Here is a 61,081-nt window from a genome sequence, read left to right on the forward strand (position 1 = left end):
TAGCGGACCCACATGGTGTCCAGGGGTTCATCCGAACCCCCTTCGGTGAAAAATTATACTATTTATACATGGTTAAAATATTTTTTATATATAAATAGTAGATGTCGAACCCCCTTCGGCTAGTTCGTGTGTCTACTTTTTCAGATTTTGAACAACCCCCTTATTAAAAATTTTGATTCCGCCACTGTTTACGGCTACCAAGCAATCAATCTTCCGCATTCCCACTAAAGCACTTAAGGGGGCATTTCCGCATTAAGATATAGAATGTTAAAAGCACGCATAGACGCACTAATGCTAAGGACTGGTGCGCATAGCTTTTTCTACCGTGGAATTCTAGTCCGTTGTACCGAACCTCTATTCACAATTTTGTTATTAATAAAAGGTAAATCAACACTTAGATATAGACGAAAGGGCGTCAAATAGTCCTACTGATAAAAATAGAAGACAAAGATGATCAATAAGTCACATGTTTAAAACAACATCCAGGCTTATACAAAAAGGCTAGTAAACATATTAGAATATAATGTTGATATCTGAATAGTATCCTTTTCATCAATTGATTTTTCCCTTTCATAAAAAGGGAAAAAGCTTATCATTTGATGAAAATAACATTATTCCAATACAAACATCAAGTTCACTAACCTTTTATATAAGCTTGAACAATGCTTTGAAATGTGACATATTAACACCTTTATATTTTTGTGCTTTTCATCTTCTTAACCTCTGTTCATATGAAGTATTGATCATTGCTTTCAGAAAATTATGCTTATAAGAACTGAAATATCACGATTATTTATAGGCATCACAAATTTCTTTTACAATAAAGCGTTGACTTTCTAACCTAATATTGTAATTAAAGCAAATCTTTTTCATAATAAAATTATAGTAATAAAATAAAATTGATGTGATATTTGGAATGAGATATGAATTTTAAATTTAAATAGGTAAATGTTTTAATATAATTAATTAAATTGCCTAACGCTAGATCACTTCTAGATTTCATCCCTCTCTTTCCGTCAAAACTTACTAAGTTATGATTAGTAAGTGAAAATGTAATTGAAAGGAACATTAGTTACGTATCAAAATCTTCAAACTATTAGAAATTGGATGTCCTCTTCCATGTGGGACCCACCCATTTGGAAGATAAGTGGACAAACCACTTGGGCAAATTGTCCATATTTTTTAGCATATTGCATATCTTTGCTATCTATAAAAGGTCAACTTTGGCAACAAAATGAATGCAGGAAAAAAACATACAGAAGAAAATATTTACGCGGCAATAACTCTACTTTTGCTCTCTTTTGTTTTCTCTTATTCTCTCCGCTTTATTTTGCTTATTTTATAACACGTTATCAGCACGAAACTCCAGTTATTTTTAGAATGTAACAAAAAGTGGTAAGATTTTTATTTAAATTTATTTTCATAAAATGACAAATATTTCAAAACTTAAATTTATTGCTCTTGATATCTCTGAAAAAAGGCTACTCATCATTGGCACTTGATGTCGAAATTCATCTAGAATCAATGGGTCTAGCAGACACCATCAAAGATGATAACACGAAATCTAGTCAAGATCGTGCAAAAGCTATGATTTTTCTCCGTCACCATCTTGACGAGGGCTAAAATTATAATATCTTACATTAAAGGATCCCCTGAAATTGTGGAAAAATTTAAAAGAAAGATATTACCACCTAAAGTTGGTCATGCTTCCACAAGCACGTCATGACTGGTTAAATTTGAGACTAATAGACTTTAAAAATATAACTGAATATAATTCTGCTCTGTTTAAAATTATAGCTCAGTTAAATTTATGCGGAGAAGAGATCACTGAGCAGGATAAATTGGAAAAAACATACTCCACATTTCCACCCGCGAATATACTTCTGCAGTAGCAATATCACAAAAAAGAATTTAAAAAATATTCTGAATTACTTTCTCTCTTTCTGATTGCTGAACGCCACAATAAACTATTAATGAAAAAATTATGATAGTCGGCCCGTTGGTTCTTTGCCCCTTCCTGAAGTGAATCAGACAAATTATAACCAATGAGAAAGAGACCATGGCCCCAGTCGTGGTCGTGGTCAAAGAAGAAATTTTAATCATGATACTCGGCTGGCACCGAGAAATAATCACCAATATAAAAGACAGGGTAAAAAGGCAGAAGCTTTACTGAAGAAAAATTCAGAACGTGTATGCCATAGATGTGGAGGTGTGGGGCACTGGTCGCGGACTTGCCGATCATCAAAATGCTTGGTTCAACTATATCAGGCATCTTTAAAAAGGGCAGAAAATAATCCAGAGACAAATTTTATCTCTGAAGATAATACTGAGCCCATGCATTTGGATGTAGCTGATTTCTTTAATTTTCCAGACGAAAATATGAATATTGACAAGACTAATAATATGTAAATATTTTTCTTTTTATCTGTATTAAATATGATGTTTGTATTTTTCCTAGTCAATGTAAATAAATAAAATTTGTGTAATATACCATGTATTAATACTTATTTTATTTCTTATTGAAAAAAATATGAAAATGCCTCAAATCTTGTTTGGATCAATGATAAATCAACAGGATATTTGTGTAATTGATAGTGGAACAACTCATGCTATTTTTAAAGATGAGAAATATTTTTCCAATTTGCTTAAAAGAAAAGGTAATGTTACTACAATATCTGGTAATTCAAAAATGATAGAAGGCTCCGGAAGAGCTACTATAATTCTGTCTAAGGGGACAAAAATTGTTATAGAAGATGCACTATTTTCTTCTAAATCCCCAAGAAACTTGTTAAGTTTTAAAAATATCCGCAGAAATGGATATCATGTTGAGACACTAAATGAAATGAATATTGAATATTGAATATCTTGGTATAACCAAGAGTGTCTCAGGCCAGAAATATATTTTAAAAAAATTATCAATTTTGTCTTCTGCCCTATATTATGCAAAAATTAGTGCAATTGAAGCACATACGATCGTAAACCAGAAGTTTGCCGATTCAAATACATTTGTGCTATGGCGTGATCGAATAGGTCATCCTGGATCAATAATGATGAGACGAATTCTTGAAAATTCAACTGGACATCCGTTAAAGAACCAGAAGATTCTTACAAATGATGAATTTTCATGTGCTGCTTGTTATCAAGGCAAATTAATTGCCAGACTGTAACACCCCAGAAAATTTTTCGCAAAGACTCGAACCTTTCTCCACGTGTGTGTAGACTCAAACCGTATGACTTGTAGTTTTATATATGAGTTAGGATTAATTCCTAAGTATTTGAAGTATGTTAGATGTGTTTAGGGGTCATAAGGGATCTCTAACACCAAATTGAGTCCAAAGATTTATAAATCGATTAAGTTTCGGATGAGTTCGTACAAGGGGTCGACTTTTAGCGACCATATCTTTTGAAATATGATGATCTGGGTGGTCTATTACCTATTAAATTAAAGGTCGTCGAGTCTTCTTTCCAACGCCACCAAGAGTGTAATTTTTGGAGTTTGGAGTAAAAAGATATGACGATCCTAAGACAGACTAGTACTGTTTGAATTTTCAGGCCTGGGTTGTGACTGCAGGAAGCCTGGGCTTGGAGCCACAGTGGCGCGAAGTGCCACTATCGCGCCAGGAACAAGCCTCAGTAGTTTGATCCCTAGCTCAGTGCGCCACTAGGAGATATGCAGGGTTTTTAAGCCTATTTCCCAAAACCCATAAAATATAGGCTTGGCGCTGTAAGGGCGCGATGCGCCACTATCGCGCCATCAAACAGCCTCAGTAGTTTGGTCCTTGGCGCGACGCGCCACTATCAGATGTGCAGGTTTTAAGCCTAAATTCGACTTGGCACCGCTAGGGGCATTTTAGCCTATTTTCCAGATTTTTTGGAGAAAGGGCAATTTGGGTATTTCCCCAAATTATATATACACTATCCTTGGACATTTTGGGACCATTTTTTTCAGTCCCTATCTCTCTAAAAAATCCCTAGAATTTCCCTCTCTTCTTCTCCAAATCCTTCTCCAACAAAGAGTGCCTTCAAGAGCTTCAAGAATTCAAGCCTTCCCATTGAAGACCCAACAACAAGGTTTCTTTGAAATCTACTCTAAGGTATGTAAGGCTAACCTAAAATATGGATTGAGTTCTTCCATATGCCCATAGATGTGATGGATAGGAGTTGTGAAAGAGTTGAACCTTCTAGGAAGATTTTCTTGAAAGTTTCCTAAACTATAGAATATTTTTAGATACTATTGGTTGATTGATGATTTTAATGACTTGAGTTACTAAATAGTTATCTTTCATATTATTAACTACAAATGGATCTTTGGATATAGATTTATAGGTATTGACGGTATTCTTGAGTTGAATTTTGTTAGGAGTATGAATTCATGTTTCATTCACATGAACCCAAGATAAGATTTCCTTATCATAATTGTCTTGAGGTTGAGATGGATGGTTTTGTGTATATGTGTATTGATTGGAATGAAAAGAATGAATTGGATAGTTAAAAATGTCCTTTTGCTTCTATAAATTGAACATAGCACTAAAATAAGGATTTTTAGAGTAGATGTTTGATGATGATGTGAATAATGATATTTGACAATGATGTGAATGAAGAGGTTATGTTGATGAGGATGTTGTGTGATGAAGTAGATTGGAGTCTAATGTGATTATGTAATTTGCCTAATTTGAGTTGATTGGAGTCTTATGAGCATTTTGAAAATAAATTACTTGTGAACCCTTTTGCATAAGCTATTTATACACTATTTTGAGTTTAAAGAATGATTATTTTCATCTTTGATTTAAAAAAGAGTTTAAGTATGAGTTGAGTTTGAGGAGCCTCTAAATTATCATTTTTGAACATGAATATTTTGAGTATAAATGAGTTGAGTATTTTTACATTAAAAATATATATTTTGAGTTTGAGTTGAGGAGTTGGAATTATATTTTAAATGCATATAATATTTTCTACATCCATTGAGTTGAGATGGTATCAAATTTGAAGAGAAGAGTTTGATGATTGAGATGAGTCGATTTGAAAGAGGGTTCAATGAGACCAGACTGATTGAGTTTTGAGAAGAGTCCAATGAGACTAAATGAGTTGATTTGAAATTAAGTCCTAAGAGACTAAATGAGTATTTTAAATATTTTACTCACTTAATATCTATGTGCGTAATGAGTCTTGGAAGGAGTATTGAGCATCGAATTGGGTAAGAGTATAGTCCATACTCGAATCTCATAAACTACGCCGCTAACATAGGAAGGGATTGTACCGTATCGGATGTTTCCCTATTTCATTGTCCTGAAATGATAGGACTTGATTGATTGACAGATCTATGATTGGTTGAGTCGTTCATACCCTGGCAAGTATGAACAGATGGAGCAACGACGTGACTCGTTGTGCATCACCTATATATAGGTGGTGGGATTGTTGTCGGTTAGAGAAACTCCCAAATTGAGTGGATTATGCATGATATGATTGGTTTGATTGAGATTGTTTGATGATTGAGTTGGATGGTATAACATTACTAAGTTCTAATTTGCATATTTATTGAGTTGAGTCCTTTGACTTGATTGTTGAGCTGATTGTTGAGTTGATTGTATATGATCGGATTGGGTTAGATACATTGTGACTGGATGATACATGATTGGGTTGGACTTGTGATTGGATTGTATTGGATGATATGTGATTGACTTAGAGTTGATGGCATGTGATGGATTGGATTTAATCATATATTATTGGATTATATCGGATTGTATATGATTGGATTGAGCCGATTGTATATGATTGGATTGGATCGTATGATATATGATTGGATTGGATTGAATGATTTAATTGAAGTGTATCGTACATGATTAGATTGGATTGGATGGTTTATGATTGGTCTCTGTCTAAATTGTGTTCTTACTTTAGACTTATGATACTTTGATTGAGTCTCTCTTATCTTTCTGATTTGAGATAATTGAATCAACGTTATTCTTCCTTGAGGTATGTTTTATTCTGCCATATTACATACTCGTACATTCCATGTACTGACGTCCATTTGGACCTGCATCATTTTATGATGTAGAGACAGGTTTAAGAGATCGTCAATAGGAGCATCATTGGGGATCTATTCACACTCAGCGTATTGGTAAGTCCTCCCCTACATTCGGAGGACACCGCTCATGTTATTCTTGCTTTGAGTTTAGCCTTTTCATTTTGATTTGAGGTAGCCATGAACATGTCATTGGCACCAATTAGATAGTAGGGATAGAGGCTTTATAGACTAGATAGTGATGGGTCGATTGAGTATTTCTTTCCTAGAATTATTCTTGTCAAACTATATATTTTTTTTTGACAAATATTAGAGTTGATTTGTTGGCCCATAGCCTTTATTCTTTGAGTTAGATTGATGTTTTGAGTTGCCCACCGACTATCCTCTTCATTTTAAGTCTTCCGCTAATTGAATAGATGAACGGATGTCCGATCAGGCTATGTGGTCCGCTTGGGAGCCAGAAATGACTTTTGAGTGCCGGTTGCATCTAGGGTACCCTCCCGGAGCGTGACACAGACCATCGACCTAGAAGGTTGGCATCAAATCTCCAGGCTTTTTAGAGCGTATACATGGAGATATATGTGGACCTATTCATCCACCTAGTAGATTGATTAGATATTTTATGATCCTAATAGATGCATCATCTAGATGGTCTCATGTGTGCTTATTATCATCTTATAACCTGGCGTTTGCGAAATTGTTAGCACAAATAATAAGATTGAGAGCGCAATTCCCAGATTATCCAATTAAGACCATTCGTCTTGATAATGCTGAAGAATTTACATCCCAAGCTTTTAATGATTATTGTTTATCAATTGGGATAAAAATTAAACATCCCGTTGCTCATGTTCATACTTAAAATGGCCTTGCAGAGTCATTTATAAAGCGCCTACAATTGATAGCAAGACCTCTACTAATGAAAACAAAATTGCCAATTACTGTTTAGGGTCATGCTATCTTACATGCAGTAGCATGTGTATGTCTCAGACCGACACATTATAATAAATACTCTCCGTCACAATTAGTATTTGGTCATGAACCAAATATAGCCCATTTAAGAATTTTTGGTTGTGCGGTACACATGCCTGTAGCACCACTACAACGTACAAAAATGGGCCATCAACTAAGGTTGGGCATATATGTTGGGTTTGACTCACCCTCCATAATTCAATACCTTGAACCGTTGACTGGATATTTATTCACTGCTCGATTTGTAGATTGTCGGTTTGATGAAACATTTTTCCCGCCATTAGGGGGAGAGAAAAAGGAACCTAAAAAAGAAAAAGAAATTACGTGGAAAGTTTTATCACTATCATATTTTGATCCACGTACCCGCACATGTGAGCAGGAGGTCTATAAGATCATCTACTTACAGAAAATAGAAATCAAATGTCAGATGTATTTACTGATTTGAAACGGATAACTAAGTCACATATTCCTGCAGTTAATGTGCCTATCCGGATTGATGTCCCAAAAGGACCATCTACAAGTATCATAGCTTCTGAATCCCAAACACGCCAGAAGCGTGGTAGACCACTGGGTTCAAAGGATAAAAATTCTAGAAAGAGAAGCGCAAAAAATAATAAAGATGATACTACACAAGAACTTTCTGAAGAAGGTCAACATTTGAGTAATTCTGATATTCCTGAAGAAATAAGTGAACCCGAGACTCAAGTGAATGAAGAACTTTTAATAAGTTCTACCGATGATGAGATAAATCTAGATCGATCAAAAATTACGGTGGATAATGTTTTTGCATATAATGTTGCAATTAACCTCATGCAAAATAGTGAAAGTCTTGAGCCTAAATCCGTCAAAGATTGTCGATATAGATGTGATTGGTTAGAATGGCAAAAGGCAATTCAATCAAAATTAGACTCACCTGCTAAACGTGAGGTCTTTAGACCTGTAGTTCAAACCCCTGAAGGTGTAAAACCAGTTGGCTATAAATGGGTTTTTATATGAAAATGAAATGAGAGGAATGAAATTGTAAGATACAAGGCACGCCTTGTTGCACAAGGATTCTCTCAAAGACTCGGGGTCAACTATGAAGAAACATATTCACCTGTTATGGATGGAATAACATTTTGATATCTCATCAGTTTAGCTGTACATAAAAATCTTAATATACATCTAATGGATGTAGTTATAGCTTACCTTATGGTTCACTTGATAATGAAATTTACATGAAAATCCCAGAAGGATTAAAATTGCCTGAAGCATGTAATAAGTCTCAAGAGATGTACTCAGTAAAACTGCAAAGATCATTATACGGTCTGAAACAATCAGGACGTATGTGGTATAATCGCCTTAGTGAGTACTTAATAAATAAAAGTTATATAAATGATGTTATTTGTCCATGTGTTTTTATTAAGAAAACGAAATCAGAGTTTGTTATACTCGCCGTTTATGTTGATGACATAAATCTCATTAGAACCCCTGAAGAGGTCCAAAAGGCAATTGAATATCTAAAGAAAGAATTTGAAATGAAAGACCTTGGAAAGACAAAACTTTGTCTAGGTCTACAAATTGAACATTTAGCAGATGGGATTTTTGTCCATCAATCTGCCTACACTGAGAAAATCTTAAAAAGATTTTACATGGACAAAGCACATCTATTAAGTAATCCAATGGTTGTTCGATCACTTGAAGTGGAAAAGGATCAATTTCGACCTCCAAAAGAGGATGAAGAAATTCTTGGTCCAGAAGTACCATATCTAAGTGCTATTGGTGCACTTATGTACCTTGCCAACGCAACCAGGCTTGATATAACATTTTATGTTAATTTGTTGGCAAGGTATAGTTCATCCCCAACGCGAAGGCATTGAAACGGTATCAAACATATTTTGCGATACCTGAAGGGTACTATTGATATGGGTTTGTTTTATACTAACAAAGGTTGCACAGACCTTATTGGTTATGCAGATGCAGGTTATTTATCAGACCAACATAAAGCTCGATCTCAGACAGGCTATCTGTTTACACACGGAGGGACTGCTATATCATGGCGATCTACAAAGCAGTCCATTGTTGCTACTTCTTAAAATCATGCTGAAATAATAGCAATTCATGAAGCAAGTAGAGAATGTGTGTGGTTGAGATCGATGATATAGTTCATCAAAGAAAGATGCGGTCTAGAAAATGATGTTAAAGTACCCACAATTATATTTGAAGACAATGTCGCGTGCATAGCTCAATTGAAAAATGACTTCATAAAAGGAGACCGAACAAAATATATTTTACCAAAATTATTCTTCACACATGATCTACAGAAAAATGGTGATATCGATGTACAACAAATTCGTTCAACTGATAATCTTGCAGATTTATTCACAAAGGCATTATCAACATCAATTTTTGAGAAGTTAAGATATAAGGTTGGAATGCGTCGTCTCCAAAATATCAATGAAGTTTTCATCAGGGGGAGTAAAATACGCATTGCACTCTTTTTCCCTTAACCATGGTTTTGTCCCACTGAGTTTTTCTGGTAAGGTTTTTAATGAGGCAGCAATCAAGGCGTATTACCAGATATGTGTACTCTTTTTCCTTTATTAAGTTTTTTTTCCCACTGGGTTTTTCTTAGTAAGCTCTTAACGGGACACAATATCTATGGGTGTTCAAATATGACTATGTATATTATTTCTTGTAAAGTTTTTTTTTTACATATGAACATCCAAGGGGGAGTGTTAGAAATTGGATGTCCTCTTCCATGTGGGACCCACCCATTTGGAAGATAAGTGGAAAAACCACTTGGATAAATTGTCCATATTTTTTTAGCATATTGCATATCCTTGCTATCTATAAAAGGCCAACTTTGGCAACAAAATGAATGCAGAAAAAAAACATACAGAAGAAAATATTTACACGGCAATGGCTCTACTTTTGCTCTCTTTTGTTTTCTCTTATTCTCTCCGCTTTATTTTGTTTATTTTACAACACAAACATTATTTTTAACAACCAAATCAAATTCTCAACTTATATTTGACTAAAGGTATCTGTGAGATTAAAGGTTAATTATATATATTAAACATTCCTGTAATATAATTTGATTCTAAATACATCTCTTGTATTTTAAAATAAACACTTACGCTACCTATACTATGAAAATATCTTACACGTACACTCTGTATGAGTTATAGTTGTGACTAAATATTAGGGTTGTTCACGATCGGTTTGGATCAGTTATTTATCAAAATCAAAATCAAATTAATTTTATCGATTGTTAAATATTAAAATCAAACTGCTTTTTTAACTCTTTTAACACGACTGGAGCCATTCTATATGGCAGAATAGAAATAGTTTGAGTATCGGAAAGAATATCTATTCCAAAGTCTATCTCTCTATCGAGAGGGACTCTAGGTAAATCATCAGAAAAGACTTCAGGAAACTCACTTACGACTGGAACTGACAGAAGGGATAGTGTCTCCACACTATTATCTCTAACTTGAATAATGAGGTAGATACATCCCTTAGAGACTAACTTCCTAGCCTTAAGGTATGAAATGAAATGACCCTTAGCCACTGCTGGACTATCATTCCACTCAATAACTAGCTTATTTGGAAATTAAAATTTGACAACTCGAGTTTTACAATCGATTGAGGCATAACAAGCATGAAGTCCATTCATGCCGAGGATAACATCGAAATCTATCATGTCCAACTCAATTAAGTTTGCTGAAGTATCCTTGTGATAGATGAAAATTGTACAATATCTATGGACTTTTTTCACTAAAATAGACTCACTAAGCAGAATAGAAACATTGAACGATTCTAAAAGGCATTCGAGACGAATTTCAAATTTAACAGCTACATAAGGAGTCACAAAAGATAAAATTGCTCCTGGATCAAGCAATGCATAAAAATTATAAGAAAGGACATTAAGCATACCAGTAACGATGCCTGGTGATTTCTCTTGGTCTTGGCGACTATCCATAGCATACAAATAGTTTGAACCTCCGTTTACTCCCGTAGAAGTACACCTCTGGCCAACTCTATCGGATGGCGCTGCTGAAGAAGACTAGGCCTTGTTGCCCCCATTATCTTATCTATCTGACGGGTAATCTCTCATAAAGTGACCTATCTCAAAATATAACTCTTATAGTCTCATTAAACTTTACTCAGTTTAGGTCAACTCTTCTCGACTCATTACATTCTCTTTAAAATAATTATACATTTCAAACTCAGAAAATGCATTAAAATATAGGTTTTGATTTCTCAACTCAGTCTCAACATAAAGGGATAACACTTTAACTCATTAGATTCGATAAGGATCATGCTCAAATCAGTAGTAAAAGACCTCAAAGCTCAGGTGATATAACATGTTCAAAACTCCTTTCCCAATTAATACATGAAATTTACTCATTCTTTAACTCAAAATGATGCATAAAAATATACAATATAAATACTTAACTATGGTTCATGTGAATGTAACAATGAATGACAATTCAAGAACTCAAACCATGGGAATTCACAATAGAATTAAATATATAGAGAACTCAATAAGAGATTACATAACTAACTCAAAAACTCAATTTATCAGGATGGAAACTCAAATTTGAACTCTTTGATTACAAAATTGAGATGTAGGGTGCGAGGATGATCTTAGTCCAATGCTATGAATAGCCTTACATACCTGAAAAATTGTTGTTCTAAGCAAAACTCGAAGAACTTGGTTGAAATGCTCGAACCCTAGATTTTCTCCTCTCCAACTCTTGCTTTCAAAATATTCTAAGTGCTAATGAGAGAAAAGCATCATAGGATACTGATATGGGGCTTATTTTAGTCCCAAAATGCTAGGGTTTTGATTTAGGAAAGGTGGAAAAAGAAGATTTCAACTCTCATTAAAACTGACTTAGGACCGTCTACGGGTCATTCTACGGACCGTAAAACCTTCTACGGGCCGTAGAAGACCAGTCATATGAACTGAGGTTCGAAATTTGACTTTATTGTATCTTGACACTTTGGAAACTCTTTCTACGGATCGTAGACCCTTTGATAAATCGTAGGGCTGGATTGTAGGGATACTAGGGGTCTCCTAGGGGTTGGGGTCTATGGACTTTTCTACGGGTTGTACAAATGTTATACGGGTCGTAAAACCCTGTCGTGGAACTTAGCGCATATTCCAATGGCTAATGAAATGTGATATTGGGTCTACAAGTCCCTTTTACGGATCGTAGAGTCTTTGACGGGTCGTAGAGTAGGCTCGTGGAACTTGGGTCTTGAGACTGAGCTTAGGGACCTCTCCTACGGTCTATAGAAACGTCTACAGGCCGTAAAATCCACTCATAGAAGAATTTCAATAGTTCAAATTTTTACTAAGTCTAGTGGTGACCTTCGAGTGCCCACCTACGATTAGTAGATCTTCATACGGATCGGAGGTGCCACTTATGGACATTGGACAGTGATTTTTCCTCACATTGTCATGGCTCTTTGATATTGATCTAGATTAGAATGGTCTGGGGTGTTACACCTAGATTTTTAAATGTGCACCCGATTTTTCATGTTTCCATGCTTTGAAAGTATGTGTTTGATGAGTCCCACGTGATTTTTCTTAATTCAGTGGAGTTGGGTTCGGATTTGACATTTGAGGAGGAACCTATAACTATTTTGAATAATTAGGTTCGAAAGCTCACGACAAAAGAGATTGCTTCGGTGAAGGCGCAATGAAAGCACCATTCCATCGGAGAGGCTACTTGGGATATGGAGGCCGACATGCGTGCCAGATATCCTCAACTTTTTGAAGCTTAAATACTTTATTTTACTTTATGTTCGAGAATGAACATGATTTTTAGTGGTAGATGATGTAATGACCCTGAAGGTTATTTTTAAATTTTTTTGGAAAATTATCGTTTTGAAAATTCTTTGAAAAGTTGTGATTTTTAGAAGTTTTGAATTTTTAAAGGCTTAAGTTGTTTTAAAGTGGTTTTTAATACCAATCGAAGCTACGAGTCTCGAAATAAAATTCTATCAATTTCATCAACTCTAAAATGCAGAATTAGGTCTAGGAGAGTTATCTGTTCCAGTTTTGGAGTGTTAATAAGGAATTGAGTCCTTGAGTTGGAAGTTTAAGAAAATTTAGACTAAGAGTTGACTTAGGTCAACATTCGAAATTTGATTGCTCGAAATGAATTTTCGACGATTCATTGGATTCGAGGATGATTTTAGGCCTAGGTGAGGTCTTGGTTGAATTTTCAGAAGCTTCGAGGTTATTTTGGTAATTTTGAGCGTTAAGTTAGTTTAGTTGCGACTAAATAGATTTCGAGTTAAGGAGACCTCAAATCCGTGTTTCGATGGTTCCATTGAGTTCGAAATGTTGAATTTATTAGGGTAGCATACATGATTTATGTGTACGAGATTCTGAACAAATCCCGATGGTCAATTCGGTTACTTGTGTGTTGGTAGATTTCTTGCTGATATTTGGTTCTTCTAACCTCGTGTTCGCGATAGGTTGGTCGCTTTCGCGATCTTCGCTTTAGTTATGACTTAGCGTTCGCAAAAGGTCAGCTTGGGTGGGAATCACTTTAGCGATTAAGTTGTCGGTTTAGCGGCTATCGCGAAAGTGAGATCTAGGAGTGTCTTTTCTAAATTTTGGGGTTTCAACAATATTTCTCCATTTTTCAACGTTGAGAGCTCGATTTTGGCGGTTTTAAAGGGGATTTTCAAGATAAAACTATTGGCTAAGTGAGTTTAACCTAGAATCTTCATTACCTATTAATTATTTCGTGGTTTTTACCTTAAATCAATTATTTTGATTTCAAGAAGTGGGAGTTTTCCTCAAGAACATGGACTTATGTAAAAGATGGAATTGTGAACTAATTTCAACTCCGTTTTTGAAATGGTTTTCACCATTAATTTCCAAATGCTTTGGGTAATGTATTTATGTATTAATTTTTATATTTACCCCTTCATTTTTGGAATTGAATTTTTGGGCGTTTTAGACTGGGTCTTCAAAATTGATGATTTGGGGGTCCTTATACTCGTATTCTTATTGCGAATTCATATTGGAATAAACTTTGTGGAGTCGAAGATCTAATGAGGAGGGAAGACCCAAGTTTTGAAGTGATTGTATGCTCAAATTGAGGCAAGTGTCATCACAACTGTGTTTGGGTCATGACACATATATACCTCTATCATTACCAAATGCCCCAAATATACCTTTTTGGTTTAGTGAAAGTGAAAAAAATATTTTTTACTTTAGTTTATTAATTTTTATTTTTTTTAAGAAATCATGTTTGGGATATATTTGATCCTTCTCAGACGTGAGTTTTTTTGACTTCTTTGATTCAACAGGTCAAATTTAATTTATCATAGATGCCCCAATTATTTTTCTTACATATATAAATAAATAAATTACAATATATCATGAAAAAATTAATTATAATTTTTATTCTCTTTTACTATTCAGACTTATTTCTTATACTAAAGAATGAAAGAAAAAACTAAAAAAACTAAAAATAAAAAATCAAATAATGATAAGGAAATAGATCTATTATGGAAAAATTTAAAATTTGAATTAGTCACTGAATCAAAGAAGTCAAAAAAAATAATCATATGTAAAAAGAATTAAAAATACTCTTGAATTTTGCTAGAAGGATTAATCATATGTATATATTTTTTTTTAAAAAAAAGTAAAATAGTCACCTTTGATAGATGCGAAAAGTATATGTAAATTATTTTTATAACAATGATAATATATGAGAGTCATTTTTATAACAATAAAATTATGTGTGAATCTAGTATATTAACTCTAAGCTCTTTTATTAGTAGTATATAAGTTGCAATAGGTAGAGTAATAGTGGGGGCAAGAGTCAAACAAGAAGAAAAGCAAAGGAAGATCCAAAGAGGGAAAAAGCAGAGAGATGATTATGCCGTTGAAAGCAAAATGTCAAACGCTACGTTGCCTTTCGGGGACTGACACCCGCCTCGGCCTTAACAAATGCACAGACCTTTTGACATGTCTTCTCTCTTACCTGCCCTCTTTGAACCTATATGCTTCTATTCACACACTTCCATTTTTCAATTCTTTTTTTTTCTTTCGACTCTACTTTTTTTTTTTTTTTTTTTCAATAATCATAGTGGAGTCGACAAGTCTCATACTAAGGAAAAAAATATTTCCTAATAAAAATAATTTCCTATTCAAAGAACTCGCCTGAAATTTATAATTAAGAATAAATGAGTACCTTAGTAGGAGTCAGATATGTGTAAACGTTATCCTCTTCAGATCTCACGTTGTGGAATTTCACTGGATTATTGTTGTTGTTGTTGTTGTTGAGTACTTACCACATAATTTTCAATTTCGTTTTAATTTTTTTATTTTATATATTTTTTTAGTTTGTTTAATTATTTTTGATAACTTTTAAATTTTAAGTTTTCTCGTAACATATAGACTATAAATTCAAAAAATATTTTAATATATTTTATATATTTTTAGTTTATCTCAAAATTTATTTTTTTAAAAAAATTTCATGTTAAATTAAAATCAACAAATAAATTAAAATGAAGATAGTAAACTTTTATAGTTTCTCACTATATTTAGATATATAATCCCATAATACCAATTCTTCTAGAATCGAACTCCAAAACAAAATCCAACAAAAAACCCTTCAGTTGATTAATTTTTTTTTGCCTGAAATGGTAGACCTGGATTAAATTGCAAGCAAATATATATATTAATGAACAATTCAAATAAAAGTAAAATTATTGATGAAAAATAATTACATAATAAATATTTCCTCCATCCAATAATATTTGTCCACAATTGACTTTGTACAATTTTTAAGAAACAATAAATAAAAGTGTAATTTAACCATATCACTCTTTAAATATAATAAATACAGTATCTTGAAAAATTTAATACGAAAATAACTATTAATTAATAACAAGGGTAAATTAGGAACTAAATGTAAATTATCTCTTGATTTTATAAATTTGACAAGTATTTTTGGATATCAATTTTTAGTATAGTGGACAAGTAAAGATGGACGGATGGATTATTAGACATATATAAATAGTCAACTTTAAAGATTATTACATTGCTTGCATAAATGTTTTATTAAATGCATTACGGAGTTCTAAATGAGCATTTTTTTAAATTTTTTTTTATAATTAGTGAAAAATAATTATAATTTTAAATTACATATTTAAAGTGACAATTTTATTTTAAATGAAAAAATTGTTAATTCGGAATGAAAGTAGTATACTTGTCCATAATATATTTTTAGATGTTATATTACATTAGAAAATAACTATAAATATTAAATAATTTTAAAATAATTTTAAATTACACATTTAAAGTGAAGAAAACTAAAAAAAATAAAGTAGAAAAACTATTAATTCGGAATGAAAGTAATGTACTTGTCAAAAATATTTTTTAAGAAGTTATATAACATAAAAAGATAATTACAAATAAAAAACTTGATTAATAATTTTATGTAATAAAAATAATATTAAAATTATCAAAAAATAAAATAGGGAGGGTGAACATTAATTCTCCAACTATTAGCCTCCAATAAATAATAGAGGCAAAAGGGTCAAAAATGCCCTTAAACTATTTGAAATGAACAAAAATTTCTTTCGTTTATAGTTTAGTCCAAAAATACCTTTACCGTCAATACTTTGGTTCAGAAATGCCCTTATTATTATTTAATGGGTCAAAAATGCTATTTATCAAATAAATATATTATTTATTTTTTGTTTGAACACATTTTTTTCTAATAATATTTCTTTTATTAGCATATGTTTATTCTATTTCAATTAGAAAAACATTTAAAATTAAAAATATTTCTTATTTTATTATAATTATTTTCTATTGTTATTTGAATAAAAAATAATGATAGATTTATTATGATCTTATATATATGATATATATTATCCGTTAAAACTAAGAATACATGAAATTATTTTATTTTAATTGATAAAACTAGATTACAAAGAATAAAATAATTTTCTACATTTTTATTACTTAAAGTGGTCTAAAAGAAAACAAGAATAAAGTTCTTTAAAAGTAATATTTTTATAAGGAACAAGATTTATTTTTTAATATATATATATATATTTATATTTATTCGGAAAAAGATATTTTTGAATCATTTTGTAATAATAGGGGCATTTTTGATCTATTAAATAACAATAGGGGCATTTTAAAATCAAAATATTGATAAAAAGAATATTTTTTAACTAAATTATAAACGAAGAATATTTTTATTTATTTCAAATAGTTAAAAAATATTTTTGACCCTTTTTCCAATAATAAATAAAGAATAAAAAGCTTTTTCGTGTGTGGTTTTAGACAGCTTCAGCCACTAGTTTTATGAATTATCATCCCGTCGACAATTCCATGGAAAACAATGTTAAGAGTATCCGATCCCCAAGGAACTTTTGGCTATCCCATCTCGAGCTATGAGCTATCATAGGAACAACCATATATCACATCTATAAATAAGCTAAATTGTTACTTTATCCGTCTTTTTTTACTTATCAAATATTTTTTAATTTAATTTTTTATTTTTATTTATCAATTTTGACAAATTAAGGGGAAAAAAAATCTTTCTATAATATCCTCAAATTATTATTTAAAATCTATCAATTAATAGGAATAAAATGATGAACTCACTATACCGATCATTGTTTTTTTAATAGGCGTGTCAAGTCAAAATTTGACAAGTAAAAAAGAATGAAGGAAGTAATTATTATTATTTTATATATTTATTTAATATAAAATTATATTAAATAATTATTTCATATAATTATTTAAATATATTTACTCATTATATTTTTTAAAGAAAATTAACTCAATGTTAATAAATTGAAGGTATAATAGGAAAAAATATTGTACTTTCTTGATTTGTCAAAATTATCAAGTAAAAAGAAAAATCAAATTAAAAAATATTTGACAAGTAAGAGCCTATTTGGATGGACTTAGAGCATGTTTGGATGAACTTATTTTAAATAACTTATAAGTTGAAAAATGCTTATAAGTTTTTTTTAAAAAGTAGGTGCAACCCAATATTTTTTTTTTGACTTATAAGGTGTTTTCAACTTATAAGCTGCTTAAAATAAGTTAATCCAAACAAACTCAATTATTTATTAAGGCTTATTTTAAGTACAAAATGACTTTAAGTTGATCAACGAAATACTCATAAAAGTTGAAAACCGCTTATAAGTAACTTATAAGTCAATCCAAACGGGCTTTTATTTTAAGTAACTTATAAGTTTAAAAAAAAAGTAGGTGCAGCCTAGTTTATTTTTTTTGACTTATAAGTTGTTTAAAATAAGTCTATTCAAACAAACTCAATTATTTAATGAGGCTTATTTTAAGCACAAATGACTTTAAGTTGGTCAGTTAAACACTCAAAAAAAAAACAGCTTATAAGTCAATTCAAATGGGCTCTAAATACGAATGGAAGAAGTAATATTATAAGTAAATAATAAATTTATCTTGATTTGTTAAAATGAAAAATCTAATTTTTGACATAGGGCAAAGTAATATGAAATTTCCAAGTTCAATTTCGAAAGTAGCATTTTCCAAATAATATTTTTTTAAATGGTCATTTATTTTAAATCAGATCTAAAAGTTAAAAATTCATGTCGACAGGAGGTGTATGTTGATGAAGAAGGTTTTACACCTTGTTTGGAGGGTTGTTATCTACTGTATTGAATTATTTATTTAAATATAATATTTTTAAAATTATTATTTAAATTTTATTATACCATATTATTTAAATTCATGATTATTTTTTGTGTAACGATCGATATGATGTGATGTGATGTGATTACATCGTTATCTTATTTTAATTTTTTTTTACATATCATTTAATAATCTTATGTTATCTTTTATTTTATTTTTTCATAATAACTCTACTTAGATTAATAATGTATGACATTATATTATGATAAAAAATAATTTATATTGAATAAAATAATATAATATGAATATGTAACAAGTCTTCAAACATATTATGGAGGAGCTCCACGAAGAAGTAATAATAGGTAGATAAAGTCAAACGGGCGGAGACGACTCACTGATCGAGACGAGAAAAAAGCAAGGAAGAAGAAAACAAAAGCTTCATCATTTCAGCCAACAGCTACCCTTAACTAGCCAGAGAAATGTACCTATCTCCACTGAACTACTGCTCAGAAAACTTGAAAACCCCTCGTGGACCCAAACCTTTCTATCAACTCTCTTCATTCCATAACTATAAACTATAAAATAAAATAAACTACTCTATTCACAATATCAACGTTGCAATCCCGGTAGAAAACAGTACTCGTAATATAGAAAAATCTAGAGCCCTAGCACTAGTAGCCGCAATAATAATTGAAAAATAATGTTGGGGAAAAAGAGGAATAGATAGCTCATGGATTTGATTAATAAGTTTTCAACAACTTCGGTACTTTATGTCGTCAATAAATTCCATCTTTACTTAGCCTCTTTCTCATTGGCAATACTGAAATTGCATATAAATCCAAAAGGCAACCAGTCAAGTGTTTATAAACAAGTATAGTAGAGCTATTAGTAAAGCCCTAGGAGGACCGTGCTAATGTTGTGTTCTATTTTGAAAGAGAAAAGAATCTCAATGCTCCTGTCTAAATCCTGTCACCACTATATGCTTGGATTGTGGTAACTGATTTTATTAACCCAGATCTCAGTAAGATGAAACATCAACAGAGTTTCAGAATCATTTATCATGGCAAAGGCTTTTCCTCTGAATGGTGAGAACTGCACCCTTACTAACGGTGCAAACGTCGTTGGTGATAGCAGTGGTGAGAAGCTGCAGGCTATTAGCAAGGAGATCAATAACGTGCACCTTCTTCACTGTGACAACGTTAAAATGGTTAGGAAGAGGACGGCGTCTGACATGGAAATCCAGACCGGTGCCGGCGAAGAGCATAGATATCTACGCCGGCCTGCTACGATAGGCGGGTCTCACTCTCAGATTGGTGATTTAAGGGTTTGCGGCAATAGTAATTTTGGTCATAATATGAACAGTAATCCAACGACGACGACCACCCACGTTTCCAACTACTCCACTATGCAAATGTTACCTTCTTCCACGAGTTTGTGTGGTGTGACGTCAAGAGGAGGGCCTGGGCTTGATACCGGCTTTTCTAATTCTACCCCAAACCTAACTTGCACAGACGCCATAACATCGCATCATCAGTCTCAAGGTCCTCAAACCCAGAACAACAACTATCAATCCCCATCTGTTTGTGTTTTCTCCGGTTTGCCCCTTTTTCCTCCGGATAGAAATCTCCAAAACAGCGGTTTACAACTCCAGCAACCTGCAGCAGCAGTTGTATCTTCACCCCTTACAACTGGAAGAATCGACCCCATGGAGGATAGCACGTCGGCAACGGCATGGATTGACAGTATTATAAAGGATTTAATCAACAGCTCCGCTCAAGTATCTGTGCCCCAACTCATCCAGAACGTGAGGGAGATAATCCACCCTTGCAATCCATATCTCGCATCCCTCCTGGAGTACAGGCTTCGCTCTCTTACAAGTAATAATAATGGTGGCGCTGATCAAAATGACCCCATGGAGTGCTGGAGAAGAAAAGAACCGCTGCCACAGCTAGCGAGCTTACAACAGGCCCAAAACAATGCCAATTTATTGCAGCACAATATTTTGTCCCTTCCTGATTCTTCAAATAATCAATACTTAAACTGGGAAATAGCTTTGCCAGCCAGCCACAATGCTCCGGTGGCGCCCTCTCTGAACCAGCACCAACACCTTGGTGGCAATAATCCCACTGCAACAGATCTTTCATTTGTTACGTCTCCCATCCTTTCTCCTCAAGTGCAGCAACAGCAACAACAACAACAAGAATCTCCTCATTCTCAACAACAGGCAGCCGCAGTAGACTTAGAACAACAACAGAAGCAACAACAATCTTCTAGTTCTCTATCTCCTAAGTCGGTGGCTGACAATAGTGCCAAAACAAAAACTTCAACACCAGCTCCACCACCCCCGATCAACACGTACCGAGAGAAAAAGGAAGAAGAGCGACAACAGAAGAGGGATGAAGAAGGATTGCACATTTTAACCTTGCTATTGCAATGTGCAGAAGCGGTATCCGCTGATAATCTAGAAGAGGCAAATAAAATGCTATTAGAAGTATCCGAACTCTCCACACCGTTTGGCACATCTGCACAGCGTGTCGCTGCATATTTCTCAGAAGCCATGTCAGCTAGGCTGTTGAATTCATGCTTGGGAATATACGCAGCGCTACCAATGACCAGCGTCCCCATGGTTTACACCCAAAAACTGGCATCCGCTTTCCAGGTTTTTAATGGGATCAGCCCCTTCATTAAATTCTCCCATTTCACAGCCAATCAAGCTATACAAGAAGCTTTTGAGAGAGAAGACAGGGTGCATATCATAGACCTTGATATAATGCAAGGTCTTCAATGGCCCGGTCTTTTCCACATCTTGGCTTCCAGGCCCGGTGGGCCTCCTTTTGTTCGACTCACCGGGCTTGGAACCTCCGTGGATGCTCTTGAAGCCACAGGCAAACGACTATCCGATTTTGCCGAGAGATTAGGCCTTCCTTTTGAGTTTTTACCAGTCGCTGACAAAGTTGGAAACTTAGACCCTGAGAAATTGAATGTGAGCAAGAGAGAAGCCGTTGCAGTTCATTGGTTGCAACATTCGCTTTATGATGTCACTGGCAGCGACTCTAATACACTCTCCCTCTTGCAAAGGTACTAATCCTCTAGACACTTTATTTTTTTTTCCTAAGTCAGAAACAATGACAATTTCTATGTTATGAACTTTTTTTTACTTCAAATTTTATCTTTTAATATTTTATAAAATATGCTTTTGTAGCTACGTAAATTTTGAAATCACAAAATTCAAAAACACTGTTGTTACTATTTTCCATGACTTTCCTTTCTTGAAAGCTCTCTGTCATCTAGTCAAATACGTATACTATTTTCCATGACTTTCCTTTCTTGAACCAACATGCTGCTTAACGTAAGGAAAAAAGAATCTTCATCTGATTATTTGTGTGGTAGCTAAAGGAAATATTGTACTAAAAATCTGTGATACATATTTAATTAAAAAATAATTCAGTAGTATTATAGGTATTTATTTTTGCTTTACAAGGAGCTTCTCTTTGACCATTGGTGATTCTCTTTTTCAGTAAGCCTGAAAAAAGGAGGAGAAAAAGGTCAATCACTTTTAGCAGCAAAAGCTGTCTTCTCTATGAATTACTTATATTCCTGCCTAATTAATTTTCCGTGAATTCTCTTCTTTTAAAAAAGAAGTTCATTCTGGGCATCACGCCCCAAAAATATATTACAACTATAGAGAGACAGAAACTAGCGTATTTATTAGTAAGCGTGATTTTTTAATACCATTACTTGTTTTATATGAATTTTACATTTTTTAAAAAAAGAAATAATAAAGAAAGTGTATATTTTATACTTTCTCTAATTCATATTAAGTGAATTGTTGAATTTTTTTCATAATTATAAACAAGTAAATCATTCAAAGATCAAGAAAATTGTTGAGAATTTTTTCATATTTATCCTTCATTTAGTGAACAACTTAACTACTTCTCATTTTCTAATAGAATAGTATTTTAATAGAAAGTAGCCTTTAATTTTTTCCTTTCAATATTTTTGTTAACGAATGTGCCAAACTCCAACAATTAATTACGGTCTAAAGGGAGTAATAGTTTCTATATTAATTGGTGTATTAAAATATGAAAAAACATATTTCTCTTGATATGCTTAAGTGAACAAGTGAAAATAAAAAAATTATATTTAATATAATCAATAAGTAAAAGTGAATGGAAGGAGAAGTAATTTGTAAATATAAGCTTGGATTTCAAAAATTTTAATTTGAAGGAATCAACCATTAAGTTTTGTTCTTATAATTGTAACTTATTACTCTTTTCAAAATTATGGGCTTAGAATTTAAAATATTTGTTGAAATTTTACCCATCACTTGTGCTCTATATGTATGTTGATTTGGTTCATTAATTTGCTTTACTTCAGGTTGGCTCCAAAGGTGGTGACTGTTGTGGAGCAGGACCTGAGCCACGCGGGTTCATTCCTGGGGAGGTTTGTGGAGGCAATACATTACTACTCGGCTCTATTTGACTCACTTGGTGCGTGCTACGGGGAGGAGAGTGAAGAAAGACACGTCGTGGAGCAACAACTATTATCGAAGGAGATACGTAATGTGCTAGCCGTAGGTGGTCCATCAAGGAGCGGGGAGGTGAAGTTCAACAACTGGAGGGAGAAGCTTCAACAGTCTGGGTTTAGATGCTTATCTCTTGCTGGTAATGCTGCTGCACAAGCTACTCTTTTACTCGGAATGTTCCCGTCTCATGGATACACTTTGGTTGAGGATAATGGAACTCTCAAACTTGGCTGGAAAGATCTTTGTTTGTTTACTGCTTCTGCATGGAGGCCTAATTCCTTGCATGCTGCAACAGGTTCTCGTCATTTCTCTCGTCCTAATATGGATTAGACGGTCTTTATACAGTTAAGTCAGTGAATTTTGAATATCGAATGATTAAAAAAAAAGGAATGTGCGGTCAGAAAATGTGTCTTTCCTTCTTGCTCGTGATATCTTTTCATGTCATGTATGTATACATCCAAAGGTGATTTGTTAACTCCCTTTATTTTCAGTAGTCATTAATTTATGTTGCTTCTTTTTCTCATCGAAATATTTTTACTTCATCTCGAGATATTCAAAGTACTTAACTAATCGAGCATGTAACTAATTATATGTACATTTAACATCTAATCAGTGGTTGTGTTCTTTTAATCATTTCACTAATAGCTTTCTACAAATTAACTGAACTTTTTATGGTTAAAGCAGATGAATATATTCATTCTTTATGCTAAGAGAAAGATAACCTATACTTGTATTTCTCAAGGTATAAGTCTATTAAATTTGTAGAAACTTGTCAACCAAGAGACTATACAAGTGCACAATTATATTAATCAAAAGTTAAATGCATTTATTCAAACTTTAATCATCTCTTTCAAGAATTGAATCAAATTGTCTCTGCGTATACACACATTTTGTTTTCTCAGCATTTGGTAAAATGCTGATTGTATATGGTGAAACTGAAATGTGATCAATGAAAGAACTTAGAAGGAAATCAAATATGAAGAGCAAGGCTTGAAAAGAGAATCGACAAGGGATTTTTAAACCAAGGGCCAAGTAGATGTGGAGATCTTTACCTTCTGACATTAAATAAAGGTCAAGTGACAATGTGAATTAATACCACCTGACAGGAAATTACTAGAGAAAGAAGCAACTTAATAATTAGTAGGGACTCGTATTCTACAAGGGGTCATTTGGTACGGAGGATGGAATATATCAAATGGGATATTTCATGTGGGATTAGTTATCCATCATTTATATATATATGAGATAATTACTAATATTCCTAATTAAATATAGGATATATCTTATCCGTTATACCAAATGATTCCTAAATCAACAAAAATATAAATTATATTTGGTAAAAATAAATGTGACACATGAGCAAGTTAGATGTTGACGCGTGAAATAGTAGTAATTCAATATCGGAGGTGATCCATCTCGAAGAAGTAGAATGAACCAGACAAAACAACACCAGACCAAAGCTTGGACACATGGAGAGATTCATCGAAGGACACTAGTCATTGACCCAGAGACAACATCTAGCGTTACTCTTTTTATTCTTAAATGTCATTTGATTAATCATTTAACGTGAGTTAAGAGAGAATAATTCTTGGTTAATAAATCCCGTGAATTCATCCATGTTGTATAGCGTAAAAATAAATATAACATGTGAGTAAGTTAGATGTTGATGCATGAAAAGACAAAATAGCAGTACATCAACATCGAAGGCTATCCATCTCTAAGAAGTAGAATGAGCTGGACAAAAGTTCAACACCGAATCAAAGCTTAGAACATCGAGATAGACTCGTCAAAGCATGTTAGCCGTTGAGTGACTGAACCAGAGACAACACCAAGTATTATTCTTTTTACTCTTAAATGTCATCTAATTAATCATTTGACATGATTTAAGAGCAAATAATTCTTGGCTATCAGATCCTAGAAATTCATCTCCATAAAAGTAGTAGAATCATCACATTTTAAAGCATTACGAGTTATTCTATTGTAATGCAATTCACAAATGATGGACTATGTAAAGACGGGTTATTTGTCTAATTCATATAAAGTTCATCTCAAACATACTATCTATCTATAGTTATATCATGACGCTCTACAAAATAAATTATAATTATATATCCTTAAATCTTAAAGAGATAATAGTCATTCATATAGCTAACTGAGATATTGTATAATTGAGATTAGTGTCTTACCACATTTTACGAATGTGTGGTCTTTCTTTCAAAAGAATTTTCCAATAATATTGTATAAATAAAATGTTGCTCGCATGAATTAACTGAAAGAAGGATACATATATCAAATGATACATAACAAAATATATCTCACTTAAATGTTTTTTTTTCACGCACGATCTTCAACAAAATAGATAAATAAATTTCAATGTTGTTCAAGTGATGATTCACATTTTTGTTCACGCATGCCTTGCCAAGATCAATAGTTGAGCAGGTGATATACAAGTTTGAATATATCGTCTTTGAAATATCATGTGAAGTTTTCATCAGAAAAAGTAAAATGTGTTATACTTTTTTTCCTTAATCAAGATTATTCCAATTGAATTTTTTCTAATAAAGGTTTTTAATGAAATAACTCTCAAGTTTATTACCAAAATGTATGTACTCCTTTTTTTTTAAAACTAAATTTTTTCTGAACGAAACATACTATATATGAATATTAACAGCTTGTTTGGATGTTGGTTTTTCGTGGTATGGTATGATATGATTAGTAAAAGAACTATGTTTGTTTTGATTGTTTCTTTAATTACATCTTATGATATGGTTTGATTTCATAGTTTGTAACCATGAAAATCCTCACTTTTTTAAACCACAAATTTGATGATATCCCATTGTTTACTTCTTTTTTTTTCAATTATACCCTCACTTTATTCTCTTCTTCCTTTCCTTTTCTCATCAATTCATCACAGGTTTGCATTCTTTCACCCAGATCTTGATTTTCCCTTTTGTCTGATTCTATTTTAGTGAAATGTTGGTTTAATGGGTCATTTCGTTTTGGTAAATGTTTCTCATAGATCCCTTGTGTTCAAAAAAGAATGATGAGTTTGGAAATCAGAAATAAGAGAGTGAAGTATCAATCTGGATTCTATTTGAATATCATTAACCTTCCTTTCTTTCTTGAATCGTAACTTACCAAAATTGTAATCAAGCATAAAAAAAAGGAAAAAGGATCAAAAATGTCCTTAAATTATTTGAAATGAACAAAAATGCCTTTCATTTATAATTTGATCCAAAATGCCCTTACCGTCAATACTTTGGTCCAGAAATACCCTTATTGTAATTTAATAGGTCAAAAATGCCCTATTGTTACAAAATGGGTCAAAATGCCAATTTTCGAATTAATATATGTACATTTTTTAAAACAAATCTTGTTTCTTATAAAAATATTACTTCTAAGAAACTCTATTCTTGTTTTCTTTCTTTTTAGACCACTTTAAGTAATAAAAATGTAGGAAATTATTTTATTCTTCGTAATCTCATTTTATCAATTACAATAGAATAATTTCATGTATTCTAAGTTTTAACGGATAATATATATATATATATATATATATATATATATATATATGAAAAAGGTCATTTAAAATATTTTTTATTTTTTTTTATTATTATTTTTTATCGTAATTTGAATAAAAATTAATGATGGATTTATTATGATCTTATATATATGACATATATTATCTATTAAAACTTGAAGTACATGAAATTATTCTATTTTAATTGATAAAATGAGATTACGAAGAATAAAATAATTTCCTACATTTTTATTACTTAAAGTAGTTTAAAAAGAAAGAAAACAAGAATAAAATTCCTTAAAAGTAATATTTTTATAAGGAACAAGATTTTTTTTTAAAAAAATATATATTTATTCTGAAAAGAGCATTTTTGACTCATTTTGTAACAATAGGGGCATTTTGACCCATTAAATAACAATAAGGGCATTTCTGGACCAAAGTATTGACGGTAATGACATTTTTGGACCAAACTATAAACGGAGGGCATTTTTGTTCATTTCAAATAGTTTAGGGCATTTTTGACCCTTTTTCCTAAAAAGAATAAAGGACATTTTTGTAAATTTATAAGTTATGATATAATACCATACAGTCAAACTAAACAACAAAATTATCATTAAACAATAACAAATCATACAATCTATCTAAATATAGTATTATACTGTATAGTACAAATCATAAAATAATATATATATTCTCTCAAAACTTATACATGTAGTTATGATGGTTTCTAAATTGTTAATCGAACGTCATCTTAATTTTATACATAAATAACATATTTCCTATCTACCTATTAAAACGTCGTATAAGTTATACAAAATTTAATACATAAATAACTTATTTCTTATCCAACTACTAAACAACTCCTTAGTTTATAATTACTAACACTCATTTCTTTTACAATTTTTTTAGAATGAACATTTTCACCCATTTTTTTTAGTCGCCTCAACGGCTCAACATATCACATAAATATGATAAATTTTAATTTGTATGTTGTGTTTACATCAAATCAATTTATCATAATTAAGTGATTTAATAAAATAAAATATATATTAACTAATCACGATAAAAAAAATATATATCTACAAACACAGATGCCATGCATTTGGGCTATCTAGTTTATCAACTTGATCGAAGTATACACTATCTATATATTTTGATTATATATGTTGCGCGCACATATACATGCACTGTGTACATAATTTAGAAATTTTACATGGCTGGCGTGTAATTTCTCTATTATTAATTTTATTATGTAAATAACCGCTACAAATAAGTTTTTACCAATATGATAACTATCACTAATAAAAATTTGGACATGGAGATCTAGATGTGCTTAAACGTAAACCTACTTTTGCAGGAAAAAAAATATGAGTAACATGATCACAGGCATGTGAAAAAAAGAAGAAAGTTCATCATTTTATTCTTTGAAGCATTACTAACTAACCTTTTGACAATTTGAGAAATGATAGCATCTTGACAATTTCATAATGTGATTAATTGCTTTATTTAAACCATGAAGAAACTGGAAAAGAAAAAAAAAGAAAAAAGGGAAACCAACAAAAACAAAAAGGAAAAGTTTATTTATATGTAGTTAAATCTGAACAAAACCAATTCAAACAGAATCAATAACACTACAATTATAGGTCCTATGAGTTTCAGTTGGTTGACATTTTCAAATATTTATAAGATGGTTGAACAATATTTGGTTGAAGTTTGAGAAAAAAGAATTAAAATCTAAATTGAAATAAAATATTTGATACCGCAAAGGTAGGCGTGGAAGTAAGGCTTGATACACATGCAATTCCAATAAGAGATATTTCAAGTATTTTGGGTCAATCTAAGGAGATGGAAAGATTGGTAATAATGTCACACACCGTATTAGTGTTGAGTGGATGAAATAAAGGCTTGCATCCAGAGTCTTGTGCGAAAATAAGGTGATAGATAAGTTTTATATAGTGATGGTTAAACCTATCATTGGGTGGAGTATTGGTCAGTAAATCTCATGTTTAGAAGATGAAACTTACGGATATGAGGATGTTGCGATAGATGTGTGGTCATACTAGAAGAATATGATTAGAAATGAAAATATTCGGGACTAGGTGAGAGTAACTTCATTTAAGGACACAATGCGGGGAGCAAGACTGAGATGATTCGAGTGCGGAGTTGTTAGAGGTTGGCTATGGATGATTTTAAGAGAGGTAGAACCAAAGAAGTATTGGGAAGAGATGATTAGACAATACATGACACAATTTTAGTTTACTAGTAGTTGTAGTATTAGTTTTTTGTCCTTTGATGTATGGCATTATCCGTTATTTCTTGCACTTCGCTTATCATGTTATTTTTATTGCAGTTACCTTTCTTTTTTTGGCAAGACGTGACATGCTCTCTATATTATTTGGACATGACTTCTTGTTAATGTCTGCAATACTCTACCATTTTCAAATTCATTTGTGAAATTACACTACATATGCTATTGTAAAATTATGTCTAAACAATTTATTAAAATTTTGCGAATAAAAACTTTCACCAATTAAAGCTAAACATTTACTAATTATTTGCAAATATTGAACTTAAATATCTTCAAATGATGAAATCAAAGTAGTTTTGTACGTCATTTATGATTATCTTTTTTAAAAAGAGATCTTTATATATATATATATGGTCGGGTCCTGATTCGGAAGTCGGGTTTCGAATCAAAAATTAGAATCGAGTCCTATGTTGAAAGTTGGGATTGGGTCCTAGGTCAGATTCGGGGGCAGATCCCGATTCGCAAGTCCGATCCAAGGTCAAATGTCGAGATAGGATCTCGAGTCGGAAATTAGACCAGGACAGGAGTCCGAAGTTGGGGTCAGTCTTGTGTCAGATGTTAGGATCGGGTGAAGTTAGATCCTGATTCGAAAATCAGGTGTAGGGTTGAATCTCAAGTCGTAAGTCGGGTCTCGATTCAAAATTCGGTTCGAGTCCTAGGTCGGGAGTTGGTGTCGGAAGTGCTGTCCCGAATCAGTGTCCAGTGTCAAGCTCGATTCAGAAGTCGGATCTTGAGTCGAGTCCTCGAACAAGTGTTGGATCGGAAAATGGGTCAAGAGTCAAGGTCAAGTCTTGGTTCGGAAGTAGATTTCTGATTCAGGTGTCGGGTGTCAAGGTCGAATATTTGGGTCGAGTCTCGAGTCAGGTGTTGGTATAAGACTCCGAATTAGTCATCAGAGTTCTTTTTTTTTGTATGATAACAGACAGGAAGTAACGTGCAAAGCACGTTCACAGAAACTAGTATGTGTGTATATATATATATATTTATTTATTTATTTATTGTTACTCATAGTAAATTTGAAAAATCATTTTTTTTCTTCATTTTGTAAGGGCATATCCAACCCAAACATCAAATTTTACGCCAAATTTGGTGTAAACACTATTTTCAATGTAAATCAACTCCAACCCACTGCATCAAATTTTACACCCAAAAAGAATTTTTTTCCTCTTCATTATTATATTATTATTTCTTATTTCATTTATATTTTCTTATTTAATAAATATTTTTTTTGAAAATATTCACTGTATATAATTTTCATATTATTTTTCTTATATAGGCTATTAATATAATTTTTTTTGTATCATAATTTTTTAAATAATATAAATTGCTAGAAAATATTACTTATTATACATAATAATGGATAACATAAATAAAAGTAAAAATCATTAACGAAATATAATTAAATAAACATTACACAATTAGAAATTTTATTTTAAATTCTACATAAATATTCAACTTTCATGATTACTACGGTACTCCCATAAATACTCTATTAATGCATTACGTAGTTCAAAATGAATTTTTTTGTCCTTAATTTTTTTATGTCGAGAAAGAAATTATTGAAATCGATAATTCTAAAGTATATTGTATTGTTTTTCTATCAATTTATATTTTTACATATTTAATTTTTGTGAAGATTGATTGTAATTATATTCAATTAAAATTTATAGTAGAATTCATAATTTAATTTTAAAAAAAGGGACTTACCAATTTAAAGTTCATCCAAACGGCTCTAAATATAGAATTTGATGTAAAATTTGGTATTGGATTGGAAATTGCGCAAGTGCTCGGAGATGTTAATTCCAACTTTTTTTTTTTGTTTTTCTATTACATAAAGTTGGGGACTATATTGGCATATCCAAAAAGCTACCAAAATTGTTAGTGACAATCAGATCTTTACGCTTTGTTATTGTTTTTTACTTTTTTCAACCAGATCGATCTCTACTTCTCGGCTCCACCCACCGGGCCTCGGCCGGACGATTTTCCTTCGACGGCGCCGGAAAAACAGATTACCGGATACACACATTGTCGTGTCGTGTAGATTTGGGACAAACGCTGTTGGCAGTTGAGGTAAGGAGAACAAATCAAAGCGAATTGCAAAGGTGGAGAAGGCAAACGAGAGGAGGAGGAGGATTAGGAAAGGGAGGAAGAGATGAAGGGTGGGATACTTCCGGCGAAGAGGCGATGGAAAGGTTTGGTGATTGCGGTGTTGGGTCTCGTTTTTCTATCATTGCTCGTGCCTCTGGTGTTTCTGCTTGGCCTCCATAACGGTTTTCACTCTTCGGGTAAATAGCAATGACCCCAGATTCTTTGATTGTTGAATGCTAAAAACTTTTGCTCATTGTAAATTGGATCTATGATTGTTGTTTTGAACCTGCTCTCTTCTAATGCAAATCTGTAGTGCAATTAGGCAATCTCTATCTTCTTTGGCCAAAATCCTTCTTTCAATTATATGGTAGGAAGAAAATTCAAGTTTATCAACCCAGACTAGCATTTTTAGTAACTTTAATTGTCTTCCAAGATGAAGAATGATTCCTGATCCCCTCGCCCCTGATGAAAAGAGAACACCAATATAAATGTAGGGAAAAGAAGAAGAGAGATAACAAAAGAGTAACTAACCTTGCTTTTGTCATACCATTATGGATAAAAAAAATTTCCTTCTTCACGAAGCTTTTTAGTTCTAGCCAGTTTTTTAGAAGGATTTGCTCTAACTTGATCTGGCATTTACTTTTTGCAGGATATACAACAACACAACAAAGTTCAGCTTCAGTAAGTAACCTGCAGCATTATAATGATATTGCTTTTTAATAACCACTTATTGATCTTCTAAACTGGGAACTCTTGATGGAATCAGGGTGGACTTAGAATCTATGGTCGACATAGTACTCCAAAGATTGGGAATCAGTCAGAGGTAATTTCTTCTCTATAAGCAACCTCACGAGCTGCCTTTATCATTGGTCATTTTGAAATTTTTAGCCAGTAGGAGAAGTGGACTATCTTAATTCCCAATGCTACATCTCTACTAGGCGACATATATTTGTTCAGTGTTGCATTTTGTGTGTACACACAGAGAAAAAGGTGATCATGACCGTATCTAACAGTTATCCGGAATCTTGTTGCAGGATGACGAATCAACACATGTGGATGACCTAATACACAGATTGGAACCAACTCTTCCCAAGGTCTTTTTTTTCAATTTTTTTTTCTGATAATGTTTATTAGAGTTTAAGTTTTGCAATTTGAATGGACTGTTACTGACTAGGTGTTGCTATAATGAGTGTTTTACCTTGAAAATGCCTGTAAACATATGTAAAGCTTACTAGTCGGGCTATTCTGGAAAGTTCTCCTTAAAATTGGTTTTAACTGTGAATAGATTAGCATAATTTATGATGTATGTTATTACAAACTTCTCATTGTTAATTGTCGCCCTTGCTTTCCTTTTCAAATTAAATTCATCCTCATACTTGTTAGTCTTATTGGCTGCTATTTTTTCTATGAACAAATTTGGTGTTGCAAATAAAGTATTTAGACTTGGAAAATTCTCTGTGATGTATGACTGAAGATCAAACTGAGAAAGATAGGGTACTGGATGTATTGAAGCATAAGAAGCAATAATCAAATCTCAAACCATGAGTTTCTAATATCCGTCGTTACCTCAATTGATAAAATAATTTTAATGCTCATAAGAACAAAATGATGTACTTAACTTAGTGAAGAAGAAGGATGGTTCTATGAGTATGTGATTGACTACTGACAATTGAATAAGGTAAACGATCAAGAAGATTTAGGATCTATACATTTAGAACTGTAGACTGCTTGATTTGTGCTAATCCTTGTATGTTAAACTACTTGAGATATACTATTAAACCTTTCAAGGGATGCATGCCATTTTTTATTCTTATTTCTCCAGTTTTCTCAATATTATAACACTGATAATTAACTTGAATTTCAGACTTTCAATGATAACTAATAACAAAACTTCATGTTTCGTCAATTAGTTCTACTCAACATGACAACTATAACTATCAGACTAATGCAAATGCAACTTCCATGTTTTACGAAAGTAGTCCTTCCACTATTTCTTTCCTTTTCCTTTTCATATAGTTTGCTGTTTGCATGTAGTACTAGATCTAGAGCTATTGAATTAAGTAGCCCATTTGTCATTCCACGGTAAGAACTGATGATTAAAACTTGTGTGGTTTTGTCTAGTTTATAGTCGTTCCTGCACAAGTTAAAGACTAGTAATTATATATTTATATCTGAAGTATGCATTTTGTCAGAATATGAATGGAAAAAAAGAAGAGAAGGATAAGTTGAGGGGAAAGATCAGGAGAAAGAAAGATATGTCATGTCACATATATTTCAGGAGCTAGATTAGTTGGCGATGAACAAGTAAGAATTACCTCAACCAAAATTGATGGAATTGGCCCTAAAAAAGGCTGGCCCCAGTGCTTAACGCCAGGTTCCCTCCACATACATATGAAAAGTAAGCCAGCCATCCTGGTTGGAGATTTTTTTTTTTGAAAGGATTGAAAATAATGTCTCATTTGGAGAACAAGATTTTCTTCCACCATTCACCTAACCAATCAACCTGCTAGGGGTGCTTATCGGGTGGATTGGACGGATTATTATGTTTAACGGTTTGACTTAACGGTTATCGGCTTTTAAAAGTACTAATCCGCTAGCCAACCTATAAGATATCGGTTGGATTGGTATCGGATTAGCACTTATCGGACGGTTATCGAGCGGTGTATCGGTGGTGACCTTAATAGACTTACCTGCTGAGCACACTCAACTAAAGTTCCCTTCTTATTTTCACTAGCTGAAGTGATGAACACATTAAATTTGAGCACAAAAGCATATGTTCTTATAACAGTAATCATCCATCTAAAAAATTTATCCAAAAAGAATCATCCCTCTAAAATACATATATGCCAATTTGCTCAACAAACCTTAAGATAAACAGAGAACAAATTGTACCCAAAAAAAACAAACTAAAATCCCAGCATTATAACATATGCAAAGTGAATTAGCAAAGTAATTTCACCTTCCTTCCACACAACACCCCCACCCCCAAACTGTTGAAAACAACCGCAAACTAATTTCTATTCACCAACCCATTTCAAGACTTTATTTTTATGACGACTAGATGCTGCCAAATCAAAGGTCAAACAACCCAAATATAGAACAATGCAAGAGATCAGGTCCAGAAAACATTATTTCACCCCAAGAAAGGAGTAAAGCTGCTAGTACCCACTTCATCAAATTTGCTCATTAACAAAAATATTTCTTAAGGAAACAATAATAAGAAAACAACAGTCCACAAGCAGCATCTACCTTCAAAGTATCTGCATATGGTCATCAAAAATCAACTTCAGACATGCATGTAGAATCAACTCTGGGATGCTACTAGAATTTCTGAGGCAGATTTAGGCGGAAGAAGTTTAGGCGGAAGTTCCTAAACCTAAAGTAGGCGGAAGAAGTTTGTAGAAGAGTTGAAGTAGTAACTAGTAACTAGTAAGTAGGGCTTCTACAGTTTAAGTTTAAATGGGTTATGGGCCTGCCTATTTAATTAAATTGGTTAGGCCTGTTTAATTAAATGGGTTTGACCCTTATTTTATTTTAGGTTTACAAATAAAAATTATCAATATTATACATATTTTATATGTTTAGGGATAAAATATAATAAATTCTTAACGGATTAACGGTTTACCCATTAACAAAATTGAGTAATCCATCCCCCACACCGATAAGCCGTTAATTATAAAATTTAAATCCATGCTCCATCCGCTAATCCGATAACTCAATACCAATAAACCAATAAGCCAATTTTGCGGTTGGGTTATCGGTAGCGGACGGTTTTGAACAGCCCTACAACCTGCCGATGACCTGAGAGAGTTAATGCAATAACTTTTCATGTTATGAGTCTCCATATAGCATATATTGATGTCTTTTGTCATGATTTTTTTTATTGGAATACCATTTTATTGATTGAAGCTTGTTTGATTTGAAAATATCTCCTTTTTCTTTTTCTCTATGAAGAGAGTTGAAGATGCCCCTTTTATTCCCTTTGATGCGGGGCATATATAGGAAGAATTCTACTTGGAGCTAATTTTAAAAGCAAAGCTTCTCAATATCACATTTTTAGTACTACTTGACTCCTTGTATGAGACGAAGATATTTTAATCTTCTAATTGCCAGTTTTATCACAAGCAAAAAGCACAAAAAAGTCTTAAGGTCTGTTGGTGCTTTAAGTGCAAAAAAGCGTGGGCTTTAATGAAAAAGGTGCAAAGGGAGAAACAAATACAAATGTATATGTTTAGTCCAAGACTAATAATTATAAGCATGAATGACAAATATATGAAACAAAGAAGTTGAATTTTTTTTTACAATAAAATGTAATATCAGTTGTTTAATGTTGCCGCTTCAGAAGAGGCTCCCTTGATGATGACACTAAAGCTCACATCAAGCGAGGTGAAGCGCTCAACATGTTTTGAGTCCCGCTTCAGGCGTTGAGCGTGCTTTAACTCTGCTAATTACTGCCGGATATGGTTAGTGTCTTGGGGTCCTAGATGTTGGCAGTTTAGATGATAGATCACGAGCATACATGTAAAGACAAGAGATGAACAAATTTAATGTTTCATAATGATGTGATTTTGAACAGTGTAGAGGCCCCCTTCTATCCCAATGTTCCCCTTTAGTTTGTGTTTTCTTCGAGTAGTACCTGAGAATTTCAGACTTGCAAGTTTTTCCTACACGTACATTCCCTTGTTTCACCATTGACATCAATCATGATTCCTTCCAAATTTAAGTCACGGGCTATGAAGTATTCTTGTCATTTCATGAACATATGAAAATAACACCACTAGGATCTTTTAGTTCTACTTAGTTTCATTGTCCGACTGTTGTGCAGATTTTATGCCCAGTGTATTGCAACAATAGTCTATATTATAGGAACACTTTTTCGAGGTACCTGTCTTTAACTACTCTAATTTTTTTTTTTTGGCTCGAATGTTGTGATAATTCTTTTACATATTTTGAACTTTGAAATACTAGGCCATAATTTACCTTATAGGCTTGAAACTACTTCACAAGCAATTGAAGACAAGAAGACATAAGATAAGCAATTGTGAAGGAATCAGGAATCAAAAGTTGCTAACATGCTTATTACAGCAGCAAATAATGGAAAACAGAAAAAAAAATGTTACAACCAATTCACACAACTATGCAAGTGAAACCTCTAAATTTATTGATGCTTTGTGTGTATAGATATTAGAAGTTTAAGTATCCTCTCGCTGGACTTGCATGTGATTTACCTATATAACACAATTGTGGACTATTGCCAAGGTACTGATCTAATTAAGAAGCATGCAGCTTCACATGAATAGTTGTGCAATATCATTTCTGTCAATAAGCATACAGCAGTTGCTCGTTTGGGTCTTCTTACTCTAATTCGTTTGCTGTAGATGTTTGGTCTTGCTTATTAACCATTTTGCTTTCTTTTCTACTTCATAATACCAATTCTTCACTTAGAAGTTTTAAAATGCTGCACCCATGGGTGTGGCCTATTGGTTAATGAAGTGGGTTTGGAACTATGAGATCTCAAGTTCAAAATCTAGCAGATACAAAAATACTATGTGATTTTTTTCCATCTGTCTGTCTTGGTGTCTTGGCTTTGGTGGACTGAGTTACCTGGTACCTAACTCTAGTACTTGTTGGTGGGAGGTGGGCGCGTGCAAGCTAGCTCAGACACCACGGTTATAAAAAAATAAAAGATATTGATTTGACCATACTATCAGATGGGGAAGGAAAAAAAGAAGAGAAGCTTTATGCTTTATAAGAATAAGAGAGAAAGAACGAAGCTTTATGTTTGAAAATATCTATTATTGTGAAGCTTGAGACATGTGGACTACCTTAGTTGTTCAATGTTCAAACTACGGTTGCTTGTCTCAAGAATTTCAGCTTTCTTTTTAAACTCTTTTTTTTTTTCCAGTTTCAATAAGAAAGCTGACATTATTGAGACACACAAAGGGAGTTTGAACATTGAACAATTAAGATAGTCCACATGTCTCAAGCTTCTCAATAATTTCAGCTTTCTTTTATCATTTGTGTTTTTGATATTGGAAGAAATCACATCTTACAATTAAAACAGGTATAGGATACTTCCTCCAACGTTTCAGTCTTCACATATAAGATGTTTGATTGATTTTTCTTCACCATTTTTCTCAGGATTTTGGGGGAAATATTGTTGTTGGGCAAGCGGAGAACAAGACTACTGGTAGGATATTCCAACTTAAATCTCTGAAGAGGAACATGTCTCTTGCTTTATAATGCGTAACTATGTCTATGCATGCTACATGTAAAAACAATTTTTTTCAATGGATATAGACAAATTTTCTATGAATATGTCTATTCATGTAGCAATTGCAGTGTGTTTGGTATGACGGAAAGTGCTTTCCAATTTTCCCATGTTTGGTTGGTAAAATTTTTGTAAAACATTTCATTTAGGAAAACAAGCTTCTTAAAAATGAGGAAAATGACTTCCCTTGTGGAAGTAGAGTTAACAAGTTCCATAAGTGGCATTCCACGTTAATTGTCTCCTCCCTACCCTCCAACACACCCCACCTCCACCCTCGTAGCTCTCATCCTCACCATCCTCATACTCCTCCCCTTCACTACCACCCAATAGTGCTTGTCTAGATTATATAAAATGTGTTTGGGACAATATTTTCTTCTTACTTGACAAACACCAAAAAATAAGTAAGAAATTCACTTATTTTCCATGGAAAACATTTTCTTTCATACTAAACACACCCTTGAGTGTTTAGCCTTCTCTTTTAATGTGATCCTGTCTCTTTTCTTTTTCGTGGATGGAGCTAATGTAACCTTTAGATCTATTTAGATTTTTAAGCTATTCCTCTTTGCAATATTGTTTTTCCAGGATTTCCTTTGTTGGATGGATTGACGGAAGAGCACTTAGGAGTAAATGTATGTAGTTCTGCAACCTTATGTTTTTACATGTTCTCGTCACAAAAATGAATCTTTACATGTTGATTAATTCTTTTTGTCTCCATCTGATACAATAATAAGATTAACCTTTGATATGTGTAACAGAGCACAGGTGTTGTTGACTTAACAAAAAAAAACAAGAGCACAGATGTTGGTGACTTGGCAAAAACAAAGCAGAGCACAGGTGTTGGTGACTTGCCAAAAACAAAGCAGAGCACAGGTGTTGGTCACTTGGCAGGAAAAAAGCAGAGCACAGATGTTGGTTCTACGCCTGGTGCCACTGAGAATATCAGAGACATTGATGAGGGTGAGAAATTATGTGAGCTAAAATTTGGGAGCTACTGTTTATGGCGTCGCAATCATAAGGAGAAAGTTAATGATTTCACTGTTAGAAAGATGAAAGACTTGTTGTATGTGGCTCGGGCATATTATCCTAGCATCGCAAAGCTTCCGGCTCTTGACAAGCTGTCACATGAAATGAAGCAAAACATTCAAGACTTTGAGCGGGTGCTTAGTGTAACTACGGTGGACAAAGATCTTCCTCCTCTGTATGTGCAAATAGTTTCCTCGCAACTATGCAACAATACAAATGTTTGGACTCGGTCTTATTTTTAAATGATCATGTAGTGTCAAAATGTTTAATCTTATCTTTTTGTGATTAAGATTGAGAAATGGGTATAGCTTACTTTATATGTTTTGGGAAGCGTTTTGACTTTTGTTGTTGGTTATTGCTGTCTAGATGTTATGCCTTCATGCAATTTAGACTTAGCCTCAGCTCAACTCAAATAGATCAGGAGCAATTTGTTTGATTCTAGATGCAGAGTTCAACATTCCTCAGTATCTACTTCTCAGGCTTGATTGTCTCCTTTCCTTCTTCTCCCATCTCTCTCTCTCTCTCTCCCCCCCCTCTCTCTCTCTCTCTCTCATTCTCTTCCTTTAGTGACGCCGATAGAAGTATTCTTGGGCATTTGGTCAACTGTCTTGTCGAATAAGTTCTAGCAATTTAAAACTTTTCAAATAACATCCACTCATTTACTTCAAATAGTGGTAACATATTAAGATCCCAAGCATTCACCTCTTTGAATCACATTACTTTTAACCTGGCCTAACTCCTAACTCCAGTAGTTGAGCTTTGCTTCTAATCTGCCTTCTAGTCTAATTACTTTTTGTTGCATTTGTTTGTTAGCTTTAATCAGGCAGAGAAGTATCTCAACTACTTGTTTCTTGTCTTCCACTTATTCATTCGCCTGTAGGTAGAAGAAATCTGTAAAGGCGTCTTTTCATTATATTCTGTAAACCTTTTACAGAAAATTCATGCTTTTGCTTGTTCACCAGGATTGATCAGAAGCTACCTAAGATGGAAGCTGTAATTGCTCAAGCGAAGGCATGCCGCGTAGATTGCAGTAATGTAGACAAGAAATTCAGACAACTAGTTGATCTTACTGAAGATGAGGCTACTTTCCATATGAGACAGAGTTCCTTCCTCTACCAACTAGCAGTTCAAACCATGCCCAAGAGTTATCATTGCCTGTCAATGCGATTAACTGTCGAGTATTTTAGATACCCTCCACCTGATATTGATCAGTCATTGGCAGAGAGACATTTGAATCCAGATCTTCACCACTTCGTTATATTCTCCAGCAATGTGCTAGCATCATCTGCCGTAATTAACTCCACTGTAACTCATGCAAAAGTATGGTGGTTGGTATATTCTCTCTTCAATTGCAATTTTTTTCTGTTCTTAATACTTTTATCAGTTTTTCTGATAGGGTTTTCTTCTACATGCAGGAAAGTGAGAATCAAGTATTTCATGTGGTAACAGATAGACAGAATTACTTTGCCATGAAGTTATGGTTCTCGAGGAACAAGTATATGGAGGCCACAGTTGAGGTGTTGAATATTGAAGATCATAAGCTGGAAAACAATAAGGCATCAACGTCAATTCATCTTTCCCTGCCTGAAGAATATCGTGTCTCCTTCCACAAGGTTGATAGACCACCAACAACAGAATACCTATCTGTTTTTTCGCATTCCCATTATCTTCTTCCTGAGATATTCCCTAGTTTAAAAAAAGTCGTGGTCTTGGATGATGACATTATTGTGCAAAGAGACTTGTCAGTCTTATGGGGCATCAATATGGATGGGAAAGTGAATGGTGCAGTTCAGTGCTGCTCAGTTAGACTGATTCAACTACAGAAACTTTTTGCTGACCAGAGATTGGATGAAACATCTTGTGCTTGGATGTCTGGATTAAATGTTATTGATCTAGTGAGGTGGAGGGAACAAGATATTTCCGGAAGATACCTGAAGTTGGTAACAGAGGTCAGTGACACTCTTATCTTTTGATGTACATTTGTTGTTTTCAATGACTTTTGCCTGCAATATGTAAGGCAATGGCTAGTAAAATATTTCCTTCTTTCTTTATTTTCATTTTTTGAGTTTAATACGGTTTGAGAATTAGCATGTTATTGTTCTATTTCTCTATTTCTACTTTGAAATAATATCACAACATGACAAATCAAATTTTGGTAAGTAAAAGTGATTTCTATTGTACTTGCCCCAAAAATGATCAAAAAATTGTTACTTTCTGGAGTTCTCCATATTTTTAAGGTTTGGTTGATTCCCTTAGACAATGTAGTTGGGACTCTTACTTGGTAAATTCATGTCCACAAACCCATTGACAATCATAATTTCTAATATAGCCACACTAGGGTGTGGCTGTAGCTTACACTAGGTGATTAAGGATACGGAAAAGGGTCATATTTTTTTTTGAAACTGGTAATGTAAAGGAAAAGGGTCATATTTGCCCCTATACTCACAGAAAAAGATTATATTTACCCTTCGTCATACTTTTTTGATATATATGCCCTTAAATCTAACTTTGGGCACATATTTACCCTTGAATTGTTAACTCTCATGTCTCCCACCTTATTATCTTATGTGGCGCCTACGTGAATATATTTTATCCCAATTAAAATTTTCTCCTAGTATATTTCTTCTACCCCACCCAACTAATTCAATAAAACCTATTTCCTAATATATACGCACGCTTAACTTTTTCCTCTTTCTATTGGCAATGTCAAGTTTATCCTTTGACTTAGCTGGAAAATCCAACACCAGACATTCTTTGAAACCAAAAAAATAAAAATTGAGACTTTTAATTATCAGGTTGTATGTAAAATTAAAAAAAAATTGGGTTTAATTCACAAAAATGACTTCTAAACCACCAAATAGGATAATTGCTATATGTATAACTCCACTAACAACCCAAATCAAATATGAAAAACAAAGTAAAAAAAAAGTCAGCTTTGATAGCTCAATAAAAGAGCAAATTGTAGTGTTGCTTCACGGGAACCAAAAAAGGGGAAAGCTTTAAGCTTTTGGGAATACCAAACCAATAGCCATTCGAAAAAATTCCATAGAGCTTCTTCTGGCAATTATATGATCTTTAGAATGAAATTGGACATAATTGCAGGACTTTAAGTTAATGAACAAAACACTTTTTTTAAATTTTCCCCATATTTTATCCAAGCCAAAACAATATACCTGCTTCATGACTCCCAAAAAAACTAAAATAAAATAAAATACTACCGCAAATACTTTTTTTTATATAGATTTTTCCATCTATCCAAGTCAAAACAATATCCTTCATGACCCCAAAACAAAACAAAACAAAAAGCTAAAGCAAATACAAAAAACTACTAGATGTTTTATGTTTTTTTTGGGGGGGTCTTGAAGAGGTATATTGTTTTGGCTTGGATAAATTATGGGAAAAAATCTAGTAGAGGTGGGTTTTATATTTCATCTCATGAAAAAACGACTCATAAGAAATATTTTAAAAAATAAAATAAAGAAAGAGTTGTTAGTTTCAAGGGTATAAGTGAGCCAAAAAGGTGAATGGAAGGGTATTCTTAGAATAAAAAGATGAGTAAAGGGTATTTTTAGACCAAAAGGTGAATGGAGGATATTTTTAGACCTTTTCCTGTAGTTCAGGAGTAATGATGTGGAGTACCAGGGGATCAACAACCCTAAAAAAAGAATGTTGGTGAAAAGGGTGATCAAAGAAGTGCAAGTGCCTCAGGGATTGCATTAATAACATATATGTCGATGGTTAGGGAGCAAATGGTCAAAATATGATGGGTAACCATTAAGTTGGGTTGTCTTTCGTGTATACCCTTCGGAAACAGCCGCCCTACTTTTTAAGGTGGGGGTTAGGTCTGCGTCCACTCTACCCTCCCCAGACCCCACATGGTGGGACTATACTGAGTTTGTTGTTGTTGTTGTCTTTCTTGTATACCCAAGAAACAGCTGGGAAATAATGATTTAATGAAATAAGAGGTCATTGTCTTCAAGAAAAGAAATCAAGTTGGCGCAAAGTCTAATATGTCAGTTTGAATATACAGAGATCGGACTTTTTCTGGCAACAGATATGGATTGCCCAACATACAATCACTTTGGTATGAGCTCGTGGATGTGTGTCAAAGATGAATAGAAGACTTAAGGGGTCGTTTGGTAGAGTGTGTTAGCAAAAATAATGCATGCATTAATTAGGTGTATTAGTAGTACCTTGTTTGGTACACTTTTTCATGGCATGTAGTTATGCAAGCATTAGTTATACACTCTATTGTGTATTGTGTATTAAGACTTACATTACTAATACCATGGATTTCTAGGTATTAGTAATGCAAGGGTATTTAATACTTGCATTAGTTATACACTCTATTGTGTATTGATGCTTGCATTACTAATACCATGGATTTCTAGGTATTAGTAATGCAAGGGGATTTAATGCTTGCATTATTATGGTTAAACACTCAATTACCCCTCAAAACCTCTTTTACATCGTTCCCATCATAATTGTTGATATTTTTGTAAATAAATATTTTTATGCAATGCATGTTATTTTCTAATGCACTAAACCAAACAATGCATAAGAAATATTTTATGTATAATTAATGCAAGCATAACTAATACAAACATTACTAATACACTCTATTTAACATTATTTTAATACATTCTACCTAACGACCCCTAAGTGTTATAAGGTTTATGAAAGAAGGTAGTCTCACAACAATTCCTGGGAGGTGGAGGTTGTAGCAACGAACTTTATCGAACTTTTGTAATATGTGATATCATTGATGTTACACTTACGGAGGCAAACTTCACTTGAAGAAATAAGAGGTGTTCTTTGTGGATAGACAAGATCTTGATCTCTGGTGACTAGGAAGAAAAGTTTCAACTTATTGCTACATGCATTGCCGAGACCAGTCATTGATCATTTCCCAGTACTATTGGATAGTAACTACATCAATGCCTGAAATTAAACCTAGTATATTGATCACAAGACTGCTGCAAAAAGAAAATCTTTTTAATATGGACAACCCAACTACACAACAAGATGATCAACAAAGCAAAAATCCATATTTAGCAAAGGGAAAAGGCTCAAATATGCCATTGCCGTTTGAGAAAAGGCTCAACAATGCCATTATTTTTTAACTTTGGATTTGCAAAAATATTTTTTACGCGTGGCCAATTATAATTCGGCCACATCATTAAGTATTATTTTTTTAAATGAAAAGCCAAAATTTTTTACGCGTGGCCAATACATTTATGAGTAATATGTTGACTTTTAATATGAATGTTATATATGTATTTTTCCTTCAATATGAATGGTGAATAATAGTATACCCAATACAAAAGGGGTCAAAGAAAAAGGTAATTTGCATGCGCTAGGAGACCGACACAGGAAAAGATGGAAAACTACTAATTGTGTTCATTATTGTTCTCTCAATACAAATATTCAAGATTGTTTCATGTTGCACCTTGTATGTGGGCTGCTACCTGCCTAAATAATGAAGTGATGTCCTTTGACCCTCCGTTCATTTTATTTTGGTGTAGAATTTTGATAGTCAGGGCTTAACTGTTTCGAGCACCACAAAATATGACGAGCATGAAAAGGTGGAAAAATACTAAACACATTCATTATTGTTCTCTACATAAATGTTATGATTGTTTTTTGTGGGCATGTGAGCTGCCACCCACCGAAATAAAGATGTCCCATGTTTTGGGCCTCTGTTTCTTTTCATTTTGGTGTGGATTTTTTGGAGTCCATGAGTTAACCCTTTCGAGCCCCACAAACTATGGGTTATCAAAGTCTACTGCAAGTTAACTTAACCCATCGAGCATTTGTTTACACACTCAACTTTTATGGTTAAGGGGCAGGGCTGCGGGGTTTCGGGGGGCGGGGCAGTTCTTGGGTAGTGGGACTATGCTAGGTAATTTTATCTATGTAAATACAAATGAGTCACAGAAAAGATTCTTGGTGTGGAATCTCATGTTAGATTGTTAATAGGACTAATCCATTTTCTTGTCTCCATTTATCTATGTGCTATTTTATATTGACTTACCCCGCCACCTATTTATTCAATTTGCAGATGAATTCGGGAGAGGCTGTTGCATTGCGGGCAACCTTGCTTACTTTTCAGGGTGAAGTTTACGCTCTTGATGATAAGTGGGTATTATCAGGACTGGGTCATAAATATGGAGTGGATATTGAAACTGTGAAGAATGCGAGAGTACTGCATTATAATGGTAACATGAAACCTTGGCTTGAATTGGGCATCCGTGATTATACAGTTTCCTGGCGGAAGTTCCTAAACCAGGAGAATCAGTTTTTAAGTGATTGCAATATTAACTAGTACTTGGGCTAATGCCTGCATTTGCTGCTGAAGTTTCATGAAGGCATGGGTGACGAAGTTTGCACCAGTTTCCTGTTTGTGATCTTGTGTAGAATATCTGAGGTAGGGGGACTGAGTATAATTTGGTGTGGATATCTCTATTGTTTGGTTAATGAAGGAAATTTGTTTGACCTCAAGGCAATGCTAGAGTGATGCATAATACTTGTCAATGACGGATTGCTATTAAGGCATGGACAACTTTTAATGGGTTAGGCATACACCTTCATCGGCTATTTTTGTTGAAGCTGTTAAGGATATAGTGTATGAGGAGATTGCCCGAAATTATCTTTGAAGAGCTGGATATCAACTTTGCATGCATACTTGGGTTAAATATAGTTCTATCAAAATTGGGTGACAAGTACTTGGACCCTTGCTTCACTTGTGATGAGCATCTTGGATCCGCTGTGATGTGTGATGTTGCCATTGACACGTTCAGTGAATTCTTCCTTGTAGAATTGGATCTGTTTGAATACATTCTTTCTTAGCATTGATCAGGCATCTCAATGTTTTTAAGCTTTGCACTAGCTGCTGGAGAATTGCTGTTGCTGCTAAAATATATTTAGTGTTAACATAATACAACATTGTTTACCTTCTAATTATTTTTTTTTTGACAAAGCAGCTCGACATTTGTGCCTTTGAGATTGATAGTTCAAGTTATATTCACTAATGATCAATCAGGTTATTTATAAGGTAATTACAGATAAATTTCATTGTTAACAAATGTAGCTAACATGCAATCACAAGTTAAAGTACATTGATAATACTTTGTTAAGGTCAAGTATTTATGATGCCTCTAGTTGTTTGCCATATAAGTAAAAGTCATAAAAGAAGAGTTGAACTGGATTTATTATTGGTGTCGACAAAAGTTTTATGAGATGAAATATTTTCAATTTTTTTTTACGATGACTAAAATAACAAATGTTTTGTGAGTTAATTTTTTCTTTTTGTTTCTGGCAAGGGCAAGGCAATTAATCGGAGTTTTAGGCTAAAATTATTCTTGAAGTATAACCCAAACTTAGAAGAACAAAAAGCATCCTTGTGCTAACTTGTGTTAAAAAACTAACTACTAAAAACATGTGCCAAGCATGTGACATTTTTCTCTCTCTTAAGTATTATTTTCCTCATCTGTGTTGTGTATGTTTCTTTTTGCAGTTTTTCTTCTGTTTTGCCCAAAAAAAATTTACTGATTTTTCCTATTGATTTTTTTTCCATTTACTACTGGTTTGCCAATTTTAATTTTTTTTGTTGTTTACTACTGGTTAACCAGTTTTACTGCTGTATTGCTGTTTTTTTTGGCTAGTATGGTGTTGTTTTGCTGTTTTTCTACTGGTTTATCAATTTTGTAGCTGGTTTTTCCTGCTGCATTGCTGTTTTCAGATGGTTTGGTGCTGTTTTACTGGTTTTTGCTACTGGTTTACTGTTTTTTTTTTTGTATTGTTTTACCATATTTTTTTTTGTGTTTCAGGTGCTTTGATGTTGTTCTTTTTTTCTTTTGGTGTTTTTCTGCTAGTTTTGGTGCTGTTTTCCTGCTTATCTATTATCTGTTTGAAGTGTTAAAATGCTCAAGGTAGAAAAATGAAGAAAAAATAAATGCTCTTAACGAACACACAAGATACGTTTAATACAAGAAATTCAAAGCAAGACTATGACTTCAACTTGTCATCTTCTTTCTTTCCAATTTCAAGACTTGTTGTTGCTCTTATGTAACCATGACATTAATTTCTTCTCCAGCTGCTTTTCTTTCTCTTCAAGACTCCTTGGCTATATCTAGTTCTCTCTCCACCAGAGCTTCACTTTAGGATGCTGGTTTGTGCCTTAATAGACATGATTACTCTTAAGGGGGACAAATTAGAAAACAAAGTTATGTAAGAACAAAATAAATAAGTTCACCTTGGTAGTTCCGCGGAAAAAAAGATACTTATCTAAGAACATATTAATCCAGAAACGAACCATATCTATGCTTAGGAGTATTATACGACAGGCTATTTGTCTCAATGCTTGTCCAATTGAATCATAGAAAAATTCAGTATACTAAATAATTTTGTACCAATTTCTCAATCTGTGGGGGGAATCGAAGAAGAAGACTGGTTAATTATGTGCTATAACAAGTTTATTCTGACTCTTCACATTGTAACTAATTCAATGAACCAACAAGAATGATGTATAACCGTTGTTGATTCAGTGACCAACATAAATGATGAAATTGAATAACAAACTCATTTGCTTTAAATTAACATTATTACCAATATTATCATGGTTATTAGAGAGAATTGAGCAATAGGTGATAATTTTTTTTTTCCTGATATTGACTTGGTCAAATGAGATTAGATGAAATATGGATTTGATTAGAATGATTAAAAACTTTGGGATACATATTAGAATTTCAAAATTTTAAAAAGACTTTCCTCTTATTTCAAATTTCAAAATTTGAAATTTTTCCCCTTTTTTATTATCTTTCAATCTCTCTCTTTTTCTTTCTCCCTCTCTTTTCAGATTATCTATCCTCCTCCTCCTCCTTGGCAAGTGGATCATTCATGTGTAGACTTAATTGAGAAAGGAAGATTCCCTTTTGTTACCCTCCTCCCCCTCCTCCTTCTTTTTCATCGTCGTAGTTGTCACATCCGTCGTCACCATCATCATCACGGCCGTTGTTCATTTTTTATCACTTTTTTCTTTTTTTCTTTTACGGACTGTTTTGAACAAAAGGTGTCTTTTAAGTGTTGATTTTATTTTTGGTGATATTGACTTGGTCAAATGAGATTAAATGAAAAATAGATTTGATTAGAGCAATTGAAAATTTTGGGTGTATATTAACATTTCAAAAAGTCTTCTCCTCCTTTTTAAATTTCAAATTTTGAAATTTTCCCTCCATTATCTTTTTAATCTTATTTTCTCTTTCCTTCTTTCTCTTTTCAGATTTCTCTCTCCCTCATCTTCTTCTTTTCTCTCTCTTCCTCTATTTTTTCTTCTTTGTTGCCGCCATCATCGTCGTTGACGTTCATAATTTTTTATCGCATTTTTTTTCTTTTTGATCCTTATTTTTACAATCTGTTACAACATGTTAGCAATATGTTACAGCAGGTTAATAATCCGTTTGCAACATATATCCTATTTGTTGCAACAAATATCGTCATCTGTTCCAACAAATAGGACACTGTTGCAACAAATAAATTTTCTGTTGCAACAATTTTAGCAGTTGTGAGGTGAATGAGAGGGTGGTTATGATGGCAATAAAGGTGTTCTTGTTGATGGTAACAACAAAGGTGGAGGTGGTTGTGGCAGCAACGATGGAGAAGGAGGTGGCAACGATGGTAGTGGAGGAGGAAGTGGAAGTGGAGGAAGAATAAGAAGAATTGGTGATGGTGGAGGTGGTGATGACAACTATGATGAAGACAGAAGGGGAGGAGATGGTAACGATAGAAGGGTAGGGTGGGAAGGGGGAGGGGTGGAATGAGAAAGATTGAATTTTTGTATAAATAATAAAACTTGAAAGTTTTAAAATTAGTGTCATTAACACTAATCTTAAAATTATAACCTCTATTTAATAATCAAGGCTTGGGTCACTTTTTCTGAATTTTGAAACTCTTTTGTCACCCTTAATTAAAATTCCCACCACTGAAATAATCAGAATCTGATTCTCTGATTGTACTTGACAATGTCAAATATAAGAACTATCTTGTTTTCCATTCAGAATGAAAAAAAGATACAAGTCATTGACGATGAGAATCAAATACTATATAAGTAGAGATGAGGTTTGCCCCTGCTCGGAGTTGTGGAAGTTGACATCACATTTTACTTATATCAGTGACAGAATTCCAATATCAGGTAACATGGGATTAAAATGTGAACCTGATTTACTTACAAAAGTTACAGGAATGGTATGGTAAAAATTATTGCAATATGGATGATTACTTCTAAGTAGAGATGAGGTTTGCCCCTGCTCGGAGTTGCAACATTTCAGTTCTCTTACTCCTCTCCATTACATCTACAAGCCAATTCACACTTTCCTTAATTCCTAACCTGCAATCAAGCAAGCGAAAGCTTGTATTATTCAAGCTTGTTTCCAGGACTCTTAGATAGAGCTTTTAAACCATAATGAGTAAAACCTTCTCGGAAAATTGTTTTATGCAGGGATCTTCTACTATGACTAACCAGGAAAATTTAGTTCTAACGTGTGATACTGATAAAGATGTAGTACTCACCCATCATAGGATGAAACAGCTAGAAAGGTATAAGCTCTCTCATCGAGTTTCTTAAGATCGAGATACCGGGCAACTTCTTCTGCTGATACAGCATCTGCAAGGTCCTGCTTTAACAAATTGATGCGCATAAGCAAATGAATAGTCACGACAAGCACAAAAAAGTTAATGTCATCAGTCAATTATCACTTTCTCCATCTGGAAAGACGGGCATTCGCCATATAAGCAGAACAGAAATAAAGGAATCACTGGAATATCTATAGCATTGAAGCCGGTATCCGCTTAGTCACATATTTGGAATCCATTTTTTCTTTTCTGATGAAGGCACATGTAGAAGATAATCCTTTTTGATAATGATAAAACAAGAAATATAATGACAACATCTAGTCTTGACAAATAAAGTATAAAGATTATTAGATCCAGAGATTATACAAATATAACTATCATTGACAAATGAAGTAGACAAGGAAGAGACAAAAAGCTGTGTTCTGTTCAATCATTACAACCATGATAAAGAACCTCTTGTGTGCAAGAAACTGGTTTGTGCCTTTACCTGCTTGTTTGCTAATATCAGAAGTGGGGCTCCTTGCAGATCCTCATGCCGGAGAACTTTTTCTGCCAGTCATTGAAGTAAAAAAATAAACAAACTATGACGTCCACTAATCGTGAACTAGACAAAAGTTTGAACACATGACTAACCAACAGCACATACCAAGTGCAGATTTAGAATCCTCAAAGCGTGATGGACTAGCAGCATCAACAACATAAATCACAGCATGTGCCTCTTCATAATACTTCTCCCAGATTGAGCGAAGACCAGGCTAAGTGTATAAATGGTCTCATGTTAGTCAGAGAAACTTATATGAACTGTCTATAACCAGCTAAAATATATAAAAGTGTCTTGCTGTCAGAGAATTGACAACCCCTATCTGCTGACTAAGCTCTAGCGAGAAACGTAAGAATATTGTATAATCCCTCCATCAATTATTGCAAAGGTCATGCCTGCGAAAACTGTCCTATATAAGGCGGAAATTTATCAAAATACATCCTAGGTTTGGAAATATACTTCCTAAACAAGAGTAGTAGATGACCATCATAAGTTGCACAATATACACAAAAAATCATGCAACTGTGATGACAAAAACATGCACTTCATCATCAAACTTAGAAGTATAAAACAGATGCCTAATGCAAGCACTTCTACCTTGTCTTCTGTCACACATAATACATTTATCTGCTGCTGCATTTATTTTGCAGACCCTTTACGGTTCTAAAATGGAAAATTTAATCATCTCAGAGGTCATAGGAAGCAAAGTTCATACCTGACCGCCTAAATCCCAAAATACAAGCTTCGTATTTGATGCTTCAGCACGACCAATATTGAGCCCCACAGTTGGAACAATACGATCTGGTGGAAGGCCTTCCAAGTTTGAATATTGTGACTTTAATTTCTCTAACAATGTCTAGAAATTTAATAATATAAAGAAGGATTAGAAAGAAACCTTTCAAAACTAGACTTTGATAATATATCTGTAATGGTTAAGCATGTAAAATTCATGCGCAGCAAACCCACCCAAATAAAGGGAAAGTAGAAATTACAAAGAGATTAAAAGTAAAAAGCAAATAGAAAAGAGTAACAAAGCAGTTCAGATCAGTGGCATGTCAAAAAATAAAGATGTAATTCAAATCAGCGTTCACAGAACACTAATTCCAGGGACAACTTTATTTTACTAAGTATGAAGGACAAGACTGGGAGCCTTCGAGAAACAGCAAAGTTGTCTTCATGTGACCTATAGGTCACGGGTTCGAGCCGTGAAAGTAATTGTAGGTTGTCTACATTACACCCTTGGAGTGCGGGTCTTCCCCATACCCTGCGTAAACGCGGGATGCTTTGTTTACCGGGCTTCCCTTTTAAGTATGAAGGACAACTTTTCATCTTATAGAGTAAGCTAAATTGGACTTCGCTCATATATCCACATCCTCCTCTAGCTCTAGTACTGTTGTATTGCAATCTACTCCCATATCCTAATTTCTTTTTACAAGTAATCATAGATATTATATAGGCTTGTAATAAGCCAGAGCGAGAAGACATAACTACAGATTGTGCAGATCCCCTACTGAATTTAAAAATGCATGATGTGCATCAACATCCGGTGCAATAACCAGGTTGCACCAAAAAGCTAGCAAGAAAATACATCTTTGTTTAAGGCTATGTAAATTTCTCATATGGCTTCAAAAATTCTATCATTTCTTTCGAGCCAAACAATCCACCATATGGCTTGAGGATGGTATTCCAGGTCTTGTATGATTTCTTGCACAACCCTTCTTTGTCCACATTGCAGTAGCTCCATAGTGGATTTTGGCATGGTCCTGGACATCCCAAACATTTCCAGAAACATGCTCCACAGCTGACTATAACTCTACAATGCAAAAAGAGGTGGCCAACATATTCAGAGTGCTCCACACATGGGCACCTACTACAAAGCTGAAATCCCCTCTTTTGGAGGTTGGAAGGAGTGAGTGCCTTCCTAGCCATAATCCAAGAGAAGCAAGACGCCTTCAAAGAAGCCTTGCTAAACCAAATCTTGTTTCAAGGACAAAAAACCCTGTTGTTAGCCTTGCTAAACCAAATCTTTTTCCAAGGCCAAAAGACCCTATTGTTACTCCCATATCCTCTTCTTCACAAAGGATATGGACTAGTTTTTTTCTTTTATTTTTATCTTGCTTCCTAAGTTTAAGAACCTGTGCTCCATCAGTGTGTGCATGTTTCTAGATATCTATTTTTTTTTCCAAAGAACTCTTCTCCTTTCTCCAATGCATCATCTTAGCCTAGGGTTTTACTCAAGATTCTGCAATGATGTTTCTATATTTCTTGCAGTCTTGTTTGACCTTATCTTGCTGCCAATCAGGGTCCAACTTAAGAAAAGAATTTTAAGATTAGTTTACTAGTGTTGTTTTCCTTGTTGACGATCCATCAAGAAGGTAGACTGCCCAACTTCACAGTTTAATTTTATCACATAGCAACACTTGGATATTAATTACAAGCAGAATTCTGCTCAGAGAACTTACCAAACTTTCTCAGATTAACATTTACATCATCTAAGGAGGTTCATCAACAATTCCACAAGGTTGTTACTTACTGATAGATTTATTTGAATTTCAGCAGTATCATGGCAACTACCAGAGACTGCATAAAGAAAGTCCAGTTCATGTGACTCAATAGACTTCCCAAGACTACTGATTCTGGTCAAGATGTAAAGTTTACTAGTTACTGTGGAGGACGTTTTGGCATTTCAGAGCACTAAGCTATAACCCTCAACTGTTTATCACCCTCAAACTCATGGCCAAACTTAGGTTGTACTCAAAGTCCAGTGGATCTACTTTGTTATGTGTATCTTGTTGGAGACAAACTGCTTGGGACCTAGTTCTGCTAATGGGCAGCTTCGGATACAATAGCTCCGTCAAGTGTCAATCAAACCACTGGTTCCGGTCCCTTTGAAATTGAGATGGGTATGAAACCAAGGAAACCTATTGACTTAGTTCCTTCACCATTCTCAGGCTCCCCACAGGAAAACATTCGTGGAGCATAGCTCATCAAATTCATACTAACATTCGACCCAAGATTATCTATAGTAATGCAGATTACAAAAGTTATGCAGCTCTACATTGATGATGAGAAGACTTTGAAGCTGGGGATTTACATTATTGTTCAGTGACCAGAAACAATTCTCAACCCATACTAAAAGAAGCCTCATTATCAAAATGCTGGACCATAAAAAGTTCTCCACAAAAGTAACTCTAATGCTTATGTCATTGAATTGGGAGAGAACACAAGGATTAGCAATATCTTCAACATAGACAGTTCATTGTGGAGAAGTTAATAAGATAAATGTGACCGCTGCTTCTACTGTTCAGGAGGAAACTGAAGACATTTTAGTTACAAAGAGTCTCTATTCATGGAGGAGGATGTCTGATGAAGAATTCTATTGAACGACAACAATAAACCAAGTGTAATCCCGCATGTGGAGTCTAGGAGGGTAGTGTGTGCACAAATTAACCCCTATCTCGTGGAGATAGAGAGGTTGTTTCCGGAATCAGTAAGAGATGATATAAATATTAATCCAACAAAGTTTGGGAAATTTTACAATATGAAGTGCAATCCAAATTCACAGAGAAGCTTGTATAATTGAATTTACCTAGGGGCTTGTCAAAAGTTGGTGCTTACTTTTTCTTTAATAACTACGGTGTCCGGACCAACTTGTGCACAACTTGACTAATTTAAGAGATATCTGTCACCTCTCACCATTAACAGGTATCAGGTAACTCTGTCCACTAAGGCTAGAACAGATGAACAGAAATCACCTAGTTGTCTCTGCTGGAAATTGAACTTGAGACCTCATAGTGCTCAACACACTTCATTGACCACTAGGCCACACCTTTGGGTGCAAAAAAAAATAGTTGGTGCTTACTTCTAGAGGGTGTTTGAGTGAGCTTAAAAGCTGGTCAAACCTGCTTTTAAACATTTTAAAACTTAATTTGGTGTTTACTTAACATTTAAAATGCTTTTAAGTTAGGTGTTTTTAAGCCAAAATAACCTAAAAGGGGTAAGTTGGGTTGAGTGAATTTAGATAACTTAAGTAATAAGAGCTTAAAAGCGATTTTTAAGTGTTGGAATTGAATTTACGATTAAGTAGTTACGCGTTTGGATAAAAGTGCTGGAGCTGAAAATAAGCAGTTGATGTGATTGGTAAGAAAGTGCTGAAAAACTCTTTTTCTGCTAAATGACTAAAATACCCTTAAATTTCTTTAAAGTAAATATAAGCTTGTTAAATCAACTTTAAATTAACTCAAAAATGAATTAATTTGTGTCTTTTTTTTAATTAATTAATTTGTGTCTCAATTCACTTTCAAGCTATAGATTACTTTGAATAAATATAAATTATTTTACTTAAATAACTACTATGTTATAATTTGACTTAAGTTTGCAAATAAAACAAACATGCTCCAATACTACAAAAAAATCGCATATAAATTACAAGTGTTGATCAATTTCACTAGCAATCATATCACGAATAGCCATCCAACAACTAAAACAAACATAAATCGAGAGAAAACATGCACTACACGTAACTGCCTAATCATAAATTCAGCTCCAACTCCAACACTTCAACATTGCTTTTAAGCTCATATTACTTAAATGTTACTTAAATTCAGCTAACCCAAATGGGCTCACCAGTATTTTCTTTAGGGCTTTTCCCCACAGAAGCCATGTTAATCTTTGTGTTTGACACAGTAAATACAGTAATCTCAGAGAAGCTTCAAGTGGTTACTTTTCCCCTCTCTCTCTCCTATCTCCTTTCTTCTTTCTTCTCTATCCTATACTTATTCACTGCTGTTTCTGTATTTCCTTACACGTTGCCCATAATCTTTCCAGCCACAGCACAGTAAAGTAACACAACAATTACCTCATCTTCCATCCATATATTAGCCATATGACCCCTCCCTCTCATATGTTTAACATGTAAACCTAGAGAAAGTTCTGTCCTTAACTTTTTCTAGATGTGTAAGTGTTTTAGTGCTGTACTTTTAAGATCATTGTGATATAAAGTAAGTCAGCTAAACGATGATCCACCAGAAATACATTTAATTTTGAGATGGACGACTAGCCCTCAAAAGATGACTTCTAGAATTTCAAAACCTACCACTGGTCTCAAACCCAAATCCTTTTTTTCATATGAAACTCATAGAAATAGAGTCATTTTATTAGACACAGATTGAGTATGAATTTATTGCTACTAAGTTTAACAGTTTTGACAATTCAAATGACCATTTAGAAGTAGGGTCTATCGGCAACACCCTCTCTACCTTTTCAAAATAGGGGTAAGGTATGCGTATACTTTACCCTCCCCAGAACCCACTTGTGGAGTTACATTGGGTTTGTTGTTGTTGTAAATGACCATTTAGAAGATATCTAGCACAATCTCTTTGAGGGTCTACGGCTGATTGTATTTGCACCACCATCCCCTTTTCTAGTTCTTGCATTGCGTATGACAGTAATACCTAATTCAATGGCTTGAGGGGGGATGGGGGGGGGGGGGAGGATAGAACCATCAGAGCCTTATCAATTACAAAATAAAAAGTGGCTAGAAATGATTAAACGTAAATCTGGATTGAATAAAGTACATCAAACATTGCACATCAAAGTTATTAAAAAAGTTGAAGGAAGAACATAGTTAATAATGTACCGTTTTACCAGCCTTGTCAATCCCAAGAATAAGGACATGAAACTCTGTCTTGCTAAACATGTATTTATATAGTCCATAAAACAATGAAAACATCTCTATCTTCTTATGTTTCCTCTATGATTCACTACAAATTGCAACAGGCTATATGGTGATTAGTTCTCTAGTCATCAGTCATCAGTCATCAGAACGAAACCTGAAAGGAAAGGACTCATTACATTGGTACAAAGGAGACATGTCAATATGAACAAAGTAAATCATTTACTAAAGTGAATGAACATACTTATATTTGAGAAAGGGTGCCCCCTAACAATCATGATGTTCACTAGGCACGTAGAAATGCAATTGAAGCCCCAATATAAGTAATTAGGAGCTCTACAAACCCGGCTGGTAGCCGGAAAACCACATTCGCATCTCAATTTACACATGCTTGCTAATGGCATATGTTGCTTGAATCCTTCAAAATATGTTATCGCACCCGTGCCAGATCCTCAAAAAAAATGCAATACTTTTGGAGGAACCCACATAGACCTGACGGCATTTTTGGAGAATTCGAGCAACATAGCTAATAGCTGGTACCCAACTCCCTCTTTCTAAAAGTTACTAATTAATTAACTATAACTACTAATGAAGAGAGAATTATTCTCCTTCCATCCCACCAACTGCATATTATGCAACCCCAACTATCGAGGATCGGTGATCTATGGAATTGGCATTACAGTGCTAGTGAATCCATTCCACACCACAAAAATAATGAATGATATTATTAGTAGAATGAAGTCGTTTATATTGGGACAGATAGAATAATTAATACTAATGTTTAGTCCATCAATACTATATCTGCGTGATTTTTATGTACACCATTAGCATTTCCATTTAAATACAATAAACAAATAAGAATTAACATATAGAACAATATAATCCCAACTTATCTGGAACAGAGGAACAGTTGTTGTCATTGTTCCATGTAGATCAAAACAAAAATGGAACAGTATTCAGTTTTGTCAATTAACTTAAATAAGGACTTTGAGATTTTAAAAAAATATTTTCTCATAGTTCAGAATGTAAAATCTCGAAGAAATTGCTCTCCAATAAATACAAGGAAATCTGAAGTACGAATTTTCAGCTCTAAATACAACAAATAAAGCTAATTCTTTTGTGATCCAATATTGGAAATTGTAAAGACGAAGAAGGAAAAAAATAGTCATCAGTGATCCGAAAAAGGAGGAGAAACTGAAACCTGATTCAGAGAAGGAACGGCATAACTAAATGTTGCTGGCGGTGGATCGATTGTGCAGTGGTTTTCCGGCTGGGCACGGCGGTAGAAGTAACGGAGTGTGGAGGAGGGAGGAAGGAGGAAGGAGGAGGGGTAACTGAAATATGTATGCAGATCCACCGAGATTTTAATAATTTTTTCTGAAAAAGAGAGTTTATCGCAATAAAACTTATTGACACATTTAAATTTAACCATGTACTAATATCAATACCAACATGGGATACATTAATTACACTATTACATCCTTTAATTGAGATATCTCAGATTCGAACCGTATAATTTTTTTTTATCGGAAACATCTTATAGAATGGGCTCTGTAGTGTGCGGAAAAAAATACCAACAAATGAAAAAAGAAAAAGAATATATTATGAACAGAAAGTTAAGGGTAAATAAAAGAAGTTGACTATGTGAACAATAATAACAGGATTTAGAATAAAGGGCCAGAATCTATTATAGTTTAATGAGGCTCAACGACTAAGATGAGTTCTGTGGTTATAAATAATAGAATTGACAGAGGAAAGAGATCACCCAGAAATCTAATAACAATTTCTTTGTATCCTTCACTTTTCTCTTCTCTTCTATTTTCTTCCCAATTTTCTCCTCCCTCCCTTCTTATCTGCAGGTCTGAACTATCAATAGAGAACCAACTTTTCGTTTCTATGTTTTTCAATTCCATTTAGGTGTAATCGTATTTCTCTCTTTATTAATTAGAAAATTGACCGAAAAACTATTGTTACTACTATTATGTTTTCTTTCCTAATTATTTCAAGTAGCATAATCATAACAATTGATATCAGAGCCTCGAATTTGCCACCTGTATTATGTCCATAGTAGAAGGAACATGAATAAAAACTATGAATGAAAAGTTACAGCAACATGATCAATTATTGGATGAGCTAGTTGAACATCAAAGTGGTATGTACGCAATTCAAACTGAATTCAAGATACCCTTAAGTTGATTGTGGATGGGTTGAAAAATTTGGAAAGGGGACCACCGCGGGGGCAGGAGAACGCCATTGAGGCTTCTCAAAGGAAAGTTAAGACCTTAGTTTAGCATGGTGTGACCACTAGATCTTCTTCCATCCATGAGGTCCATAAAGTTGGAGGATTAGTCACATCAAGACCTATCCCACTGCAGTTAAATCCGAAAGTTTATAAACATAGAAAGGCCAATCACTTATGTTTTAGGTGTGGGAAAAGTATCAGCTAGAATAAATGTGTAAGATGAAACAACAACACTGGATATTTGGTACCAAGGAGGAGTTGCCTCAAGACCTACATGATTTGATAACTATTGATGCAGTACCTGAGCACGCAGAGAGCTTAGCACCGATAATAGAATAAGACAGCTAAAGGAGTGGACATCCAAGAGATTATGTGTTTAAGTGCATTATCAAGAAGTTGTAATAGGGTTAATATTATCTCAATCAGTGGGGTTGTTAAGAAGAGATCCCTATCAGTGCTTGTTGATTCTGGCAGCACTCACAACTTTATTAATGAAGTAACTGCACAAAAGACTGGCTACCAAGGTGATTACTCCAATCCCATCAGAGTCATTGTACTTGATGACAATTACATGTATTGCAGCACCACTTACCTTAGTTTTTTGGAAGATGGGGATAAGACCTTTAAAGAATCTTAGGATCCTCAAGCTAATGGTGTGTGATATTATATTAGGCAATGATGGGATGAAAAAGTTCAATCCTACTAAATTTGATCATGAGAAGAGGCGTGTCACCATTGGAAAGAAGGGTAACAAGGCTGTCTTGCATGTTATTCCTGAGAATGCTCAACTCAGCCAACTCAGTGATAATATCATGGGCAAACTACTGAAAAAAGGGCCAATTATAATGGCTAACTTATTTTTTATGGAGGCTAGTAGTGGTTGTAGACATGAGCCAGTGGACAGAGTTATTCTTGAATTGGTATCTGATTATAAAAATGTGTTTGTTGAGCCCAAATTATTACCTCCACCAATAGACTTAGACCACAGGATCCCATCAAAATAGGGACATCAACTGTAAGTCTAAGGTCCTATAGATACAATTTTTACCAAAAGGAAGAACTACAGAAACAAGTTAATAAAATGTTGACCAAGGGATCATTCAGCATAGTCAGTCCCCATTCTCTTCCCTTTTCTTGTTGGTGAAAAAACATATAGTACATAGAGATTCTGTGTGGATTATATGGATCTTAATGAGAAAACAATTAAAGATAAATATCATATTTCCATCATAGATGATTTTTTGGATGACTTACAATGGTCTGTGATCTTTTCCAATGTGGATTTGATCCTCAGATACCACCAAATTAGAATGAAACTAGAAGATGTTTATAATACTGCATTTAGAACTCACATGAGGCACTATGAATTCAAGGTTAAGCCTTTTGGCGTAACCAATGCACCAGTCATATTTCAAGCTTTGATGAATCAAGTATTTCAATCTTTGCTTAGGAAGTTTGTTATAGTCTTCTTTAATGATATATTAATTTATAACAAGATTTTGGAGGAGCATTTGCGGCATTTAAAAAAGGTCTTTGCTATCGAGGGAGCATTCCTTGTTTACCAATAGGTCTAAGGTTCCTTTGGATAATCAAAGATAAAATACCTAGATCATGTAATTTCTGCTCAAGGGTTGTCCACTGATCATAACAAAATTTAGGTTGTGGTTGTTTGGCCAAAGCCTATCACAACCAAGGACTTAAGGGGGTTCCTTGGCTTAACTAGTTATTATAGGAAATATGCGTTGAACTGTGGGGGTATATGTAGATCTCTTACTAAGTTACTCAAAAAGGATTCCTTCAAATGGAATGAGAAGGATGACAATTTTTGAGACATTGAAGTTAGCTATGATCAACTTTCATATAATAGCCTTACTAAATTACACTAAAGAGTTTGTTGCTGAGAAAGATGTTAGCCAGTGTGGGATTGGTGCACTGTTGGTACAAGGAGATTGTCACGAACCAAAAATCAAGGTCATGATGGCACACATCTCAAAACCCAATCTGATGTGTAATCCTAAAAATAAAACTCATACAAGACTCCCAAAGGGGAAAGTGATGCCACAATTTAAATAATAAAAAAATAATAAAGAGAAAATTATCCCAAAACCTGGTGTCATAAGTATAAATAACATCTAATACAAGGTCCAAATCTGAAGATACAACATAAGTCTCTGAATGATACAAAAGACTGAAAAATAAGGATAGACTAGTGATAATCCGAATTCTGCGACCCCACCACTAATCTAAGAATACACAATCCGCTAGAATATCAATTGTCACGTGAGGTACTCCGACTAGTATCTGCATCAAAAAGGGATACAGAAGTAGGAGTGAGTGCAATTCATATGTACTCAGTAGGTTTTAACTGACTGAGTATAAGGAATTAATCAAACCTATGAAATAAACTAAGGAATGCTTCCACCTGCATACAGAAAAGTCCCACTTCGGCATCGGTGCCGCCAGTTTATATATATATAGTGGCGCGAGTAAAGTAAACCCATAATAACAGATTATAATCACAATTAATCAAATTATTCAAGCAGTACAAATATTAATGCAATGCAATGCAATATGATGATGCAATGATGTGGTGGTACGATGGAATCAAGATTGCCGCACAGCCTGTCGTATACACCTGCTGAGCTGTGCTACCAAGTAGGACCCATGGGGGTCTCGCACACCACATACCTCAATCACAATATCTCATTATCCTTGCCACCTCCTTGTGGTCAAGGGATTACAATGCATCCACTATCCTGTCGTAATACTGCCTCGGACAGGGACTCAAGATACAAAGGTTTAAAGGTATTTTATTTTCTTTCTCAAAAAGAATTTTCATATTTCTCAACTTCTATGATGAATGAGGATGAATGCATCAAAACACATATGACATGGAAGTAATATTCAACTCACATGTGGTAGAAGGTTCGAAGTTCTCAAAACTTAACCTACACATGATATTCACCCTCAATAAATAGTAATAAGAATATTCATCCCTTTCTCAATAATATTTTAATACTCAAGCATTCTCAAAACCCCCAATTCAACCTCTCAGGCGAGCATCACAAGTCAAATAATATACTCAAGTCTCTCTCTTAGGCAAGTCACGAATCACATGCTCTCAAAGCAAATAAGATAACAAATAAGCCTCCACACGGGCTATGTAATACAAATAAACCCCCACATGGCAATACATTAATAAATAAGCCCCCACACGGGCATCACAATATATATAACATTCTCAACTCATACTATGACCTCATCCCAAAGTCTATAATATATGAATGACTAATTACCCCATCTCAATCTCAAAGAAGGATAGCCAAACCTACCTCAATTGCCGAAACTGCACTCGAACACCTCCACCAAACAAGCAACTCTCGAATTCAATGCCCGTACTAACAACTCACTATCAACAATAAAACATACACATCATAAGGAGTCCAATGACACCCATATTGATAGATTTCGGAACCAGGGGTAAAATAGTCCAAAAATTAATTATTTTCGAAAAAGGTCAAATTTGGAAATTTATTAGACAATCACATTCTACTTGTAATAAGGAACTCATGGTTGAAAAACCCATAAAAATAGAGCTCAAAACGAGTTAGAA

General features: G+C 33.8%; 3 protein-coding genes across 4 annotated transcripts; 2 read left to right on the top strand and 1 right to left on the bottom strand.

Moving 5' to 3' along the window:
- The first annotated feature begins 19,262 nt into the window (after positions 1–19,262).
- On the top strand, positions 19,263–23,681 carry LOC129877646 (protein SCARECROW). The gene is made up of 2 exons (XM_055953167.1): positions 19,263–21,725; positions 23,025–23,681. Exons 1-2 carry the CDS (start codon positions 19,708–19,710, stop codon positions 23,500–23,502), a joined length of 2,496 nt encoding a protein of 831 aa, XP_055809142.1. The 5' UTR covers positions 19,263–19,707; the 3' UTR covers positions 23,503–23,681.
- Positions 23,682–30,859: 7,178 nt separating this feature from the next.
- LOC129875906 (probable galacturonosyltransferase 7) lies at positions 30,860–45,420 on the top strand. 2 transcript variants are annotated; one of them, XM_055951145.1, is made up of 10 exons: positions 30,860–31,285; positions 31,738–31,769; positions 31,855–31,911; positions 32,123–32,182; positions 37,230–37,278; positions 37,942–37,988; positions 38,115–38,557; positions 39,345–39,714; positions 39,798–40,331; positions 44,444–45,420. In XM_055951145.1, the coding sequence occupies exons 1-10, from the start codon at positions 31,153–31,155 to the stop codon at positions 44,705–44,707; spliced, it is 1,989 nt and encodes a 662-aa protein (XP_055807120.1). In that variant the 5' UTR covers positions 30,860–31,152; the 3' UTR covers positions 44,708–45,420. The 2 variants fall into 2 exon arrangements, with proteins under 2 accessions (XP_055807120.1, XP_055807121.1); XM_055951146.1 differs by having other exon boundaries at positions 30,861–31,285; positions 39,345–39,702.
- A 3,041-nt stretch (positions 45,421–48,461) lies between these two features.
- LOC129877597 (uncharacterized) lies at positions 48,462–56,641 on the bottom strand. Its single transcript, XM_055953121.1, has 7 exons — positions 56,428–56,641; positions 55,191–55,383; positions 50,268–50,408; positions 49,658–49,766; positions 49,499–49,560; positions 48,949–49,052; positions 48,462–48,766 (listed from the first exon to the last, which is right to left on the bottom strand). The coding sequence occupies exons 2-7, from the start codon at positions 55,281–55,283 to the stop codon at positions 48,661–48,663; spliced, it is 615 nt and encodes a 204-aa protein (XP_055809096.1). The 5' UTR covers positions 55,284–55,383; positions 56,428–56,641; the 3' UTR covers positions 48,462–48,660.
- Between the last annotated feature and the right edge of the window lie 4,440 nt (positions 56,642–61,081).

Source organism: Solanum dulcamara, chromosome 12, assembly GCF_947179165.1.
Source record: "Solanum dulcamara chromosome 12, daSolDulc1.2, whole genome shotgun sequence".
Taxonomy (NCBI): Eukaryota; Viridiplantae; Streptophyta; class Magnoliopsida; order Solanales; family Solanaceae; genus Solanum; species Solanum dulcamara.

Excerpts from the sequence above, each read along its gene's own strand:
- LOC129877597 (XM_055953121.1), bottom strand. The coding sequence starts at position 55,283 with ATGTTTTCATTGTTTTATGGACTATATAAATACATGTTTAGCAAGACA. Across the intron at positions 50,409-55,190 it reads TTGACAAGGCTGGTAAAACG|ACATTGTTAGAGAAATTAAA; the intron begins GTACATTATTAA and ends TTAAATTTCTAG. Across the intron at positions 49,767-50,267 it reads TTTGGGATTTAGGCGGTCAG|CCTGGTCTTCGCTCAATCTG; the intron begins GTATGAACTTTG and ends TTATACACTTAG.
- LOC129877646 (XM_055953167.1), top strand. The coding sequence starts at position 19,708 with ATGGCAAAGGCTTTTCCTCTGAATGGTGAGAACTGCACCCTTACTAAC. Across the intron at positions 21,726-23,024 it reads ACACTCTCCCTCTTGCAAAG|GTTGGCTCCAAAGGTGGTGA; the intron begins GTACTAATCCTC and ends GCTTTACTTCAG.
- LOC129875906 (XM_055951145.1), top strand. The coding sequence starts at position 31,153 with ATGAAGGGTGGGATACTTCCGGCGAAGAGGCGATGGAAAGGTTTGGTG. Across the intron at positions 37,279-37,941 it reads AGCGGAGAACAAGACTACTG|GATTTCCTTTGTTGGATGGA; the intron begins GTAGGATATTCC and ends TTGTTTTTCCAG. Across the intron at positions 39,715-39,797 it reads ATGCAAAAGTATGGTGGTTG|GAAAGTGAGAATCAAGTATT; the intron begins GTATATTCTCTC and ends TTCTACATGCAG.